Below are 60,948 nucleotides of genomic sequence, written 5' to 3'. Positions count from 1 at the left end.
ATAAAATGCATACCGCATGGCTTGCCTTTCTGTTCTTTGATCGATCATTCTAGCAAAAAATTTCAAACATCTGATAACTTTCTCACAAAGCCTACGTTATATATTGTACATGTATTACACATTCATGTACGACCTCTGTTGCATGTATCTTAAGACCCTTATCCATTCAATATGTTTAGTCATTACCAAACTTTCGCACAAAACTCAACACAAATAAAAAATAAATTCATTTTAATTTAACAAATATATAACAAATGAATTTATTGCCTGCTTCCCTGTTCTTTTGACCTGTAGGGAAAAAAGAAAGATCATGAAATCTTGGGTTAACACTTTGTAAAGAATTTCCAACTGCAGTTTTAATAGTCTACATTTCTCTTAGAACATCTACATACCTAGAACAATAAGCATCGCCAATGTTTGGAGGAATTATTCTCTGGATCTTGTGGTCTCAAAAATCCACCTAAAATATAGAATTATACAAATCAAATTTCCTGAAATGTACCACTATCAGTCTTTTGGGAGGGATAGAGTCAAATTGAGGTTTTCTAATTTTGTAAATAATAAATTAAGACCCCATTTATGAAAATAATCTTTCTACCCCTTTCACTGATTTCACATTTTCAAATTTGATACCCAGAGAGCAATAGTACAATGTATAGCTAAATGTAGTACATGTATTGCATTACTAAATCTTCTTAACCAACTTTTACTCGCAACAACTTTATTTTGTGATTTACAAGAGATTATAACTATTTTTGAGGCCACAAATTTTGGCGATCTAAGATGTCAACTACCTGGAGACTGATATATAAGATACAGAATATGACTGGTTCGCAGCAAGAAGCATTTGCGACGACGAGCTCTTGCAAAGCTCACGAAAATTTCTCAAATGCAAATATAAGTTGGCTTACAGTAAATTACCTGTCGTCTTGTCCTAGCTTGGATGGTGGAAGTAGTATGGGTCTTCATGGAATAACAAGTCTGGTGGCTCACTGCAGGATAATGAAATCAGCCACTCAGCCAAACTGTCTACTGTTTAAATAATACAGATGGAGTGTTACAACATCAAGCACTGTGTTGTATCCAAACATCCATGTCTTATTCGTTTAAGCATACTTTATCATTTAAGGTATAATTTGACTATTTATCAATTCACTATGCATTAATAGGAAGACAATACTTTAACAAACACGAGGAAGCACCAAATAATTAAGTAATCAAAACAGTAGAGCACTGTCCAGCGCGGTTCACCGTCTCGATATCATTCTTACCAAAAGTTTGATGATCGCAATATTATTTCATTCATTTCATCCACGTAAATCAAGGCCATACTCTCTGAGAATACCCGTATCAGCTGAAATTACTAAATCATTCAAAACCGAGAGAAAAGCATGTTTTTTTAAACTCTTTTTATTTTTTTTCTCATTATGAACAATGAGTGTATTTACAAATGACACGTATGAAAATTCGATAAAAATAATTAAAACTGAGAGTCTATTGTAGACTTGGATAAGTTCACGAGCAAGTTCGTCCAGTCAGAAGCGTAGAGTCAGTTAGCACAATTATGTCCATTCATTTCTTCTTATTCTTTAATAAATCATTTTTAGGATGAAATCTATTCTCTATCAAACACTCTAAGACAGAGTTTCACAAGTCCGTATGAAAAAATCAAAGCGTAATTTTTTTTTCTGCGTTCCATCTTTGGCCTCCGACGCGGGTCTGCGATGTTCAATAAGGTGCCGGGACGCGGCTACGAGGTGGCGACAAACGATTAGTTCCCGGAGGTGGTGGCATAGGGTAGCTGTTCACAATAAATAACAATTCTGTGAAGGAGTTTATCATTTAAAATATACAAGTTTGTTTTGATCACATATTTTTTTTAGTTTAGTGTAGTATTCAAACTTAATCATTTTTCTTCCTTATTAACAACAATCAAAGGTCATGAACTGTATAATCTCTCACCTTGACCTTCTGGAGTAATAAGAGTCATAATATGGATCACTGGAAAAAACAAATCACAAAAAATACAATAAAAAATATGATCATTTACATCTCTTCAACAGCAAAATGTAAAAACAGATAAATTTTCTTCTAAGAATTTACTTACTCTCCTCTGGGTCTAACTGGAGGAGGAGGTGGTGATCGACGACCATAGTACTCTGGAGGTGGCCTAGCATATGGGTCCCTCTCTCTGAAGTAAGGATCCCTCGGTGGGGGTGGGGGGAGGGGTCTCCTGTCGTAAGGCTCTGGATATGGCCTGTATCTGTCATGGGGAGGGGGTGGGGGCAGGTACCTGTCCCTGTAGTAAGGATCATATGGATCTCTGTAAGGGTCTCTGTATGGGGGTTCTGGACCTCTGGGTTTTCCTCGGGATCTACAATCAAAAACTCAAGGCATAAGAACTAAAATACTTACTTGGCAGAATAGCTTTAAGAATCTAGTTGAACAAATGAGACACAAAGTGATACATTTTAGTTTGGAAAGCCTCCCAATTTTTACTATGCAAATAAACATCATAATACATTCTACTGACAAAATCTGCAAAATCTATACTTACGGTCCTTTAGGACAATCCTTTGACCTATTCAGAAAAACAAACAAACTTATTTATTTAAGGACAGAAAATACTACAATTTGACAAATTCTGTAAAATTACAATTTTATATTAGAGACTCAAATCAATATCTAAAAATACAGCTCTTCTTTTTCAGACTTACCAGTGTCCCTCTTTGCCACATCTGTAACATTCTCCTTTCCCTCCCATTCCGGGTTTCTGTCTTACTTTACTGTGGGACATCTATGATATTCAAAATAAAAAGTCAGTATCTATTTTCCCCACTAAGTGATATCAGTTCATTACTGTATAATACCCACATTCATGGGAACAAAGTCCATTGATTTGGACAAAGTTATTTTAAAAATCATTTCGTCTATGTGGCATAGTACCTCCACTTTCAATTTCACTCCCTCAAAATCTACACCATCTAAATTGGCTTGTGCCATTTTGGCTTCATTTGGATTTTCAAAGTGCTGCAAAACAAAGAAATGTGAAATTAATAAGCTTTCAAACTAATTATATCTGCTAAAACACATCTACATGTACATTATGTAACAGAATACAGAGACAGAAAAACTGTCAACACACTTATTGCAAAAAAAAAATTTTTCACAGATCATTTATTCCTGTTAACATGATACTAAATATTACAAACACAAATACTGAATATTTTGGTTGTTTATGTATTTCTGATACATGGAATACTAAATATAGACACATGTAATGCATTGATTTATTGCAAAAACTTAATTGTTTCGAATCAAAAATCTTTAAAAATTTATCAATAAGTCATATATATACAAATCTATTTTACATCCCAAGTGGGTAGTAATCATACAAAATGTTAACAAACAAAAGACCTTTAAAGTGTTTTTATTTTCTCCAAAAGTTTTCAACTTACAATAAAACAGTAATTTCTGACGATGTCACATTCAATAACCTTCCCATAGGCTTCAAACATTTTTTGTAGATCTGCTTTCCTGCATGTTTCGGGTAAATTTCCTATATACAACTTTGTAGATATTGAGGGTGGCATTCTGAACTACAATATGAAAATATTTGTTAAAAAATTGTTTGGTATACAGTATACAATAACTTGGACCCCAATAACTATAATGTTTCAAAGGTCAATGTTTCGATTAATCATGTAAATAAAAATATGTTAGCTAGCTTTACAAGGCTTTATTTAGGCCATTGTGAATGAATATTAAGAATTTATTAACAGTTGAAATGACAATTCTGACAGCATTGAGAATTTTAGATTAATGAAACAACGCAGAACTAACAGAATCTGATATAAAATATGTAACCTGCAAGTTACATTTTGTTATACAATTTTTTAATACAGAACCAGAGACATAAATAACATTTATGTCTCTGACAGAACTAACAAAACCTCCAAGACAGTAATATCACTTTGAGGTTGCCGCAATCAAATGTTCTGTCAGAGCACATTTTTGAAGTGTGAATTGCAACTGAGAATTTTATGTATAGGAACTATAGATAAATTTTATGGTTAGAAAGGAAGCCCAACTGGTTTTATTTTTCTCTAAAAAGAGCATTAAATAATACAACATTTGTATAAGTCAGAGTACAGCAGTGTGGATTACATACAGTATTAACCAACACAAATTTTTCTATCACTCTATGAATGTAAGCAGATATGATCAAAATGATAAATATACGACAAATAGGTGTTCTTTAAACAGGCAATTGGCCTCTGATCCGAAGTCAAAAACCATAAAAAAAAATGTGCTCAACCTGATTTTAACGTTAACCCTCATACAGCTTTGTTATACAGGTATTTTTCAAACTGACTATTCATATGGGTGATCTCAATTTCGATACGTGATTCATCAATTTGATTTTTTTTCCTGTAACACCCCCTCGCGGACCTCGAATTTAGAAACGTAAATAATCCATCAATGGTGGTCATAAGTTATGCTAACAGTTACTTACTGAGTTTATAATGCAAAGATTCTCAGAAAATACCTCCGCAACAATAATCTAAGTATATTGAAATGAAATTTAGTTTCCTTCTTTCGTTTTTGCGCGGAGATAACAAAGAAAGGAAAAAAATAGGATTGGCAACTAAATTTTAACATGTATATAGTTTACAGATAGACTATGACATGGTTAGTCGATAAATAGTCACTCTTTGCTCTTGCAGATTGGGTTTTATATTCAGAATGAGACACTAAACCATAAAATATACCTCTCCTCGTCTTTCTTTCTCACGCGTCCAGATACGTTTCAAAACGAGGCAAATTATTTTAGATAACTCGTACTTAAATTTTTCTTTGCTAATGAACACTGCATGACATCAAATTCATTATTTTTTTTTAATATAAGCTACCTCATAAATACAGACATATAAAGTAAAGTAATAGACACGCAACATTGGTTCTGAACGTGTGTGGGGAGGGGGTGCAGACTTTTCCCACCAACAAAACATTTCGTCAACCTTTACCTTAATCCGGGGACCGGGGGAGGGGGGTGGGGGGGGGGGGGGGTGGGGAGGGCTCATTTTCAATGGTAATATAACGTATATACATGTTACTTGTCATCTCTTTCATTCTTTCATTCTTGTTCAACATGGCTAGAAATGATAAACCAATCAATAAATCAATCAATGAATCTCAGGCACGTAGTATCGTACGTTTTTTGAAGGTGGGGGGGGGGGGGGGAACAGACTCATCCAAAAAGATTTTGACAAGCAAAAAAAAAAATGGGGGGGGGGGGGTGTGAATTTTCCAAAATCTTCAAAATCCTAATCTGTCGGGGGGGGGGGGGGGGTAGTATATCTATAACTTCAAATTCACTCCTAATTTCCTTATTTTCATATCAATTTTTTTTACATATTCCCAAAAAGTGGAGGGGGGGGACAACTCCATGTTCTATTTTTTATTTATAAATAATTTAAAATAATTAATTGCTGCGAAAAAAGTGGTCCCCCCCCCCCCCCCCCCCCCCCGATGCTACATGTACGTGCCTGAATCTTGAGTAAACTCATAAAAGCAAAGTATAACGAAGCATAAATCCTTTTTCAATGGTATTAAAGCAAATAACATAACGAAGAAAAGTTTTTAAAAATTTCACAATACATTCAATGTAATTTTTAACCTTAGTTTATCTTTGTTCTATTGTCAAAAACCTTATCGACTGAACTGTTATCCAGTTCATCAACTGCTTATAATCAGTTGTTTTTTTTGTTTTGTTTTTTTTTTAGTTGTTTTTATATAGAAATAAAGAAATTGATTTAAATATAAATATAATTGTTTCAAAAGGTTAGATATCTATACGTTTACATTTTTCTAAAAAAAAAAATGTATAATTTTAACCCATTTACTTTTAGCTTTTACTGTTACAATATTATATTGCATTTTAATTAATATTCAAGCTGTCAAACACGTAAACTGATATTTTCCTTCTTATTTTAGTATTTATATAAATGTATGTACGACGATTCTTCGGACAAACTCTACATCACATTCATCGGTTAGACCGCAAATTGCCGTTAAATGAAAAGTAAGTACTGAAATTGTTTAATATGCGCAAATTTTATATTGTAAAGTAATCATACGATATTTCATTATCACCCAATTATATGAAATGAAAATAGAAAAAAAAATTAAGTTTTTTTCTTCAGATTAATCCTCACCGCCTTTGAACGTTTTCTATGTCAACCATTTATCTCATTAAACTCTTCAGTACACTAATTGTAGATTTTAGATCAACTCTCTTGTAGTGTACTAAGACGAGTCCATACTTTCATTGAAAATGTATCCAAATTAATATCATTCTAGCATAGTCTATTGTTCAAGGGGTTAGAGATGTTGATTTCAGCGTCCACCATGAAAAGTTCTATCAAAATTAATCAAATACACAATTATAATATATTGTCAACAACAGTAACAGGAACTGCAACCTTATCATACCTAGCTTTCATACCACCACTTTATAAACAATAATTACCCCAGGGGATGTCTCCGTAACATTATATATTAATTTGGTTTTATTCGATACCATTTTTGTTTCAGGATGTTGTTGACATTTGCCGTACTGATGGTTACAATACAATGTGGATGGTGTGACAAAATGTCACCAAAACCAGGCCTGAAATTATTCAGAGAGGATTACAAAAGCGTGGAAGAAACTTGTGTGGCTGTTGGATTTGTAAGAGACAAATGTAGAAAGGATACCAGGAGGGGGACGAGTCTGCAAAGTATTTTTATTTACTAGTATTTTACAAGATATTGTCTGTGTGTATATATTGTATTTTGATAATGCTTTATTTTTACACGAATTTTCTTGTTTTATGATTAAAATTTTTAAAAAATTTGTTAAAATAACCATATATATAATTCTTAATTTATATATATTTCATATAAATGATAACATAAATAAAATGAGCATGGCATTTTAAACTGTATGATACACTTTAATTTGATATTTAATCTGATATAATTCATTTTATCTTAACGAATTTAATGTAAAAAAAATGACTATTTCAAAATAATCATGTAGAATATTCTATTTGTTAAAACAAATTATACCTGAAAGAACACTAATATTAAGTATTAACATTGCATGAATAATTGACTTACTTTCATGTGAAGGCTTTTTAAATTAATTAATTTTTTTTACAAACTTAATTTTAGATCGCTTCGCGTCGGTTGACAATGGTTGTCTCGGGGTGTCAATTTCAACAGTTACCATCCCAAACAGGCACTATTTATATATTATCTACACAAACTTAACCTTAAAATCAGACCTTCATACATTTGTGTTGAACACAAGTCGTAACAAAGGTGAAATCCTCTCTCATTACATACGAAAGAGGTGGGTATCTTTTCTATAAAACTTTGCATCAGACGGGTGTTTTTTATTTCTTCTCATTTTAGCTGAGTTTTAACCAATAAAGAAATTATCATAGCATTATAATCTCGGAATGTTGAAAATAACGCACATTTTAATAAATAAATCACTTCTTATTACAAATAATTGAATAAATGTTGCAATGAGGTTGCTAAATGCATTGCACTATGCTAAAGCGCTAAAAGCAGTTTAAAAATCCAAAGAAAGTATTTTATTGTTTACATTTACATCTACCGTTGAATCATTTAATGAAATATCCATAAAAATTAGTCCAAGTACATCTACTTTGATTATTATCATTGTCGAGTTAAGGATGACGTTTACTCAGAATGAAAAAAAATCAACAGATGATAATGAAAACCCAACTATTGTGTGTTATAGACCTTACATGGAAGTGTTATTCTTCATTTTCAAAAAAGTAGGTCAATGACCTACTTTTTGAGTTAATGCCCATTGAATATTTTTTGAAAATTTAAGAAAAATCCATAAAAATTTTACTCTATGATTGAGATTTTCTTAATTGTGAAAATAATACAAATTGCTTAACTCTTTAACAAATGAAATACAGTTTATGAATGGTAGACAGTGACATTAAATGGATACAAAGCATTAAGTTTTCATTCACAATTTTAATAGATATTCTAGTGTGAATTTCCTCTATCAGTTATAAAATTACTACCCATTTTTGATTCAATATAACAAAAAACTGAATGACGATAATGCTAAAACATTTATAGTATTAAACTAAGTATATTGACCTTTCTCCCCTGGCATAAAATTTATATGAGGCCAATGATCAAAATTTTGAGATATGGTGTCTTTTATTATTTATAAGCATTTTTCAATATTTTTGTAGTGTGTGCCATACAATTATCTAAACGAAAAAGCAAGATAAAACCAACAGAAAATATGCAAAATTATGTTGACTTTAACAAATAAAATCTTAACTTTAAATATTATAGTACTACCAAAAATATACAAAAAAACTGAATGATGATAATGCTTAAACATTTATAGTATTAAACTAAGTATATTGATCTTTCTCCCCTGGCATAAAATTTATATGAGGCCAATGATCAAAATTTTGAGATATGGTGTTTTTGATCATTTTTAAGCATTTTTCAATATTTTTGTAGTGTGTGCCATACAATTATCTAAACGAAAAAGCAAGATAAAACCAACAGAAAATATGCAAAATTATGTTGACTTTAACAAATAAAATCTTAACTTTAAATATTATAGTACTACCAAAACTATTTCAGTGGAAAGCAAAATCTGAAAAAATTAGTCCGAATTTCCTCTGTTTTGCTAAAAGTCAAACTTTGTCAGAGCCTAATTCCATAATTTAGTAAACATATCAATTGTTATGTCAATAATAGTTCATTTCATAAATACTTTTTGTATTTAAAACAAATTTTAGTCATGAAATTGAACTTTTTAACAATCCGGATTTGAGAACTCACACCCTGAGTAAACAACGCCCTTAAACGTTACTCAGAAGAAACAACAAATTCTCCATGGTAACTAGTCTACTTGGAAGTCTGAGGGCAGTGCGTGCAAGTCTATGGATGTTATACATATGCCAGAAACCTTTTGATTGCATTTATGGAAACCATGTTGTATCAGTACATGTAACGTTAGATGTTAATATTGTAGGCAACAATTGGCTATATATCTAGTTTTTTTTGGATCAAATTCTTCTTTTAAAAAAGGCACAAATGATTATAGAATACAATTGTAATATGCAACAATCTAAAAGTTTGTGCTATATGTAACTTAAACGTATATGTGCACATATGATTGCTGGAGCTTTTATGCATTTTTTAATTTTTCCAACTCTTTCTCCATGTATCTTCTAATTATAACTGATTTTTAGTTTTGCTTTTTTAAATAATACTTTTACATTATGAAGTGTCTTTTAAAATTAGTTTAAAAGGTCGTTGTAAGACTACAAAAATATATACAATTGTTATATCTGTACCTTGGTAATTGATACACGTATTTAAAGGAAAGAACAAATAAAGGCAACTTTGCTTGCTGTCGACAAATCTTTATAAAAATGTGTTGCCAATGCTCAATCACTTAATTACCAGTGTTAACATTTATTTAAGCATCGCATGCTTATTTTTGGATGTAATTGGCCCTATATATAACACACCAAGCGGTGCATACAAATTGAATACCGCGCTAACTCTACTTTTGTATCGTCGCTTCAAAGCCATTATATACGCTCTTAGTCAGTAATATGAAACATACATGGAACAGCCATATTAACATGCCATTTATAGTTTCTTTAGCGACTAATAATATAGTACCAGAAACTTCGTCGAAGTTTTTTTGTTGACAAATAGATATGATTTAACAATTATTTTCCATTATTACATCTCAAATTGGTTATGTTAGTTGGAACATTTCATTTAATTTTAAAATAATAAATATACTCAAAACGCGTGATGACGTTTATATTTGTGACCATGGCGCATAAATAGGCTAAGTGTATTAGAAGAAGATTTCCAACGCAAACATAAGGAGAAAATATACACTCGACCGAAGAAAAATACTGTCATATAAAAGGATTCTGGTAATTTTCAGGCAGACAACACTGGGGTTGGTAATGGCCAGATCTCTCCCAGGTCTAAAGAGAAGATGAATATTCCCCATTCTTTGAAGTTGTGATCCTTGCCCGATCTGTCCGGCGGTGTCGAAGTCCAGCATGGACAGCAGGTTGGAACGAGTGGCGTTTAGACAGACAGGAAGGGTTACCCGCCACTTCAACATTTGAAATACATAATATATCTATATAACAAAGTAACCTAATAAGTTAATAGCAGTACAGTAAGCATTTTCCTTGATGTGCCGTGCAGAGAATAGTAAATACAATGAAAAATATTTTCACAATCCGTCTTTTTTTTCTTCAAATAGTATTTCACAATACTTAAGCCGATAAAAGTGTTAACATGCATTTTAATACATTATATAAACATCTGGTAATTGTGAGTCAGACAACACTAGAGTTGGCAATGGTCACATTTATCCAATATTTGAGGAGATGATGGCCGCTCTCCTCTCGTAGAAGTCCTGGCCCGATCCTTCCCCTCAGTGTCAAAGTGTGAACAGCAGGTAGAATGTGTGGCGTTCAGATAGACCGTAAGGGTCAGCAGTACTTAAAAGCAGTTAAAGTATTATCATCATCAAAAATGATTGACTTTAAAAGACTTGGAAATAGTTTATCGTTTAATGAGCGCGATAGATACACTACAAACACTTGCAGCTGATACTTGAAATTTAGTACAGAGAATTATAAAATTACAATTTTGACGTCGTTTTTATAATGATATTTTAGGATTTTATCTAATACACTATTGGTATCTTATACAATTATAACATGTAATTGTCATCTAAAGTCTTTTGAATATTTACATACTAGTACTCTCTCGGCTAGTTTACTAGAAGACACTTGTAAAAGGATAAAGAGAAACACTCCTATATATACATGTATTAATGATTTAACAAAAATTTTGCTATATGGGGTATATTATATTTTTAACCTGGTCTGATTTGGAGTGTATAATTTAAAGTTTGGTCAACCATGAATATTCAGTGAATAGATGTAGCGTTAAAAGGTCAATAAACAGCTTAACAGGAGAGTTATTAAAGTAACAGCTTTGAGACCATAATTCAAGTTACATAAAGACTAGCCGTTATATAATTTTTCTATTCAGTTGTAAAGATAGTCCCATCGACTATCGGTACCTGTAGTATGATTTTAAAAAAGTGTGCTCTAAAAATCGTATTTCTACATATTGCAATATTTTACTTGCAACATGAAAAATTAAACTTGAAAAAATAAAATAAAAAGGTGTTTGATTGATTTCTCCTTAACCTCCACTAATGGGTTAAGTTAAACATAAATAATCATTTGACAACCTAATAAAAAAATATATAAATTGCTGTTTTATATATCAGGTTTTGTGTTATATTTCAATTTAATGTTCAAGCTGTTACAAAAGGTAAAATGATGTTTTTCCTTTAATAAAGTATTTATATTTATAATGGTTCCTCAGTCTTATCTTATATATACTGGAGATCGTTTATCGGTTAGACTTATTTGTCTCATTTACAAGAACGTGAGTACTAAATTTGTATTTAAAATTCAACTGATTTATTTGTTTTAAATTTTTACATGTACCTTCACAAATATTATTCATTAATGGTTTCAATCTAATATCATGATGACTTCTCATGATAAAATCTTCATGGTTAAATACATGTAAATACTTAATTAAAGATAATTTTTGCGTATTGTGGTGAGCTATTATGCTAAGATTAGAACACTTATACATTTATAAATGTATAATATATAAAAAAAAAATCAATGCATGGTTAATTCATTTCCTCGACTGTAATATGTTTGCATATCCGTAAATGCTTGAAGCTTTTATATTAATTAGTATGTGATTGGTTGAAATTTACTCTCGGTTTATCCGAGCAAGTATTCTGTTTTCTATGAAAACGTTGATCAATGCTCATTTCAGTAAAAGAGAATCTTATACGAATAAATCTAAATATTAAGTTTTAGGATGTTTTGGACATTCGTCGTTTTGATGATCACAATACAATGTGGATGGTGTAACAAAGTGTCACCAAAACCAGGTCTGAAATTATTCAGAGAGGATTATAAAAGTGTGGAAGAGACCTGTTTGACTGTTGGATTTGTCAGGAACAACTGTAGGAAGGACATTAGGACGAGTAAAAATATTTTTATTTGCAAAATTAAATATTTTACAAAATTTTAGCTGTATCTTTTTATATGCTTTCCTAAGATTATTTTACTAAATGAAAGGAATAGATGATGGATTTAAAAATCTGCAATACGTAATTATCACTGTGTAACTGTATTTTAAACATGCACTGCCATCATTCCGAATTCTTAAACAAATAGACGGAATGAGAAATTTTCATTAACTGATTGATACACTTTAATTAGATACAGAATGTTGAGAATGTTACAACTTGTCAAGGATATTTTACACATTTATACAAACTCAATTTTAGATAATCAGGTGGTTGCTTTTGATGTCCGATTAAAAGATATTAAAAGAAACCTTGCCACAAAAACCCGTGTTGTGTTTGAAACAATTGATCTAAACGAAGGACTTGGATACAACGGCTCTACCGGAATCTTCACGGCCCCTAGCGGCGGGATCTACGTGTTTGACTGGACAACTGCTGCTTTTGGACGTCAAGCAGCCTTTACTTCACTCGTCGTGAATGACGAGTATAAATCATGGAACCATTGTCGTGACGAGGAATCCAAAATTGTGCTTCCATGTAGCAAAATGACGATTGTGAAGCTAAAGCAAGGAGACAAAGTTTGGATCGGAGTTTTCACTCAAACAGCTTATATGTATAGCAGATATACCTCATTTTCTGGTTATAAACTGTAATCAAATTATACAGACTGATCCTTTTAAATATATTGAATAAAAGTTAATTTTAGAACTACTCATTGTTTCGAAATTTTACTGTTAATGGTAATAAACTTTGACTTTTATATTTGAAACACTTGAGCAGGGATAAAATATATATATATATATATATATATATATATATATATATATATATATATATATATATATATATATATATATATATATATATATATATATATATATATATATATACATTTCGCATTGTGTACATCACACCCAATTGTTTTTGATGTTATTGATTAAAAGAGAAGACTATTCAAGACGGCAAATACTGTCATTTTCACAATTATGACGAATAACAAAACATTAAGACTGACAATGAACGAATCGTGCCCTATTAACTGCAGTTATAGTCTCTCGTTTGAAAAATCAATACCCTGCTGTTGACCTATTTTTGTCCTTCCTGCATTATCCATTCATGATCTTTAACTTGAGCTAGTATAATACAAATAAATAATGATAATAGTGGTTCCTTGCATTCTTTGGAATGCATTTGTATAATTTATGTAAACTTTGTTTTTTTATTGATAAGATTAAGAATAAAACATTATATTTTTATTCATATTAAACAAAATCACTATAATTATCTTCAAAGTAGGTTTCAACTCACAAATTATAACAACAGTCGACTTGTCTACCCATTGTCACATTCCTTTACATAACATGCAAGAACTTTACAAAAATAAAATTTTCGCTATTAATTCTTGTATGCAATACTTGATAAAATGAAATATCAAAACTGAAATAAATGAATACAAGGTTTGTGTGACTTTTTCATTGTTTAAAATGTTAATTACAAGTATGCATTTTTTTTTATTTTTAGACCACCAGGTTGCTGCTTTTAGTGTTCGCGTGAGGGATTATAAAAATAATCTTGCTGGAAAAAAGTTCGGGCTGTGTTCTAACGTGTTGATTTAAACGAAGGACTTGGATACGATGCCTCAACCAGAATCTTCAGGGTTCCCATTGGATCTACATATTTGACTGGACAGTGCATGCATGGAAAGGTCTATATGCATAGACTTCTTTTGCAGTGAACGACCAGTGTAGTCATAGAACTATTGTCATGACGCCATTAAAAAAAACTGAGCATAGCTGCAGCAAAATGGAGGTAGTGAAGCTACAGCAAGGAGATGAAGTTTGGTCCTAATACCCGATCTTTTCCCTCCGTGTCAAAGTCCGGGTAGACTTTATTTTACCGGTCCCCAGAAATCAAGATCTGCGCGCATATTGCATTGCATTATGACGTAGCTATGCATCTATATTGAAATTCTCGATCGGAAAACTTCCGATATTCTAGTTGACACAAAATACAACGATATGAATGGAATAAAATCTTACCTAGGATTTGAAAGTAGTCAAGACTGTTGTTGAGATTTTGAGGGAGGTTTACAAGTGCCACTCGGGGTTATTTGGTCGGTTCTTTCGTGCTAATAGCGGGGCTGATGGTAATAAAGTCGGATTTGATGGATTCAGGGGTGTAGACTTTTGTAATAATTTAGAAAAAAAACCCCGCGTGAATGGGTCTCTGAAATCGTTGAGTTTCGAATACAGTACTGGGAAAAATAACTGTCATACAGGGTTTTCTGTGTACCGTTGGATGGTAAGGATTTTTTCAATGCTCTCCAGGTAGATTCAATGGCCATGTTTGTATGAGCACCTGAGTTTGGATCTACAAAATTTACCGAGTGGTTTACTGTCAAATGAGTAAAACCCTCCTTGTCCAAAGAATTGTAGGCCTTCCAACAATCACTAATTATAGTTGATCCGGGTTTAATGCGTTGTTTTATGATATTGACAAGGGTATCGACAGTTCTGTTTTCAACGGTTGTGAAAAAGCACTTTTTTGAGTCCCGCTCTATGCCCCCAGACACCCAGACTCCATCCATCCGTCTGCCCTTGTGATATTTTCTTTTTCCAAACTTGCTTTCGTCTATTTCAACTACAATGCCCGGGTCACTGATGACATTGTTTTCATTGGTTTGCAGAATGTTGTCACAAACTTCTCTAGCGAAGTTATACCAGTCCACTATAGTCCTTTCACAAACTCCCAGTTCATGGCACACAAACTCCTGGTTACATCGATAAACCCAGAAATAGGTTATGTGCAGAATTTGTTCTAAAGTCAAATTGTGATTCTCGAACCTTGATCCTTTTCGAACGGAAACTTTTATATGACATTTCTTGTTTGAACATCTCCAAACGTAATTATCCCGGCTAAAGGAGGAATCTTTTGAAATCAAAAATGCCCAATTTCACAAAATTTGCATTAACAGTCTTTAAGATTAAGGAGTAAATTATGATTAATTAGCCATGCAATAAAAGATTCTGTAGGCTCACATATTTTTGCTAGATCTTTAAGCTTCAACGGCATCACGTGTATTTATTTACATTGCAGCTGTCAAACTATGAAAATTACACCACTAGGCATGCGCAGCTCGCGCTTCGTTAACGATCATACATCATCGATATTCACTTTATAAACATCAATATATATTAAAATTTATTTAAAAATTAGGTTGAAAACTCTCGTTTTAAAAAACCATAAAAACTATCGTAGATTTCGATTTTGGGGTCAAATACATGTAGCTCAAAACCTCACAATTTTCTTTTTTTCCCCCGATCTATTCCCTCCGTGTCAACGTCCAGCTTGAACAACAGGTTGGAAAGAGTGGCGTTTAGATAGTCAGGGAGGGTCACCCGCCACTTCAACATTCCAAGTACATAATATAGCCATATACTTATAACCTAATAAGTTAATAGCAGTACATTAAGCCTTTTTTTCCTTGATGTGCCATGTTGAGAATAGTAAAGACAATGAAAAATCTTTTCACAATCCGTCTTTTTTTCAAATGGTATATCCCAATACCCAAGCCAATAAAATTGTTAACATGCATTTTTATATAGTAAATAAAACATCAACAACACTAGAGTTGGTAATGGTTACATTTATCCATGGCCACTCCACTCTCGTAGAAGCTGTGGTCCTTCCCCTCAGTGTCAAAGTGTCAACAGTAGGTAGAATGAGTGGCGTTCAGATAGACCGTAAGGGTCAGCAGTATTTAAAAGCAGCAAAAGTATTACCATTATTACAAATGATTGACTTTAAAAGGTAGCTCGCGGGTTCACCTGCTTGTGAGAAAACCTACCTTGAAAATTTGTCCACGTGATCCATACGTTTCAGAGTTTTTTTTCCTTAAATTTATTTGAGATTCGTCTGCGCATTAATAAGGTTATCGTGTTTCAAATACAGTGTCATTGATAAAATCAAGCAACGCCGTTTCAATGAAATATATAGTCAAATGCACATCTAAGTAAAAAAAACGCAATACCAAACTATGCTCCAAACCTTGAAACGATTCAGACGAAATTAATTATATTTAACACAATAACAGAGGAGATAATTATGAATCAATTCATTAAAAAAATCAGTATGTGTACAGTCATGTTTTCGGCCAATTTTTGGCAAAACAGCTTTAAAGATTTGAAAGATTTCTCAAAACCTTATATTTTCATGACGACGTTAACCTGACGTCATCATTTCCTTACGTCTGAGAACCCAAAAATTGAAATGCATTTATTGACAAGACTAGCTGACTAACACATTTTAGAACATGTAAATACTAATTAGACATTATTGTGAATGTTATCAAATGCACAAATGCAATTAATGTAAGGCTGTCAAGATAGAGAAAATTGCTATTTTTGCTTTTATGAAACTCTGAGTCAATCAATGCAAAAGAAAAATTGCCAGGCGACTACTGAAATAATAAGTTTGTAATCGTATAAAAGAACTAGCTCAATCCAAAGGAATTTAAAAAAATTGATCTATAGTAAAAATTACGGAAGTTTTAATTTTTACAAAAAGAGAAATGAATGCATACAGTTCAATTGATTTACTTGTCTAATATTTTAAAACATGATTTTAAATGGAAGAGTTCTAAAGCACACTCAAACTTTATAGAACAAAATGTGACAAAGTATGTGACATCTTAAAATTTTCAGCACTTGGTATTATAAATGTTTGTATAAACAGTAATAAACTGCATTTAAACTTTTTGAAATATTTCCTTTTATGCTTTTAAATATCTAATTTGTCATTTCCAAAAAAAATGTATGGGTTTACTATGACAGTCAACTCTTTACGTCGATTCCAATTGTGACGTCAGCAAACCCGCGAGCTACGTTACAGAAAGCAGCTATGAGACCATTATTCAAGCCACATAAAGACTCGCTTTAAATGATTTTTCTATTCAGATGTAAAGACAATACCATCGAGTACCCGTAGTATAATTAAAAATATGCCCTAAAAATCGTATTTCTATTTATCGCAGTATTTTATTTGCAAAATGAAAAATTAAAGTTAACTTGAAAAATAAAATAAAATATTGGATTTTGTTTTTTCAATAGGACAATTTCTCCTTAACCTCCACTTGCGGGTTAAGTTAAACATAAATAATCATTTGACAACCTAATAAAAAAATTATATAAATTGCTGTTTTATATATCAGGTTTAGTGTTATATTTCAATTTAATGTCCAAGCTGTTACAAAATGTAAAATGATGTTTGTTCCTTTTATAAAATATTATATATAATAATGGTTCCTCAATCTTATCGTGCATATATTGTAGATCATTTACCGGCTTGACTTATTTGCCTTACTTACAAGTATGTACTAAATTTAAAATTTAACTGATTTGTTTGTTTTAAATATATATCATTTGTTTTTTATAAGTACTTTCACAATATAATTCATTATTGCTTTCAACCTACTATGATTCTGATTTCTTATCATAAAATATGTATGGTTAAATACACGTGTATACTTTATAAAAGATAATTATAATTTTTTAGCACTGTGGTGAACAATTATACAAAAACTAGAACATTTAAACATATACATGTCATTATTGTACATTAAGAAGAAAAAATAAAACAAAGAAAAAAAATGAAAATCTAAACTTGTAAATTTAAAGCGTTACAAATCAATGAAATATACATATAACTAACGTTCAAAATTTGATGTAGATACTTGCGGGATAACTTAAAATATTTGGGAGGATACATTTTTAGCATGGCCAGTTCATTTCCTCGACTGTAATATGTTTGCATGAAGCTTTGTCATAAGATTACTGTGTAATTGGTTGAAATTTACTCTTGGTTTATCCGAGCAAGCATTCTATTTTCTAAAAAAAAAATTAATGCTCATAAAAATAAAAGAACATCTTATATGTTTCTGATTTTTTTAACATTGTCAAATTTGATAAGGTTTAGGATGTTTTGGGTATTCGTCGTTCTGATGATCACAATACAATGTGGATTGTGTGACAAAGTGTCACCAAAACCAGGTCTGAAATTATTCAGAGAGGATTACAAAAGCGTGGAAGAAACCTGTCTGGCTGTCGGATTTGTCAGAAACAACTGTACTGAGCCAAGTATGAATATAGCTAATTAATTAACAAGAATATGATTTTTATTATAGAGTTATGCTTTGATCATGCTTTGTTTTATTACAAGTTTTTAAAAATATTGTTTTTTAATTTTTTAAACTTTTTTCTTAACATTTACACATTTCCCCTACTGTTTTAAAATGGCAATCATGTCGTTTAAAATGCCTATACGAATGAGTTTATGTACGATAATATTTATTACTAGAATGCAAAATAATATTTTTGGCATTACAATGTGTGTTCCGGTTGATGGATCTATACATGTATTTCGAATTATCTGTATATTCAAAGCTGTTATTTATAAAATTAGTTCGCGGAAAATATGCACAAAAATACAAACAATAATACAAAACCTCTTCCTTCTTTGACCCCCCCCCCCCCCCCCCCCCCGATGTAAACTTTTTTTTTTAAATCAGCATAAAATAGATTTTAGAAACTTACAATGTTCAAGTCATTGAAATTAGATCATCCCCGTCAAGCCGACAAACATGCATACGTCCATTTTACCCGGAACAGCCATCTACATACCACAACGTCATTTTAAAACGTTTTATTACTACTTCTATAATTCATACACCCGATAAACAAACGGACCCATAAATTTTTCTTTATTTTTAGTCTTTCGTTATCATTTTTGGGAGCCAGAAGTTTCATATTCGCATTGTATTAAATTTGTTTTCTACCACAATTTCTGTTATTGCTATCCGAATATCAAATTATTGTATAACGTATGTACATAACATGCCTTTTGTACAGATCTTAGAACTTAATTTCAGATTATCGAATGGTTGCTTTTGATGTTCGTTTAAAAGAAAATAAAAGAAATCTTGCCGACAAAGCACGGGTTGTGTTCGAAACAGTTGATCTGAACGAAGGACTGGGATACAACGCCTCTACCGGTATATTCACGGCCTCTAGCAACGGGATCTACGTGTTTGACTGGACAACTCTTGCATGGACAGGACAATGTGCTTTTACGTCTCTTGTCGTAAACAACCAGTTAAAATCATGGATCTATTGTTGCGGCGGGCAAATATACCTTCCCTGTAGTAAAATGACGATTGTGAAACTCCAGAAGGAAGATAAAGTTTGGATTGGAGTTTACCAAGGTCCAGCTAATATACATAGACATTATACGTCGTTTTCTGGTTATAAACTGTAATTAAAATAAAATTTTCACTGTTAATATCAATAAACAAAGGACAGAAAATTTTGTTTGTTTTACTAATTCGGAGGAAAAAAAGTTGATTATTCCTATAAATTGTGTTGGCTCACTGTTTGCTATAATTCGCGGAGCGGTTTTATACTAGGGCCTAAACTGTTTCTTTTTGATATATAAATAAATTTTAAAATAAGTAAATAATTATTTCAATCAATTCAACTTGGTAAGACATCACATATCTAGGTTCACTGTCATCGATATATATCAAAATCAGTTTTTATTCTATGATAGATATAATGAAAAAAGTAAAATCATATTATTGTTTATAAAAGATATATCCATGATTAACACAATTCAAATTTATATGATTTAAAGGAAGGACACATGGGCGCAAAAATAGCCACAAATCATTAGGGTCTTCCGTTTCCAACGGAAGACCCTCTTGTTATTCTACGGTTTCTTTTTCTTTATTAAGGTCTTCCGTTTCCAACGGAAGACCTTATTGTTTTTCTTAGGTTTCTTTTTCCCTATTATTATTAAGGTCTTCCGTTTCCAACGGAAGACCTTATTGTTTTTCTTAGGTTTCTTTTTCCCTATTATTATTATTATTTTTTTTTTCTTACCGATTTTGTGCACGCGATTTCTCGGAAACGGCTCAACTGATTTACGTCAAATTTTCAGTTCTGATAGGTATTGATCTGAACCTTGTTGGAAATTTTTTTTGTTTATGACGTCACTTCCTGTCTTGAGATATCATGGATTTATCGGTTTTTATAGGGGTATTTTGTCACGAGAACTCCTCTTTTACCATTTAAGATACGATGTTCAACTTTTCAGGGCTGATAGACGAAAGACTGAAATAGTGTCTAATGGTCATTAATCATCTTTATCTCAAAGAGCGCCGAAGCTCGCCCGAGCTAGAAAATTAGGATAAAAAAGGCGTCGTGATTTTTCTTGGTTTTCTTTGAATATCTCTTTTCATGAAAACATTTTGTTAAAACATGTAGAACAAAAAAACTTAATTAAATCAAGAGCTTTCATTTGAGATCATGAAAAAGGGGCTGGCCCTTCAAATAAGGGACTGAGGGGGCTCTAAAGTATTTTAATAATAACTTTTTACCGTGAAATATTTTGTGATGCGTTATAGAAGCAATTATGTTTATTCTTAGGTTATTTACCTATACATGGCAATCATTTACTTCTATGTTACGTAATTAGGAATTTTAGGAATTTTAAGGGGCCAGAAGTCCAAAACTTTGATGCTCAATATCTCAAAATGAAGAAACATTTGGATAAGCAATATTTAACAAAAGATGCTCAAAATATTGAGCTTAACAATTATGAACTATAATTTCTTTGTTCTGCGGTCCCTTAAAGGAGTTACAGGGTCGGCCCCTAAAACGACCTTCTCAAGATATCTCGAGAACGGTACATAATTTGTAAACACTATTTGAACAAAATGTGTTTGAATTGACAAAAGCTTTTATTTGAAATCAAGAAAAAGGGGCTGGCCCTTCAAATTAGGGGCTGAGGGAGCTCTGAAGTCTTTTAATGATAACCTTTTACCGTGAAATATTTTGTGATGCATTATAGAAGCAATTTTGTTCATTCTAAGGTTATTTACCTATACATGGCAATCATTTACTCCTATGTTACGTAATTAGTAATTTTTAAGGGGCCAGAAGTCCAAAACTTTAATGCATAATATCTCAAAATAAACATTTGGATAAGCAATATTTAACAAAAGATGCTCAAAATATAGAGCTTAACAATAATCAACTATAATTTCTTTGTTATGCGGTCCCTAAAAGGAGATACAGGGTTGGCCCCTAACACGACCCTCTCAAGATATCTCGAGAACGGTACAAAATTTGTAATTACTTGTTGAACAAAAAGTGTTTGAATTGACAATAGCTTTCATTTGAAATCAAGAAAAAGGTGCTGGCCCTTCTAATAAGGGGCTGAGGGGGCTCTTAAGTCTATTAATGATAACTTTTTACGGTTAAATATTTGGTGATACGTTATAAGGCAATTATGTTCATTCTAATGTTTTGTACCTGTTAATGGCAATCATTTACACTTATGTTACGTAATTAGGGATTTTAAGGGACCAGAGGTCTAAAGCTTTGATGTTTAATATCTCAAAATAGAGGAAAACTTTGGAAAGCAATATTTAACAAAAGATGCTCAAAATATTGAGCTTAACAATGTACAACCATATATATTGTTTTAATCTGGACCCTAAAAGGAGTTTAAGGATCGGATATCAAAACGATTTTTCCCAGATATCTCAAAAACGGTAACCAATTTCTAAAAACTTATTAGTGGTACACAAAAATACCTTTTGACTAAAATGAATGAAAAGGAGCTGATCCCTCAAATAAGGGACACCAAAGGGATAGATAGTCTTTCACCCATTACTCATAGATCCCGCCTCCTTTTCCGATTACGTTTCGTTGATGAAGGTCAAGAGTAAGGTCATTGCATATTCTAAAAATCGGACGGAAGACCTCCTCGTTGCTCGCAACGAGATCGTGTCTAGTTATTTTTTTTTTCTTACCGATTTTGTGCACGCGATTTCTCGGAAACGGCTCAACTGATTTACGTCAAATTTTCAGTTCTGATAGGTATTGATCTGAAATTTGTTGGAAATTTTTTTTGTTTATGACGTCACTTCCTGTCTTGAGATATCATGGATTTATCGGTTTTTATAGGGGTATTTTGTCACGAGAACTCCTCTTTTACCATTTAAGATATGATGTTGAACTTTTCAGGGCTGATAGACGAAAGACTGAAATAGTGTCTAATGGTAAATAATTATCTTTATCTCAAAGAGCGCCGAAGCTCGCCCGAGCTTGAAAATTAGGATGAAAAAGGCGTCGTGATTTTTCTTGGTTTTCTTTGAATATCTCTTTTCATGAAAACATTTTGTTAAATCATGTAGAACAAAAAAACTTAATTAAATCAAGAGCTTTCATTTGAGATCATGAAAAAGGGGCTGGCCCTTCAAATTAGGGGCTGAGGGGGGTCTAAAGTATTTTAATAATAACTTTTTACCGTGAAATATTTTGTGATACGTTATAGAAGCAATTATGTTTATTCTTAGAATATTTACCTATGCATGGCAATCATTTACTTCCATGTTACGTAATTAGGGATTTTAAGGGGCCAGAAGTCCAAAACTTTGATGCTCAATATCTCAAAATGAAGAAACATTTGGATAAGCAATATTGAACAAAAGATGCTCAAAATATTGAGCTTAACAATAATGAACTATAATTTCTTTGTTCTGTGGTCCCTTAAAGGAGTTACAGGGTCGGCCCCTAACACGACCCTCTAAAGATATCTCGAGAACGTACAACACTTGTAATTACTTGTTGAAAAAAAAGTGTTTGAATTGACAAGGGCTTTCATTTGAAATCATGAAAAAGGGGCTGGCCCTTCTAATAAGGGGCTGAGGGGGCTCTAAAGTCTTTTTATGATAACTTGTTACTGTTAAATATTTTTTGATACGTTATAGAAGCAATTATGTTCATTCTAATATTATGTACATGTACATGGCAATCATATACATTTATGTTACGTAATTAGGGATTTTAAGGGGCCAGAAGTCTAAAGCTTTGATGCTCAATATCTCAAAATGGAGGAAAACTTTGGAAAGCAGTATTGAACAAAAGATGCTCAAAATATTGAGCTTAACAATGTACAACCATATATTGTTTTTATCTGGACCCTAACAGGAGTTTTAGGACCGGATATCAAAACGATTTTTCCCAGATATCTCAAAAACGGTAACCAATTTCTAAATACTTATTAGTGGTACACAAAAATACCTTTTGACTAAAATGAATGAAAAGGAGCTGATCCCTCAAGTAAGGGACACCAAAGGGATAAATAGTCTTTCACCCATTACTCATAGATCCCGCCTCCTTTTCCGGATACGTTTCGTTGATGAAGGTCAAGAGTAAGGTTATTCCATATTCTAAAAATCGGACGGAAGACCTCCTCGTTGCTCGCAACGAGATCGTGTCTAGTTCTTATTATTCTTTTTTTTCTTTTTCTGACTTTTTTGGAGCGTCATTTCTCAAAAACTACTCAACCGATTTGCACGAAATTTTTAGGAGTATCAGAACAACGTCGACGCTACATGTTATCAATTTTCAAATGATGACGTCACTTCCGGTTAAAGATATAGACGATTTTGTAAATTTTTAAGGGTCATTTTGTCAACGCATCTCCTCCTAAACTAATCAAGGTAAAAGCTTAAAATTTTCAGGGATTGTAGATGAATGTCTGTAGATGTACCCCCATGCTTCCAATTATGAAAAATGCTCAAGGCCTTGAAGCTCGCCTGAACCTGAAAATTAGCACCAAATTTTTTCACGAATTTTTTGCACATTTTCTGTAATACCTTTCGAGGTGTACATATTTTGTTAAAACATATAATGCAAAAGTTGTTTTAAATTACAAGGGCTTTCATTTGATATGAAGAAAAAGGGGCTGACCCCTCAAATTAGGGGCCAAGAGGGCTCTAAGTTCTTCTTACAATAACTCTTTACTGAACAATAATTTGTTATTACATGTAGTCATAGAAGCAAAAATGTTCATTGTACAGCTGTTTGTGTATACAGTACCATATTTAAGCCATATGTTACGTAATTAGGGGCTTCAAGGGGCCAGAAGTTCAAAACTTTGATCATTAATATCTGAAAAAGGATAAATATTTTCAAAAGCAATGTAGCACAAAAGTTGCTCAAAATAATGTTCTGTTCAATATGCAACCTTAAATGTTTTTGTTTATGACCCCATTTAGGAGTTAAAGGGTCGGCCCCTAAAACACATTTGTACAGATATCTCAAGAACCGTTAACATTTCATGAACACTTGTAAAACAAAATATGTTAATATTTTCGAGACCTTTCATTTGATATCAAGAAAAAGGGGCTGGCCCCTCAAATTAGGGGCCAAGAGGGCTCTAATGTCTTCATACAATAAGTCTTTACTGAAAAATAATTTGTTATTAATCATAGAAGCAGAAATGTTCATTGTACAGCTGTTTATCTATACAGTACCATACTTAAGTCATATATTACGTAATCAGGGGTTTCAAGGGGCCAGAATTCAAAACTTTGATAATTAATATCTGAAAAAGGAGAAATATTTTGAAAAGCAATGTAGAACAAAAATTGTTCAAAATAATTTTCTTAACAATGTGATACCAAAAATTTTGTTGTTAGTGGCCCCAGTAAGGGGTAAAAGGGTCGGCCCCTAAAACACAGTTGTTTAGATATCTCGAGAACGGTTTACAATTCGTGAACACTTGTAGAACAAAATATGTTTATATTAGCGAGACCTTTTATTTGATATCAAGAAAAAGGGACTGACCCCTCAAATTAGGGACCATAAGGGCTACTAAGTGTTTTTATAATAACTCTTTTCTGACCAATAATTTGATATTAATCATAAAGCAGCAAATGAGCTTTTATTAAGCTAAATTTAAAACTGAAATCCGTTTTAAGATCGGACGATGCTTTGCAGAGAAATCGGGGTTTAAAAATTGATTTTTCCGGAAATTTTGTTTCCGCTTCCTTGGTTTAAAAAATAGCGTAATGTTCAAAGTAAAATTAACTCTTACCAAAAATAATTGTTAAGTCGTACTTGAACACATTCCGAATTTTTTTGTTAAGTCGTTCTTAAAATCAAAAAGGTTTTTGTTAGTTCCTACTTAAAATTATTCGGATTTTGTTAAGTCGTACCAGGAATAATTAGATTTTTTTCATCTTTTTATTTCAGTTACTCTTGTTATTGGTTTGAGAGCTCTGCTTCTTAGAGGACTCCCAGCTTTACTTCCGGCATAAACGGAAGACCCACTCGTTGCTTTGCAACGAGCTTTGCTCTAGTTCTTTTTATATTTTGACAATAAATTTTGACTGAAATACGTACATTTTAAATGAGCAAAACAAGAAAGACCTCAGAATTATCATAAATCTAGGTAGATTCTGTTAGAGGCCAAAACTACTCTTTAGTTGTTTACACGTAAATGTCATATTAATTACTATTTAGTATAGATATGTGCGTGTTACTGCTGTCTTAGAACATTAAATAAATGCGAGGCAAAAGTACACCTTCTCTTCACCTTTCCGTAGACAGTCTGTTACAAGTAACTTACAGTTTAATAATTATAAGTGTGCTGTTTTATAAAGGATCAAATCATTTAGTATGCAAAAAAGAAACAATGCAATGAATAAAAGCGTTCTGTGTGCCGTTCTCCTGTCTTTATTTTTTTTTTGCTACATAGCGTACACAAATATTGACAGGGATACTTGGATGCGTTTTATCCAATGACGTGTATCTTATCCATCTTTTTCTATTTATGTTGGTTCATACATGTGTACATCCTTACTTTTAAATCATGGAGTGGTTGGTATTGATGTTCGGCTGAGAGAATACAAAATAAACCTTGTCACTAAAGCTGGGGTTGTGTTTGATATTGCTGATCTGGGATATGACGTTTCTACCGGAATCTCCACGACCCCTAACAGTGGAATCTACGTGTTTGACCGCACAATTCTTTCATGGCAAGGTCAATATGCTTACACTTCGTACGCGCTTTAGCGGACAGTTCTTGCAGTGAAGGTCAATATGCATGCACGTCACTTGTTGTGAACAACCAGTCTCAGTCATAGAGCCGTTGTCGTGACGTGAATTCTATACCACAGATTCCATGTACTAAAATGACAGTAGTATAGCTAAAGCAAGGATACAAAGTTTGGATCGGAGTTTTTGCTGGACCAGCTAATATGTACTGTAAGTATACCTCATTTTCTGGATACAAACTGTAATCAGAATAAAATATAGTATATTCAAAATACTAGATTAAAAGCAATTCTCGTGCTTTTTCTTCCTTGGTGACTGTTTATTCTAATAACCTTTCGATAACTGACTTTTGTTTAAGATATTTTTTTTTACAATATGCCCAATAGTCAGAAATCTTATTTTTTCATTCTTATATGAGCATTGCAACTGCTTTGCAAACAAACAGTATAAAATTGAATACTCATAAGAAAATCAAGAAAATTGTTGAACAGGAGTGAAAATTTACCAGACATAAGACATACGAGACAATACGTGCAAAAAAAAAAAATTAGAAAAAACGATATAAATAAATTATACCTTAGATTTTAATAACATAATTAGATTTTAAGATTATCTTTTCTTTCTTTAAAATCAGTAACAAAATATCAGATTTAATATATAAACGCCTAATATTAACGGTTGATCAGAATGAAGGATTTAAAGCTTAGAATTAGTTCTTTACCATTGAACATAAAATTTTAATATACTATTTTAAATTTTATTAGTCTATACTAGTTTTACTTTAAGAAGCATTGTCACACAAATGCCAAATTGAGACAATGAATAATGTCACAAAGATTTACAATTTTTAGCAATCATTTTTTTCAAATGCTATTTTGTTTATCTTAATCCAATAAAAGTGTTGATGTGTATTTTTATACAATAAATTAGACAAAATGTTATTATAAGCCAGATATCATTGAAGATGGTAATGGTCCCATTCATCCAAGATCTGAGGAGATGATGCCAACTCCCCTCTCGTGGAAGCTGGTGCCGTTCAGGTAGACTGGGGTGGTCACATTACCTTTCACCATCATGAATAACAAATGATCATAAAATCTAACATTTGAAACATTTTTTCTTAGAAAATCATAAAAAAAAAGCTCAACTATACATGATTAAGTAAATGAAAAAGATTTTAACATAGAAAAGCAAAAATTCACGACGGCGTTGCTTAAGTAGAGTTGAAAAACTATCACGTGAAGTTCTAACGCTATTTCCTGTAGCGTTTGACGTATTAAATAAAATCGTATTTCGTATGTCGTTCAATATAATGACCAACTTAAAGAGTGATAATAGGAGGAAATAAAAAATCTATTACACCATAAAAAATCGTAATTCCCTCGAGCCATGTCGTCGGGAAATATAACTGTTGTCGGGGGAGTCTTTATATCTTCCTTACCTTAATGCAATTAATGTTTAATTTTAATGCCAAATGAAAGTTCAAATTCACGTCTTATAATTTAACTAAGACACAAATAACACAAACGATTCATACAGCAACAGCTATGTATATAATGTACTTGGTATGGAACACATATTGCAACGTCTACGTCAATTCAATTTATTAATCTGCATTGTATTCTTTCAGAATGTCAAAGAGTAGTTATCTCGATAAAATGGAAAACTGCATTCCAACCACGTTTCACAAAAGTTACTTACACTTGTGATATGGCATCCCTAATAACATACTTTATCTAATTCAAAGAGTGTTGTATCTCTGGATTTTCAAAAGTTCACATGCCTACATTTTGCATTGTCTTCGCCAGATTTGACCCTCAAAAATGACGTAATTTTAACGTCCTGGGTTAACAACTCATTTTTCTGCGATTTTTGAGATATTTCAGACATTAATTGCAGCACATATCGCGGCTTTTGTCTATGGTTAGCAGAAAAACTGAATTTTCAAAATTATCATTAATTTGGATAAATTCTGTAAGAGGCCAACAAAACACATAATTTGGTTAGATATGAATTTCATTACTAATTACCTGTTGGTTTGTATTTGCGACTATGAACACCTATTAAAAGCGAGACAAAAGTAAACCATCTCCGGACATTTATAACTGTCATTTCCGTAGACATACAGAAACAAATAATTTAAAGCTTATTACTTACATCTAACGGTTACAAAAACGTAGGTGTTTTGTTTTGGACAAAATCATTTGATATGCTAACAAACAAATGCAATGGCATAGGCTTTCTAAACGCCACAAAAAATAAACACTGAAATTATGCGTGATGCGTTTTATCGAATGGTGAGCGTCATTTTAGTCTAAACCATTGGTAAACTGAAGAGTAGATAATATTTTACATTCCTTTTTCTATGCATATGTATGGTTTTACTGTACAGACAACTTTATAAATTCTTCATGTGGTTTATAGCTATATGATTACCGTGTTGATGTTTTTAAACGAAATATAAATTATCGTTTATGATTCCTGCAAATTATAAAATAAAACTTTAATACGCTTACGATTATTCATCATAATTTTAGAAAACTTTAGAAATTTTTCTAAACAATGACTATCCTAGTAGTTTAGTATCAATAATGTTTCGTATGTGTAAGAATATTTCATAAAGCTAAACATATTCGACAAAATAATGGTCTGGTATCGAACTTTCCAAATCATTGTTAAATACGACATAATCAGTATTTTATCTGTATATGTACCAACAGTATGCATAATTTTGCATGTATATATACATTTCAGCTTGAGCATTGTATTTCAATATAATATTCAGCCTGTTACAAAACGCAATATTGATTTTCACTTTTAATGAAATATAAACAATAATCTTATGTAATGGTTCTAAAATATTAATTGCACATAGCATCTACCAGTAAGAACTGAAAGTTGCCTAGCTTACACGTAAGTGCTGATTTTGTAATAATTTGCCCCATTTATGTGTTTGTTGTAAAATAGATATTATTTGTTAATGGGATAAACTTAAGGATGACGTTTACTCAGAATAAAAAAAAATTCACTGATGATAATGAAAAACCATTTATTGTATGTTATAGACCTTCCCTTGTAATGTTATTTTTCACTTTCAAAAAAGTAGGCCAATAACCTATGTTTTGAGTTAATGGCCATTGGTTGTTTTTTTTTTTTTTGAAAAATCAAGAAAAATCCCATAAATTTTTACACTACGATTGAAATTTTCTTTATTGTAAAAATATTACAAATAATTATAATAAAACACTTAAAAAAATAAAATACAGTTTGAGGATGGTAGTGCAATAATAAGGTACAAAGCGTTAAGATTAAAGCACCGATTTTTAAAAACATTCCAGTCCGAAAATCCTCTATTTTCAAATACAATTTTTTTTTCAAATCCCTACCCATTTTTGATCAAGTTTTACAAAAATTGAGCGATGATAATACAAAAACATTTATAGTATTGAACTACTTATATTGACCTTATTCTGTTGGCATAAAATTTATATGAGGTCAATGATCAAAATTTTGAGATATGGTGTCTTTTTTTCGATTTTGAGCAATTTTCAATATATTGTAATTTGTGTCATACGATTATTTTAATGAATAAGTGAGGAAAAAACCAACAGAAAATATGCAAAATTATATAGACTTAAAATATGAAATCTGATATTTTGATATTAGAGTACTGCCAGAAATGTTTTAGCGAAAAACAAAATCTGCAAAATTGAGTCCGAATTTCCTCTTTTTGGCTAAAGGTCTATTTTTGTTTGAGCCTAATTCGATAATAAAATAAAAATACCGAATTCATTATTAATAATTATTCATATCATAGATACTTTTTTTTTCGTTTAGAACTAATTTTACTCATTACATCGAACTTTTTAACAATCCGAATTTGAGAACTCAAACCTTGAGTTAACAACACCCTTAGGATATACATTTAATTTTACATTTTCTTCATTACCTTTAACTGTATACCTGTTCTTCTAATTATAACTTTCTTTTACATGCTGTATAGGATTTGTACATAGATATTTAAACGAGTTTCAGGATGTTGTTGACATTTGCCACACTCATGATCGCAATACAATGTGGATTGTGTGACAAGGTGTCACCAAAACCAGGTCTGAAATTATTCAGAGAGGATTACAAAAGCGTTGAAGAAACTTGTCTGGCTGTTGGATTTGTCAAAAACAACTGTAGAAATGATTCTAAGACAAATCCGTGTATGATTTATAGTTTTATGTATTCTGCATGATAAGTTTTAAAGATTCTTTGCTGTTTTAAACGTTTGTTGAAAGAACAAAATCAAAATTTTGCCTTCATCGGGATACAAGTACATATAGGGGAATGTTTCGGACATTACTTTTAAAACTAAAATATATTTGTACTGTGATACACGATAAATATATCTAATCTATTTTGATTTTTAATGCTCGTTATACATGAATACCTTCTTACTTTTAGATCATTAGAGTTTTGCTTTTGATGTTCGTTTAAAAAAAATCATAAATCAAATGATTTATGACCTATTTCCTACGATGATTTTAGATCACCAGGTTGTTGCTTTCGAGGTTCGATTAAGAGATCATCAAAGAAATCTTGCCGAAAATGCGCGGGTTGTGTTCGAAACAGTTGATCTGAACAAAGGATTTGGATACGACTCCTCTACCGGAATCTTCACAACCCCTAGCGGCGGAATCTATGTGCTTGACTGGACAACTGTTACATTCCCAATTCAAGCTGCCTACACTTCACTTGTCGTGAATGACCAGTTCAAGTCATGGAACTATTGTCGTGACGTGAATTCTAAAACATACCTTCTTTGTAACAAAATGACAGTTGTGAAGCTAAAGAAAGGAGATAAATTTTGGATTGGAGTTTTTCGTCGGCCAACTAATTTGCATAATCAGTATACGTCATTTTCTGGTTATAAACTGTAATAAATCATACAAAATTACAAGGCCTTTCTTGTTTAGTTCTTACTAATTATCACACTTATAAACAAACAGCTTGAGCAAGTTTATATTTCTATAATTTTATCAAGGAGTTCTTCTAGTTCTGTTAATGTATTCCTTATTTTTTTTACACAGATTGTAGCAATATTGAATGTCTTTTTACATTAAAGTGTAAGGTTTGTATGTACATTGGGTTGTATTATCTGTAAAAACTATAACATTATCATTACAAACATTTAAATTAGTGCAGTTACTGAACACTATTGAATGACAGCTTTTACATTAAGTTCTTAATATTCATATGTTCATTATAAGTTTCTAGATTTAGAGTCAGGTTTGTCACTACAAACACTAAATTTCAAAAGCAAATTGTATGGAATATTCCGGTGAAAACACACAACAACAATTACATATACTATTATTTCATAAGCAAAAAGTAGTCTTTATCAAAATCAAACTCTGACTTTTAAGAGCATGTTTTTAAGGGTATATTTCTTTCATCAAAACAAAAAAAATTAATTCTTAGATATCATTGAAAATTCAAAACTTTAAAAACCACAAATCTGTATGGTTGATCAAAATAAAAATACTTAAAGTTCAAAACCCATTGCCACGAAACATGTTATTTCAATTTTCCTGTGCAGAGAAAGGAAAAGATAATGAATAACAACTTTACACAAAATAATCAATATTTTCATGATCTCTGTCGATCAGAAATCGTTTTAATTAGAGCAAATATTGTTTTTGTTTATATCTATTGAAATGATCTGCATTCTGTTTGGCTTATTAAAATGTTTGACCTACAAAGGGTGTTATTTTTGTAATGATTGCTCAATTTTTGAATGTACGCTTTTTCGAGCGTATTAAGAAAAAAGATTTGTCTACACTACTAAGTCAAAAAAAGGACTGACATTCCCATTTTTTACTGATAATCTTAGACATTTACTGACAATGTACTGACATTACTGATAAACTTAGAAAAGTACTGACGTTTTTACTGACGGTACTGAGAAACTTAGATAAGTACTGATAAACTTAGACAATACTGATAAACTTAGACAGTACTGATAAACTTAGAGAAGTTCTGACACTTTTTACTGACGTTACTGAAAAACTTAGAGAAGTACTGACAAGTACTGATAAGTACTGACCCCATTGTTCTTACTCCCGCTAGAGCTTAAAAGGTTTGAAATTGTATTAAATAATGTATTTTAAATCATAATAGAGAAAATAAAGAATAAAAAATTATTTAACTTATTAATAACATTTTCTTTGAATAAAAATGTCAATTTTATATGTAATTTTATAAGTGAAGGAGAAATTGAGCCTTTTTAAAAAAAAAAAAACAGCGGAATTTACAATATTTATGTTGTTAGCATTAGGTTTGATAATTATTCAAAAACGAAAAGTCAGTAAAGATATTGACACTATCCACGGCGGATTTACGTGGAATATTGACACCCCCCCCCCCCGCGCAGAAAAATCTTATTTCTTAAATTTGCATAAATATCAAATATTGCTCATACCCCCCCCCCCCCCCGAAAAACATAATATTTTTACTCTTTTAAAAATAATGTTTTTGGGGTCCGCGCATTTTACGTCTAGTAAATTAATGCGCTGTGTATCCGTATACTTATGATCACGGTAAGCTCAAAGCGCTTGTGACTGAGGCCGAAAGTGTTTATCTGTTATTTTGTCTTTGTGAAAAAATATAAATCTAGAATTGAACCCTATCCATTTACATTAAAGCTTGAGGAGACTAAGTTTTATCTAAACATCTGACTCAACATTGACACAAATCAAGCGATAACCGATAAACCGCTTATACATCTTATTACATGTATTGAAACAAATGACCGTGTTTTGTAATTTGAAAAAAAAACACAAGTGGAGGACCTTTGTAACCTGCCTGAGTTAAAGCGCATTATAACACAACATTAATAGCACGCGCTGATAATCACACACCGATCGAAACGATCGCTCATATTTTGACTGTTAAATTTTGCTTTGTGTAATGATGCATAGAATAACATAGTCTCAATGAAATGTCTGTTGATTCTATTTAGCGGGAAGATATTAACTTATTATATATTAATCATGTTAATTGCAGTCGATGATTGCCATTAGGTTTTTTTTCTGATAAAGCATGAGAGAGAGAGAGAGAGAGAGAGAGAGAGAGAGAGGAGAGAGAGAGTTGATTTTATCGGAAGGTAGAGTTAGTAGTCCGGTTCTTTGGCACTTTTAGCTTTTCACAGTGCGCATTGTCCAGTTCAGTTATTCATATGCATTATTGTATAGAATGTCTTCATACATGTACATATAAAACAATGATACAGCTCATAAATGATTAATGAATGTATCGTATACAAATGCCGGTAACGGGTAGTACTTACATGCATGATTTTAAAACAATGTTTCCGGTTTAAGATTAGAAAAATTTCATACATTTATTTTAAAATATTATTTGTTATATTTTCATTTTTCAAATAATATTTTAAAATATATGTATGAAATTTTTCTAATCTTAAACCGAGCAATTAAGTTTTAATTCATATCACTGTGTCAAATGACGTTCATGTTTGAAATTTTAAAACTGTTAAATCAAAATTTTCAAATTCTGTTTTCTTTACTTGAAAAACTGGGGGGGGGGGGGGGGGGGGCGTTAAAACAACATATTGCAGAATTGTTTAGCATTATATCGAGCATACAGATCTTATGACGATTGTGTATATACAAGAACACGTGTGTCTGTCACCTCATTGTTCCCAATCTCGCTACCGTGCACTGCAAATTGTCAAGAAGGGCTGTGTACATTAACTATTATATAATTACTTACTGGCCATACATATCTTAGGAAGTGTGTGTATATATACGTGTACACGTGTGTCTGTCACCTCATTGTTCCCAATCTCGCTACCGTACACTGCAAATTGTCAAGAAGGTCTGTGTAGAGTAGCTATATATAAGTGAAAAAATAATGTCAACTCTCCTTTGAAAACTTTAACTTCAATCAACCAGTTGTTAAACATGTGTTTTCAGATTCTTTGATCAATTGATCTGGTGTAAAATAAAACAATGATGTATAAAAGATTAAATTGACCGCTCTAAGTTAATCTAAATAATTATACATTTTAAGTTATAGGATTTAATTAGGATTGCCTGTCAACTTATTGAGAATTGAGAAATCAATTCTGGGTAAACTATTTTTAACTTTTAATTTGTAAATTTTAATTTAACTTTCAAATATAATGCAATCTCTCTCTCTCTCTCTCTCTCTCTCTCTCTCTCTCTCTCTCTCTCTGTACATAAACTCCTACATGTATAGAAATACAACTACTACATTTTCATGTATGTCGTGTATGTTCTTACCAGGGCCACGGAATGATAAAAAAAAATTGGTAATGAAATAAGGCTTGCCAGTTAACTTTAATACTAGGAAATAAATTCCCGGGTAAACTATTACATGTAGTAAATTTAATTCTCTCTCTCTCTCTCTCTCTCTCTCTCTCTCTCTCTCTCTCTCTCCAAACTGTACAAATGTTGGTCTATTAAAGTTAACACAATTTCTTTACCATGTCACCATAGACCTTGTAATAGTTGATATTTTTTAGCGCGGTAGGTCTGACTACTACCGGTTAGCCTTATGTTGTATCCCACATCAAATTTTATATACAAATGATTTTTACTTTTACATGTGATTAGCTGCATATGGCAACATTGAATTAAAACATTAAGATGTTTTATGTCTGAAAATATAAAAAAAAAACCCGTGGCATTCCGAGTCATTTGCAAAAATCCAACTCCAATTCCACCCCTTCCTTTTTGTACAACACAACAATACTAGTATTACATTTTTTTTAATTATGACAATTTTTCTTATCATAATTTTTTTGTTTACATGAAACAAATTAAATATAACAGACCCAGTTAATGCTTCAAAATTAATATCAGTCTATATAAACTTTACACTGTATCTAGGTAGCTTTTAAATTAATTAATGGTGAAAAATGACATAAATTAAAAAAGATCAGGTAAAATTTCATTCAGTAAGAGTAAGAATAATGGGGTCAGTACTTTACAGTGCTTGGCTCAATTTCTCCTACACTCATTAAATTACACATAAAATTGACATTTTCATTCAAGGAAAATGTTATCAATAAGTTTAATAATAATTTAATTCTTTATTAAAATTAAAAATACATTATTTAATCAATTTCACATCTTTTAAGCTGAAGTGGGAGTATTTCTCTAAGTTTTTCAGTAACGTCAGTAAAAACGTCAGTACTTTTCTAAGTTTATCAGTAATGTCAGTACATTGTCAGTAAATGTCTAAGTTTATCAGTAAAAAATGGGAATGTCAGTACTTTTTTTGACTTAGTAGTGCTAGTTATAAGCCTATGTATTTCTATGTCTTTATTAAAAGGATAGACTTTGGATAATATTATCTAAATCAAAAGCTTTTCCTTTTTTCTTTTTGACAAAAATTAACCACCGAATATTTGCAATCCAGGTTGATTGGTTTATCAATGATTATTATTCAAAATATGGCTCCATTTGTTTACTCTTAAATTAAGGTAGATCACTTCTTAAAAAGTCTTGATGTATTAATTTACCATAATTAAGGAGCTTTTATTTTTACAATACAAGTCAAAAAGAAAAGTAATACATCGCAGCAATTAAGTGAATCTGACGTCATTTTGTAGTTTCAATCAGCTTTCAGACATTTCGGTAAACTACATGTAAATGTATCACATGTGTAGCTTTTTACAAACATTGTGGTCTTCATTGCCATTTGCGTATGGACTATCTCAATTATTAGAACGTGTGTGAATCATGCTTATAATTAGAGTATAAGCTTTATGCTAAAAATCAAATACGATGTATGATTAGTGTTGTGGTGCAAAATAACTGTATACTCTACTGCTGCTCCAATAATTACATTTGACTTACTCATTTTCTAAGACACGTTTTTCAAAAAATCGTTCAACGAACCACACAACATTTAAATCAGTAAAATCTTCTGTGAGATTCAACTTATACTCATAGTTTTGTAAATTTGGAAAATTGAAAATATGAATCCGCTCCTATGTAAGAGATCTGAATGATGACACTTGTGTGTTTCAACTTATTAGATGGGCATGGTTTGGTCAAATTTTTTTTATCTAGTTTTATTGTTTACAATGCTTAAGTAATATATTTCTAATTATCAACCACAATTTAAGAGTCAGTCGTAGAGTTTTAAGCACGATTTAGAGCTTACAATTCCATGTTATATAAACAAGGCTCGTGCCTTGTTTTTTTTCACATTGTTTTGATATACTGGTAAAGATTCTTTTCAAGCTGATTTTTTTATATCAGCTAATTTGTTTTGAACATAAATAAATTGTCACATTTATTTAAGGTCTAAACCTTGAATTTTCTTTCAAGATTCAAAATGAAAACAAAATCATGATCTGAGCTTTGTTTACCTGACAAAGAATTGTGTGCTCTGTATCTCGCGTATCTCGCGTATCTCGACGACTGACACTCAAATTTTGGTTAACTATTAGAAATGTCTTTCTGTAGCATTGTAAACATTAAAAACTAAAGAACAAATCTTGACCAAAATCGTGACAATGCCCATTTAACCGTCTTTCTTTTCAATGCATTGGTAACACATAAAGTTTTGTAACCTTTTATCAATGCAAATGTGTTTAATTGTATTGTGTGATTTTATTATATTTGCGTTATCGAGTTAACAAAATATGGAGTTTAAATACTGTTATGAGAATGTGATTTTATTACATATATACTTGTATTAAGATAAAAAAAAAGTTACACAATAACAATAACAATGGATTAATAAGCATATCAATTTGTTTTCATTTCTTATTACATATTGCAAATATAATGTTGTTAAATTCACTTCGCGGGGTTTGGTGTTTTGAGGATTCGTTACGTCACTTTTAATCTAGCTCTAGGCGGACTATGTAGACCATGTAGACTGACATTGACAGGTTAATATAATTTAAAATCAAATAACAAAACGGTCTTCCATACTTCCGGAATCTTCACGGCCCCTAGCGACGGGATCTACGTGTTTGACTGGAAAATTCTTTCATGGCAAGATCAATATGCCTGCACTTTACTCGTCGTGAACGACGAATTTAAGTCTTGGAACCACTGCTACTGACGTGAATTCTAACAAAATTTTCCCTGTCGCAAAATGACAAAATGACATATTTCAGTTAAACAGATAATATGTATAAAAAGTATACATCATTTTCTGGGTATAAACTGTAATCAAAATCTTGAGTCAAAGTTCTTTAAAAATATATTAGATATGAATTCTGAAAATGTGCATCTTTCTTGTTTACTGTTCTAACTAATAAACAATCGATACACGTTCTAAGTTTGAACTTTATCAATAAACCGACCAAAAAGACTTTTTTATTCCTTAAAGAGGATAGGAATTGTTTTTTAATCAATCTCAACCATGGTTGTCTTTAGATACTAGCCATTTTAGACAATATTAATCACTTTAAAATGAGAAGCTCTGTTCAAGATTATAAAATCATATTCAAATTTTAAAGCCACATACTTCTGATTTCTTTCCAACTAAATGAATGTTTATGGCTTTAAAAATCATATCTAAAATTTCAAGGTAGATCTGATAGGTAATTTATTTCACCTTTAATCATTGATAACTTTCATATTTGAGAATTAAACTCGATGTCTGTGGAATCAAATGAATGTCAAAATGAATCTTCCTTGCTAGAAGCTTTACGAGAATGGAGTTCTATTTGGTACGTTGTTTATTTGCGGACAAATTCTACTTTAACATTCATCACCGATTGCACTGATTAAATCAGGTGTCATATAATATAGCGAGACTCCCCCATAAAGAGATTCCCATAAAGAAATGTTGCCTATATTACGATCGAGCTTTCACCCGAAAAGGAAGGTGTAAGGGGTGACTGTTTTGTGACTACATCATTAACCAATCATAGTGAGGCTTCCCGTACCTACTTATTTTTTGACGTTATATCGTCGATACATTGTTTGCATCGAGCATTTTAACATTCTTCACAATCATTGTTTAAATTATTGAATAAAAATCACGCAGTTGAACATTACTGAAGGGGGGGGGGTGTTCTATATCGCAAATCTTCGGAGGAAGGATCACTGTATACAACATCAGTTCAACTGATATCAACTGCTTTATTTCTAAGGATACCGAAAAAAATACTGCAGATGTAAAATTTCATGTAAATTGATTTATATTTATAAGAGTAGACACTTTTTCTTTCCGTATTCTAAATTATCTCTACTGAGCTTTATGTTACAGTTTGTAAGATTTTTTTTTATTTTAATGCAAAGTTTCAGTATGTTTAAAATTAATATTTTATTTATCTTATATACGTATATTTCCTATAAGCATTTACATTTTTATCAGTCAGTTTTAATATCATGTTGCAATTTAATGACCCAGCTGTTATAAAACGTAAAATGATATCTTCTATTCATATCAGTATTTATATATATGACGTTTCAAGAAACTTACTGTGTGTAACGTTTCCTCACTGGTTAGAATCGAAAGTTGATGCGTAAGTAAGTAAGTAATGATTCTGTCATAAAAAATTATTGGTATTGACCTTATATATCCGTTAACACTTATAATGATGTAAAATTACTTATGCGTGCATCATAGTGAAATGCAATTTAATGATGACACGTGAGTTCAATTTCATGGAATTATCGACACCACATATAATTTGATTATAAAATATATTTCCTTATTGATAATTTTGTTACGTAGCCTTTGCTCAATGGCCAATGAAGGGATTTTCTTTAAAAGAAAAATAGTTTTTTGCCCTCCCTGAAAAAAGGTATTTTACTGAATATTTTTCTGTGGTTGATCTAATATAATACGATCCATTTAAATTACAATGGTTTTGCCAAACTTTGAAGAAAATAATTGATTTCACCATTTACCGATACAAAGTTTGAACAGCAAGTCTGACCAAAAAAAATTAGATATTCATTTTATTTGACATATTAAATACAAAATAAACTGCAATGTCAATTAAAGTTTATACATCTGAGTACATCTGCGTAATCAGTGAATTAAGAAATATTTTAAAAAGGGGATGAAAAAGTATACTGCTGATTTTTTTCCTGATTTTCTGCTTGCTGATATCTATTCACATGTATTGAATCATAAAGGTATATTTCATAATACGATATTTATCTAGGTTTGATTTCAAAACATCTTTGGAAAGTTTCAGGATGTTGTTGACAATTTTCGTACTGATGGTTACAATTTATAATGGATTATGTGAGAAAGTGTCACCGAAACCAGGTCTGAAATTATTTAGAGAGGATTATAAAAGCGTGGAGGAGACCTGTCTGGCTGTTGGATTTGTCAGAAACAACTGTAGAAATAATTCTAAGGCGATGTCAAAGATGGGTAATAGTGTTATTTAAAATAATAGTCGTTTTTTAAATCTTTGTAATATGCTGCCATTATCCAGAAACTGCACTGCAACATTGATAACAATAAAGGCTACTTTCTACAAGTATGTTTAATAAATAATATGATTATATAAACATCTACTGAGTATAATTCTCTCAATTTCTTACGGAAGTTAGTTTGTAATTCATTGCTCTTTAGAAAATGACAGGACTAAAATCTTTACAATCTTGTTCAAACCAGGCTATTGATCGGTTGAATTCTTCATCAACTAAATTCAAATATTTACAAATTGCACGAGATTATCATGTCAGAAATCAAATTCCCATATGAGACGACTTCGTTATTTCTACAATCTAATGTACTGATGTACATTAACAATTATTTAGTTACTTTATCTACCCTTTACAACCAATTCGTTAATTTGCCTGAAGTAAAAAGTATGGAATAAAAATTGTGATTTATATGGATTATGAAGGTAGCAATCATTGCAGAAAAAATGGCATTTTATTGTTTAGATAAAGGAATCGTTTTCCTGTCCATTTTTGTTAAAGACGTTTTATTTATTTAAAGCTTTAACTTTAGATCACCCGGTGGTTGCTTTTGATGTTCGGTTAAGAGATCATAAAAGAAATCTTGCCACAAAAGCCCGTGTTGTGTTCGAAACAGTTGATCTGAACGAAGGACTAGGATACAACGCCTCAACCGGAATTTTCACGGCCCCTAACGGCGGGATCTATGTGTTTGACTGGACAACTCTTACAATTTTAGGTCAAGCTGCCTACACTTCTCTTGTCGTAAATGACCAGTTCAAGTCGTGGAACCATTGTCACGACGGGATTTCTAAAACATACCTTCCCTGTAGCAAACTGACGATTGTGAAGCTAAAGCAAGGAGATAAAGTTTGGATAGGAGTTTATACTGGAACAGCTAATATCAATAATCACTACACTTCATTTTCTGGTTACAAGCTGTAATCAAATGTACGATAAAGTATTTTCAAAATACTAGATAAAAGTAGTTCCTATCATGTATCTCTTTCTTGGTCACTGTTCATTTTAATAAAACATTGGATACACGGAACTACATGTACATGTATTTTAAATTTTTTCATAATCTGGACAAAATACTTTATTTTAGATTGGTTTAAAACTATGCAATGATTTTGCAAACAAATTGTTACAAAAGGGAATTCCATTTAAATTACTTTGTAAGGTGTGTGGGGCACTTCTTTCAATGAATCTGTCCGTGGTTTTACTGTAGCTAGGTTTTGGTCTGTTACTAAATGATAACGCCTATTTACCTCATAATGTTAAAAAAATGAGTAATATTTGCATTTAAACGGTAAGTTTAGCAGGGACAATTAAACGTCTCTAGTTTTAAATTTAAAATTTTCGGTATAAAAACTGTACAATATAAGTAATAAAAAGAACTAAAGTACTGTAATCTCTATATAGGATATAGAGGACAAAGTACTGAACAATATGGCTTCACATTTTCCAGTGAAAACACATAAGACAATACATAGTATTACTATAAATATTTCACAATACTTATAAGCCAATAAGCGTGTTAAAATGCATTTTAATATAGTAAACAAAACATCAGGTAATTGTCAGCCAGACAGCACTGAATTTGATAATAGTCAACTTTTATCCCAGATCAGAAGAAATGATGGCCACTCCCCTCTCAAAGAAGTTGTGGTCCTTGCCCGACCCTTCTCCTTCTGTGCCAACATAAGCTTCGTCAAAATCGCTAGGCCATTGTGCTTACTATGAATGTTTATGAATATATTAATGTGTATATGTGACATATATGTTTACCAGTGCTGGCTATGCCTATAATCATTATAAATTCCATATAAAATGTAATATCCGCCATAATGTATACATATGCACTTCCAGACTCCTGTCACTTACCAGTTTATTGTTTACCTTGGATCAAACACAGTAACATTCTAATTTCATTATGCGACACTCCTTGCTCTTGTATGGATCTAGAGGGGGAGAGGGGGTCGCCCCCCCCCCCCCCCTGGAAAATTCAATATTAATAACTCACACATGCAGTAAAGGGAGAGAGAGGGTCCGGGGAATTTAATTTTATTAATCATATATACAGTGAAACTTCTCTAAACCGGCAGGTTGCCGGACCGGACAAAAGTGCCGGTTTATAGGGGGTGCTGGTTTACTGAGGTTTTGTAAAAATTGGCATTATCGAGAAAATTATTCATCTGTTTGATCCAATTATATAAATACAATACGTGTATAGATATACAGGTATAATGCTTTTTATTTGTAACTTATTGTAAAAAATAAGATTTGAATTTTTTTAAAGAAGTTTTTGCAAAGTAGAAACTGTTCACTTTGATCATGACGGTAAACTAGCGTCCCCTTAATTATCGTATTATCAAACTACAGAAGATACAGAAAAATAATAACAGATAACACATACATACGTAGTTTTATTAAATTAAATTTCAATCACAAAGGCATATGTCAAACTTCCATTGAAAGGCCGCTTATATCAACTTGCGTTTATATTGAAACTCTGAAAAGTATTTAGTTTTGGAAACATTTATCAGAAATGAAATTAAAATATTTTTTGTGTGAATGTAGAATATAAAATCACAGTAGATAACACATTTTATAAAGTCTTATCAAGAATTTGTAGGTAAACAGTTATGCCGCTTGTATAATTGACGTTCGATTTATCGCCGAGGATTTTCGCCGAGTTCAGTGTAGTATAAAATAGAATACAATTACTTTATACGAATCGAGTCAATGAATTACAGAATAAAACAAGAATAAACACAAAAACATGATTTCTCAATCATTTAATACAACAACATTTATTAAACAACCCGTTATAACGCCATATTCAACCCGCATAATTAACACCTATCACACTGACACTCGAGTCGTTGTACCTGCTGTTTTCACACCTCCCGTCAATTATAGAGGTGTCTCTGTACTCTGGCTATATGACGGTTTTGTGAGGGTATATTTCACACGTTTGTTAAAGATCGGCCGACAAAAAACGGCCGGTGTCTGGTATTCAGAGGGTGCCGGTTTTCTAAGGGTTTATATATAAGAAATAAAGAGAGAGTTGGCCGGGACTTTTTAAATCGGCCAATATTGAGGGGGTGCTGGTTTTCAGGGGTGCCGGTTTTGAGAAGTTTCACTGTAATAAAATCTCTCGAAAAATGTATCGGAGCCCCCCCCCCCCCCCCCCCGACAAATATAATTATCCATCGACCCCCCCCCCCCTCCGAAAAAGTTATTGATCTGCGTCGGCTGTTGAAAATAAATTCTAAAAAGTTCATTGTCTGCCTCAGATGTCCTTTTATACAGCTAACGATAGAGAGCTCAAATTATAAAAAGGCGAAGGCGAAAGCGCGAAGATGCGAAGGCGAGAGTGCGAAGTTGCGATGGCGAAGGAGCGATAGTAGTATCGCTTCTTCGCCTTCGCAACTTCGCACTTTCGCCTTCTCATCTTCGCTCTTCGTCGTCGCATCTTCGCATTTTTGCTCCTTCGCCGTTGCACCATCGCACTTTCGCCTTCGCAACTTCGCACTCTCGCACCTCGACCTAAAGGCGAAAGTGCGAAGGTCGAAGTGGCCCCATCGGAATACCATAAATAATCGAAAAATCATTGGTTTGTGCAAAAGCTTCGTTAGAATCACGTGTTTTTGTTTTTGTTTTTTATTTTGGTTTTTTTTTTTGGCACTGAAGCTACACACCAAACAACTGAAACTACACATCGACAGAAAGATAGGATAATAATTCTGACATAATTTCACTGCTAAACAGATATAAATTTTCTGGCTTGTTTGACAGTTTTTGATTGTATATTTTCCTTGTACTGTACAAACTTGTATATTTCGTCCGATTATCTCTAGATTACATAATAACAGGAACAAAATTGAAGGACTCAATGGACGAACTGAAGCTTTGAGGAAATTGTTGTTTCGAAAAAAAACAAACAATCCCCAATTTTCAGTTTTATTTTTCCAGTTTGATTTTATTTTTTGCAACTAAAATGCTGCAGTCTGTAGAAATACCAAATTTTAATCATGTATCGATACCCAATGGGATTGTCTTTAAAACTGATAGAAAGATCATTACATGTAGTTTACAGAAAACATGAATGCGCTCATCTGTATTAATACAAATAAATGAAAATCAGTGCTTGAACATTTTTTTAAAAATTTTATCGTACTTTCTCGTACGTTTGGTGTTTAAAAGGTGACGTTAAACGTAGAAATAACTTTGAGCAGCCTTACCACTGATGACATCCATGCAGACACAGTTTTATCTAACTTTGAGTCCAAAAATACTCTTTGACCGTAATTTTTTATTTCTATTCATTAATTTTTGTTATAGAATCCCTTAAGGTATAGAAAAATTCTAAAGACATCGAAGCAAAGCAACTGAACCTTTTGAATTAATCCGACACATTCCACAGACAGTGCATTGAATATACATTTGTAATTTAATTGAAACAGGGAGTTTTAGTATGTGTTTTTATTATCATACAGAAAAGATATAAGATTAACAATTCTTTTTATCTTTGTCTTTGGAAACAATAAATAAAAAACTGCATTATCCGACAACCGAACCCCTGTGGAAACGACATCAAGCCCAATTCACAAAAGATCATAAGTTCACAAGATATAGACATAATTTATAAAGGAATCAAAATTGATGTTTGATTTTCTAATTATTTTTAAAGGGGGAAAAAGTAGTGTCGTTTATTGTTTTTAATAACCAAAATTGTAGAATTCTTATTTGATTCTTTTCTGTACTGCATATATTTGCCATTAATTCAAAACATGTTCAAAAGATGCACACACACTACCTTTTTTGAAACTATATAATCTAATTTACGATTTTTTATATTTCTCTTCAGCGTAGACTGGGTTTGAGTTCAAAATACGCTTTGAACGTAAATATTCATTTATTCATTTACAGGACCAATAAGTAATTTGTTTTGCAAAGGACAGGATTGTGGTGCAATAATGTCTAGTTATAAACATAATAAGGAACAAATAGGTAGATTGTAGCCGTCGAGTTCCCGTCTATATATTTGCTACTTCATATATGTAAAAGAATTGAACATAAAAAGGCAAACACTCACGTCTTTGCTTTAATAGAGTTGAAAAAAATATTACAGATAAAGCTCGGCGTATTTCATATAGTTGTATTAATTCAATATAATAAACAATTAAATGAAACGAAACCTTTTCCTTTTTCAATTTTTCCCCTCTAGCGATGTCTTCTGAAAATATGATTTATCTCGAATAAATTCATCTTCTTATCTCTCTCACCATCATGCAATAAACATTTAATATTTATTCAAAATGAAATGATAAAAATGACGATTTAAAATCATATAATATGATATAACAAAGAAACAAATCATTCTTATAGCAACAAATCATGTATAAAACACGCGGATTGTAATACATTTTAATTATTGTAACTTCTAAACTAAATCAAATTATTGCATTATAATTTAATTTTCTGGTTGTAACGCGGTATTTGATTGGATAAAAAGAAATTGTTAAATTTGTATAATCTGGTTCACAAAACATGTCACAATGCACCAACGTCAAAAACGTACTAATTCGCTTGACGTTAGATTTGAATTTTGTCGATTGTTATCATTTTTTAAGTAAAACGCACTCAATTTGTACAGTAAAATACAGAAAAAATAAATTATAAGAAATGGACTTAATATATATCCAAGTAATATTCTTATAACTTGGTTTGGAGTAATTTACGTATTTTTTATTTCAAAACGTTAACTACAGGTCCATACAAATTAAATATAGATAGATAGCGCCACCGTATCCCCGAGTTTTTGTAATGAGATCTGCCAAGGGTTTATGGGGAAGAAAGTGGACCGAAAACCCCTGGCTAGCCAGGATGCGGAAGATATAGCTTTTAAAATCAGTATTTAATTCATGTATATGTACTCACAGTATGTAAACGCTTGCTTTAATATTTCAGTTTTAGCATTGTATTTCAGTATACTATCCAAGCTGTGACAAAACGCAGTATTAAATTTAAATTTTTACTCTTAATGACAAATATATAATACTTCTTCAAACCTATTGTACATAGCAGCTACTGGTAGGAACTGAAAGTTGTCTAGCTTACAGGTGAGTCCTGATTTTTTCTAAAGTTTGCTTAATTTTTCTGTTTGTTGTAAAAAAAGAAGTAGTTTATTTTTGGAATATACATGTACTTTTACATTTATACCCATATACTTCCATGTTATATCTGTTTACTTTTAATCATACATAAATTCTTTAAAATGATTTATACATGAAGAAAACCTCACTCAAAAACTACGTTCTGCATTGGACATGTATACAGATAATGTTGATACATGTAAATTTCAGGATGTTTTGTTTTTATTTGCCGTACTGATGGTTACAATACAATGGAATTTATGTGAGAAAGTGTCACCGAAACCAGGCCTGAAATTATTCAGAGAGGACTATAAAAGCGTTGAAGAGACCTGTCTGGCTGTCGGGTTTGTCAGAAACAACTGTAGTACTTCTAAGACGAGTTTAAGTATTACTTAGGCTGAAAGCATTGTTCATGTTAAGTTTATGCTTTGAATATGCTTTCACATTTTACATGTATTTTGTTGTGAGAACAAAATCAAAAAGATAGATGAAATAACCACGCTCAATTATATGTTCTTCAGCTCCTTTTAAATCATTTTGCCTCCCTCAACGAATGATACGTATATCAATTACTCTGAAAAAAGAAATTTTCTCTGTGTTATGCTTTGGAAAAAAAGATTTTTAAAAATATAACCTGATATATTAATACTGTGATGCATGTATATAAATATAATATTTGTATCAGACTTATTCCCTTTGTTCATGGTGGTTCATAAATGAATACAACCTTACTTTTAGATGATCGGGTGATTGCCTTTGATGTTCGTTTAAAAGATCATAAAAGAAACCTTGCCGAGAAAGCACGGGTCGTGTTTGAAACGGTTGACCTAAACGAGGGACTGGGATACAACAACTCTACCGGAAGCGGCGGGATATACGTGTTTGACTGGACAATTCTAACAATTCTAGGTCAATACGCCCACACTTCTTTGGTCGTAAATAACCAGCTCAAGTCTTGGAACCATTGTCACGACAGGTTTTCGAAGACATGGCTTCCTTGTAGCAAAATGACGATAGTGGAACTGAAACAAGGAGATAATGTTTGGATCGGAGTTTTCACTGGTCCATCTAATATTTATAAACAGTATACATCATTTTCTGGTTATAAACTGTAATCAAAATAAAATGAAAGTTCTATTCAAATATCTTTATACAAGAAATATTTTATCTTCGATATATGACTTCCTTTTGGAATATCTTCATAAGAGTATTTAAATTTTTTTTATCCTAGAAAGAGTAATTTGTCTTTTGCTAAGTAACGGGGGATATCTTTTGAAACTCAAAATCAATGAGTTTTCACCATAGCAAGGTTCCTATCGATCACTATAAGAATATATGGATATTATTTTCCAAGATTTAAAAAGGGCACACCATTTAAACAATGTGATCATCTTGAATAATATACATGTATACTTGAATAAATGTTGATTAACCGCTGTATGCCCTACACATTTCTAGGAGTTTTTAAAAAATGCAAGGAATGCGTATATTCATACTGGAAAAATTGTTTTCTATGCATTTGTCAAACGCTGTGTGAACAATTGGTATTTATAAGAAAATAGAGAAGAAAATACTGAGTGGCATTGCTTTAAATTATTATTTTTTGGAAAACACGCCAGACAATACCACCAAAAATATTTATTAACCAAATATTATTAGGCCTATGTTTCAACATTACAGCATAGATTTTGATAGCTTAATTTTACTTAAGGGTATTTGAATATTTTCTTTTATCAAAACACAAAAACCAATATATTAGACATCCAGAATTCCAGGAATTTACTTAACACTGCTTAAGGTGGCTCTATACACCCACAGTTTATTCCAATTTTCAATAGAAGACCACAAAATATATACTTATCAAATATTAAAATGACAATAGGGATACTATAGGTATTTTTAAAGAATTTTTTAATGTTTTTTCGTGTTTTTGTAAAATATTTTTTAAAAAGACAGCTATCAACAAATTGAAAGACATTATTTTGTCATATGATGGATATTTCCTTCGGACACACAAAAAAAAAATATAACACTTCTTAACATTCAAAAATGTTATTATTGCAATTTTTTTTAGTATTTCCCCAAAATATATTTTTTCATATTTTCTTACTCTGTTGACAAATCATCTGAAAAAGTTGCTTGATGTTATAAGAAAATGTATTTTAATAAATGTGAAATAAAAAATTGAATGAAAACAATTGCGAATAAACACAAAAAATATTTTAAATTTTATTTGGTATGAAAGTTCCTCGTGTAAGGGTTATCATTCCTAAGTCCCAAGGCCCAAACACCTTGGGGACTTTTCATTTCTGAGTTGAAGAAAATTTCCTAAATATAATGTTGGAATGATAAATACATGCATATTTCATTATAGACTTTGCCCTGTATAAGTGAATATATTCGCTTTAGTGCAAAACTAAGTCAAATAAATAAAGGGGAACATTGACTAGGCTAATAGGATTTATGTATCCCAACCTGAGAGAAATTCAAAGCAACCCTCTCATCCCCGTTAGGTGTCGATAATAATGTGCATTAAAGTATATTATAATTGAAATATTTTCACCTGTTTAGAATTTTCTTTCACGGTATTCAACCAAAAAATACATTTTAGAAATTTTTGGAAAGTTAAAAAATTTATTGTTCTCAACGGGAGTCGAACTCATGACCTACTGGTTTGTAGTGAACCCACTAACCCACTGCGCTACGGTGTAACATATCGATGATGCTAAAGAAACTCTTAAAAAATTTATACTTGATTTTATTGTTTATTTCGATAAATAATACCACACAACGTGAAGGTGTCACATACCACATTACTTGTAAGTAATGAATTTTCCAATTATCAAATTAAATCTATCCATTTAACAAATTTTTCAAAATAGCGGTTCCCATACAATTCACCTCAGTTTAAATCAGCCAGTACCGGAAATGCATGTTTCCAGATTTACTTTTTTGCGTACTGGGTCATCAAAAAGTGGTGTATAGAGCCACCTTAAACCGATGATCCAAATTTCGTATACAAAATAATAAAATCCCTATATCTTAATATGTTTATAGTTATACGTTGAACATTTTTTGTGTCATGCAGAGAATATCAAAGATGATGAATAATAATATATTCACAAAGATTCTTCTAGTGTATCACAATCCATTTTTTACAAATGCTATTTTGCCAATACTGAAGCCAAAAAAATTGTAAACATGCATTTTTAAATACTAGACAAAACATCATATAAATGTCAACCAGACATAACTGAAGTTGGTAATGGTCACATTTATCAAAAAATCTGAAGAGATGATAGCCATTCCCCTCTCGTAGAAGTTGTGGTCCTTGTCTGACCCTCCTTCTCCTGTGTCAAAGCCCAGCGCGCGTGAGCAGCAGGTGGGAACGGGTGGCATTTAGATAGACGGGGAGGGTCACCTTACCCTTCACCACTTTGTCTGCACCAGTCCTGAAAAACAGCATGAGCTCCGTCAAAATCACAATGTTTTCGAAAAAAGCATCAATTTTTGTAAAAGCTTTAATAAAAAATACTAGTGGTTGAAATAGTATTAAATTTTGTGTGTGTTTTTTTTATTTAAATTAATTTTTTTGCACTAAAGCTACACAACAAGCAATTAAAGCTATAGCGACATGTATGAAGATGAAATGATAATTTTAAAATAATGAAATCAATTTTTAAGAAATACCAGATTTGCTTAGCACAGTATTTACTTGCGTTTTTGTTATTGTTTTTTTTTTTGTTCTGTACAAATCTATAAATTCCGTCCCACTTTCTCTAGATTATATGATAACAGAACAGGGACAGATTTGAAGGATGCAATAGACAAACTGAGGCAGTACAGTACAAGCGAACAACAAAACTACAAGGCAATTACAGTCACATTACCTGATATAGACACCGAGAGAATGAAAGAAGAAAATAAACACTACTGTACACATTAACCATGTTTTAGAAGGTGCATAATATAAAACAAATGTGTATATATTCATCTATGGGTACAAAATTCTATTTTGATTCTTGTCTTCACATTTTGCCATTGTTTCGTTTCAGTAAAGCACACAGTCTACCTTTTATTGCAAACTTGAAATCTTAAATCCATTTTCATATAGACAATTTAAAAGGTATGCCTAATAACTTATTTATGCATTTGAGTATAAGAACAATTTTAAATTAAAGGCTGATATAAAAAAGTAAACTAAACTTTCACGACTTCTGTCAGTTAGGAATCGTTATTTAAAAAAAATATTTTTTTTCTTTATATTCATTTAAAATTATATGCACTCTGTTTGTTTACTGAAATGTGTGCACTAAGTGCATTTTTTTGCTTAATTTTACATTTCAAGCATTTTCGGGCGTATTAAGAAAGAGAGTCTAGTAATAAATATTTTAGAAGAATATGTTGAAGATAAGATTACTATATAAAGTTTTTTTTAACTTTTCTCAAACGCTTTTTCAAAGTCGATAAAGTTCAGGTGTAATTTGCTGATCCATTCGATGCGTTGCTCCATGATGTTGCGCAAAGTAAAGATATAGTATATGGTATATGCATCCTACCTTGGTCTGAGCCCCTCTTGCTGTTTTCTTAGTTTGCTATCGATAACTTCACTCATCGGCATGTAGATTATTTTGCCGAGATTTACTAGAAATCGATAGAAGAGTTATGCCTAGCCAGTTTGAACAGTCCATTATATCACGCTTCTTTGGTAACTTCATAATAAGTCTCTTACACCAGTCCTTTGGAAGCACTTCTAAATCCCAGATTTTTGTGAACAGAACATGTAGCTGGTCTGTAGCTATCTTAGGATCTGCTTTAAACAGTTCACTTTCTAAGCTGTCTATGACTGGAGCTTCGTTGTTTCTAAGCGTGTTAATGACTTTCTTGATTTTTTCTTTCGTAGATAGTTCAAGTTCTGTATAAAAAAAAACTTTATCTTATTTCCAATTGTTGAAAAATCTTGAAACATGACTTACAACTTTATTGTACAATTATGTTAAGTTATATGTAAATGATACATGTACATGCATTCCAACTATTTTTTATGGTTATTTAAAATCACAGAGGGGTTGTTGCTTTAAATCTTCGATTAAAAGATCATCGAAGAAAACTTGCCATGAAACCCTTATTGGGTTTGAAATGATCGAACGAAGGACTGGGATACAACGCCTCTACCGGAATCTTCACGGCCCCTAGCGGTGGGATCTACGTATTTGATTGGACAATTCTTTCATGGCAAGGTCAGCAGGCCCACACCTTACTTGTCGTGAACGACCAGTTTAAGTTTGGGAATTTGTGCTACGACGGTCGTTCAGAAACACGATTCCCTTGTAGCAAAATGCTGATGATGAAGCTGAATCATGAAGATAAACTTTGGATCGGAGTTTTCGATGGACCAGCTAATACTGAGTATACATTATCAGTATACTATGTTTTCTGGTTATAAACTTTTTACAAAATGCACACAGAAAATTATTTTGATTTATGCGAGAATTTCTAAGTTCCAAGAGTTTTTTTAACAGAATAGATGCAGATTTTGTTTTTGGTTATAATAATAAATCTTCAATAAACAAGTTATGGTGTCTTTCAATATTATTATGAGAGTATTTAAATTTTGGGTGATACAAATTTTAGCAATAGTTATTTCCTCCGTTCCTTCTTTGTTACATAAGAGAGATATATAGTCTATAAAATTCAACATCAAGGTGTTTTCTTTGAAGCGTTTGTTGATCACAAAACCTCTCAAAAGGTTTAAAATGACACACCATCTAAAACAATATAAACAATGCATTTACATGTAAACTTGAATAAATGCTTTCCTGCTATATAATCATAAACATTCCTAAAAAGCAGTTTTTAAAAGTTCAAGAAATACGTATGCTCATATAGAGGAAAATTGCTTGCAATTGCAGTTGCAATTGTAATGTGATTGTTAGAGTTTAGGTACATAAAAATCCTTTTCACATACCTAATAAATGTAATCATGAGTTTCCAGAAACTGAAAGGTCGTAAAAACCGGATAAATTTTATATAATTCATTTGTAACGTGGATTTTGGTTATCAAAAATTCATCGCACAGTGCTAAAAACTACAAGATCTTCGCCCGACTAGACTCGAAGAGACTCTCTAAACGGAACACATCACCCCTGCGAATGTTATTGTCATTTAAATTTTAGACCACGTGGTTTTATTTGACCCTTTTAGTTTCGCAGTAAAAATCGTGCCTCGTGTTTATAGTCTATTTTAGAGAATCTAGGTACTTGTAGTCAAATATAAATTCTAGAGGTTTATTGGATTTAAACTTTATCTTCATTAATTGGTGGATAAAATGTGTTCTAGAAATAAATTTGACAATACAAAAACAGCTTTTTTCTGCTGTTGCGAAAATTTACATGCGTAGTAGAGATCCTCCCTAAGAATTAATTTTCGATCCGCGCCTGACCTAGTAATAACATCAATAGTGAAACAGACTGTATTATTTTATGCAGAATGTTCCTTGAAAATGGCTCGATACACTAAGTTTTTATGCAAAACATTCACCCATTATTTATTTATTGCACACTACAGGCATCAAACATGGCTATGATTTTATTAAGCAACCCAATGTCGCTAGATGGTGAAATAAGACATATGATATGAAAATCGACCAGTACTTACTTATTTTGAGAATATTATCCGAACACTTATACTTCCGCTCGAAATTTCACAGGAACTGAACAGATCTCGGTGAAGTCTCGTGAACTTTCATTCGAGTACCTCTGGATTTATTACATACTTAGCAGCGATAAATAAAACATTCCGAACACATTCGCAGGGGTGACATCATCATTTTCTCGATAAATTGCAAATAGTTTACCAATTTTAGTTCATTTCAACATGAATACCGTCACATTAAAATGTCAAATAAGCATTCACTTACAAAACGAATATAGTTTGTAGCAACTCCTATGATAAAATAAAAAAAAACCACAAAATGCATCCTTGCAAAATGATAATTTTGGTCATTCTAAAAACTGTGAACAATTATCACCCGGAAGAAGTAGAAAAGACATATTTCTATCAACAATCCAGTCTAAAAGAATCTTCGCGATCCCTGCATGTGTTTCGTTAATATTAAATACGCATGCGTATTAGTATAGAAGACTATATATATATATATATATATATATATATATATATATATATATATATATATATATATATATATATATATATATATATATATATATATATATAAATGTTTTCAGTAGACGATAACACAATAATCCATTTCTTTCAAATTTAATCCAGAGCGCTTTCGCCTGATCGGCTCTTCAGTGGATTTCAAATTATAACAGAAATAACAAACGTTGACGTATATATATCTATCAACAATCCAGTCTAAAAGAATCTTCGCGATCCCTGCATGTGTTTCGTTAATGGTTGTGATATATATATCACAAATAATTAATAATTTAAATGAAATAATCAAATTGATTTGATGGAGAAATTTGTAATATTCTTAAAGTTTATACATCTACAAGTACATGTACAAAAATAACTCGAACTCGGTTTTTCATAAGATGCGCCGTACTATCTTTTTAAATATAAGCAAAGAATTAATATATTAAAAAATGAAACTGTTGATTTTAATGGCAATTTCTTTGTTTTTTAGTGTATATTATAAATAGACATACAAAATTCTAGAAAATAGCATTAAACTTTTAACAGTTTATAGGTATGAAAGATTTACAATGTAAACCTGATACATGTACTACAAACCACACCACTTGAAAAAATATATTTTTACACACTATAACAGTTGAAAATTCAAATTTTTTGTTGTGTCATGCAAAGATGGTTAAAGATAATAAACAATAATTTTACAAAAGATTTTAAGCCAACAACAATCTTTTTTTAAATGCTATATTTTGTTGATAGTCATATGGCCTCTTTTCTTATTGTTGCAGCTGTATGACTGAAAAAACCCTGCAAACTTTTTCATTTTTCCCAAAGCAGGGAGTGGCTGTACAGTGCGTCGTTTCTCTTTTCTTAATTTTGGGGGTTTTTTTTAGGTCTTTTAGCTAAAATTCGCCATTACTTTTATCACTTCCCCAAAAAATTCAGATAAAAGACGTAGGAATATGAAATGATAATTCTAAAATGATTTTATTTACAAAAAAATAAATGTTCGTATTTGCTTAGCACAGTATTTAGTTACTTTTTTGACTGTACAAATTTATGAATTTCTCCCCACTTTCTCTACATTATATAACATAACAGGAACAAATTTGATGGTAACAATAAACAAACTGAGGCAGTACATGGCAAGTGAACAACAAAACTACAAAAAAATTTAACGACTGCAACAGTTGAAGTTCCCAATCTTTGCTAAATAGGTTTCTATACACCTCCAACATGTTAAAACCATTGATAAGTACAGTACATTAACATCAACCTGAATATTTCTTACATGCATTTGCATGTATTGATTGTCGCTGTTTCAAAAATTGCTTATTTCACCAAAAAGGAATTCACTATAATAATTATTTTGCTTCTACAAACCACTGGATTCATCGAATTTTTATCGAGATAAAAGGCGATAGTAATATTATTTGTTATGGCATAGCGCGAAATTTTTAAGATACTTTAGAAGAACCTTCGTTGCCTAGAATGGGCCTCTCCATTGGTATCTAGAGAGGGGACGGAGGAGGGGCCAACAAATTATTTTTCGGACCCACTCCCCCTCCCCTTATCGAGAAAAATTCCCGGATCTGTGCATGATCTTTTAAATCTATTTGATCTTGCTTTTTGACAGGCATTAGTATTTTTTATTATTTTTTTAATTTATTTATTTTTTAATTTTGGATGCAGTAGAGAATGTAATATAATACCAGAAATATAATCATTATTTAATTTATACAAAAGATGATATCATACACTCTTGCGCCCCTCCCATTATCTAATAAATTTGCCTGGAGATTAAGCTTAGACGATATCAAAGACTACAGTGTTTGACATTTTTATCCCATGAAAGGATCCTGATTTTTGCTGCATACAAACTATTACGCTCGTTTATCCAACTTGAAAAAAAATCTAACGTATGATCTTATAACAGCTGGTACATTTTAAATCTTTAACCTGGTTTTACGTTTAAAATATGCCAGCTGTTGTGAGAACATAACAAGGTTGTTTTAGTTTACAAATCATTGATTTATAGCTATACATATCGTGAGTATTTTCTTGTATTATGCACATTTGTTTATCAGTTTATTATTTATAGAAATATTCTGAATGTTAATTGCAATTTACATTGGTGCTTATCGTAGTTAGAGGGCTGCTGTTATCTTTTAAACAAATCGGCATGAGCCTCTGTTTTATTTTATTCACTCTCCATTTAACATGTAAAATGGGTTTTGATACTGATGTTAGAATTTAACATTTAAATAACTGAACCTTTTTTACTTACACATATTATATTATGCTTTGAAATACGGTTTTAACATTAATAAAAACTTTAATCTGAAAAAAAGCGTTTGCTTAAGATGCTAATATGTATAAACTTTTTGCATGAGTGTTGTTTTTTTCTTCTCATTACCATGATTTGATGCATGTCTGTTACTATGCAGGATAAGAACAGACTTGTGACAATGAAAAAATGCAATGCTCTTTCAATTATGCTGTGCATGATTATATTTGATATGGTAAATATAGTTAGCTTATATTTTGATTTAAAGGTTTGGTTCATATCCGAAATAATTTCTTCAAGCTTATGTAGTATCAGTTTGATGACAGATGGATGAAACAAGATCCGTCGATGAGAAATGTAAAATCTGATTACTGAATCATAATCATAATATACGGGTAGGGCTTCTAATGTTCTAATGTCAATGTCAGTCATCATGTACTTCTTTGAGCTAGATTCAGATTTAGGTGACGTACCATTAAAACTCCCGCGCCCATTAGGTTTATTCGATTACAAAATATTTGGCAAAATGTTTCCAAGAAATTAAATCATATTTATGTCAATACATGTGTATAACCATATTGAATGCATTACTCTTGTTCTATGTCAACATTTCTCTCTCGATACATGGGTAAATAAAACTTATTTTCAGTTTTTTTAACCATTTATTTTTTAATTTGATATGTTGCAGATAGCAATAAAACCATTCAATTTCAATCAAATATCTCAACACAATGCGAAATATTTGCAAAAATAAAACGACAAGACAGTTTATATGTTGATAAGACGTTAAAAAGGTATTGAAAGTTATAACACAACAAGGATAGGCCCCATGACGTACTCATCATCGTAAGAGCTAATTTTAAGTCAACTAATCGCTTTTCAGTACATTATATATATACTAATATCTGGTGTTATTTTACAGTTTAATGTCCAAGCTGTTACTAAAGGTGATTTATATTTTTTTCTATAAAAAAACTATATATATATATATATATATATGATGGGTCTTTGAATTTATAATATAATTGTCATTTTTTTATTGAAACTGAGAGTTTCTATACAAGTAAGTACTGAACTTTTTTTAAATTAAATTTTATCTTATATTTTTTTTTTTTTATTTTTAATGGTATATACAATCATACATGTAAATAATATTCAACCTAATATCCATATCAACTGATCACAAATTATTTAAATGATTCACCATACTATATATTTAAACATGAACAATTACGTCCTACATTTGACTAATACACGAAAATAAGCTCATATCCACATGTATTTATACTTTGGGAAAATTATTATAAGCTCATTTAAAGCCCACACTCTTTTTACAGAAACCTAATTAATTGGTTTTCTTCAGGACAATCATATATATATATATATATATATATATATATATATATATATATATATATATATATATATATATATATATATATATATATATCGTTCAAAACTATGACGTAGTTACGTAACTACGTCATAGTTTTAACGACTGTAAAACGTCTAAAGATTTTTAACAATGAAAGCGCTTATGTCTTGCAGAAAGTGTTGCTTTTTTTCTTTTATATATATATATATATATATATATATATATATATATATATATATATATATATATATATATATATATATATATATATATATATATATATATATATATATATATGGAGCCTGAATAAAATTTACAACACTGGGCATCTTTAAGTTTCGGATCAAATATACAGATACTAAGCCAGTAAACTGATTATATAAAGCACTAAAAATTGCTAACGACAAATGATATTGTTAAATTGTCGGGACAACCAGGCCTTTTTTCAGGACAAAAAAAATAAATTACATGGGTAAAAACAAGGAAAACAAAATCTAGCAATACAACTAACATTAAATAAGAAACTATAAAAATAACAACTACATTTTAAACAAACTGTTTAAGGATATATATTTATACATACCAGTAAGATTTGTTTCAGGTGATTTTTTTTTCTTTGCTAGTACGTTAATTTAAATTTGTTTAAAAGCATGTACGTTCTATTCAGCATATGTAAGTAAACAAATTAAAGGTATGAGCTTTGTTTACGGAAATAGAATTGTGAGTAAGATATGACTTGCTTATAACTCGTGGATTGACACTAAAATGTATTAGTATAAGTAACTAATATATATGATTATCAAAATTTAGGTTCAAATTCGTGTCGTTGCATGTTAAAAGATAAGATACCGGGTACTGCTGTTCCATTCCAGAATATCTCTGCTTATCAGTACGTGCAATACACATATAAAAAATTTCCATTTTCTTAAGGTTGCATATAATTAGAGTAAATATTCACATCCTTATCTAGATATTATGATCTTAAATTGATACCATATCTTATTTTAATTAACTTTTTGATATCTTTGATAAGTTTCAGGATGTTTTTGACATTTGCTTTACTGATGATCACAATACAATGTGGATTGTGTGACAAGGTATCACCTCTGAAATTATTCAGAGAGGATTACAAAAGCGTGGAAGAGACCTGTCTGGCTGTTGGATTTATCAGAAACAACTGTAGAAATGATTCTAGGACGTCTAAGACAAGTGAAAGTCATCTAAATGATAAGTGTATGTTTTTATCGTGTCTCTTGTTCGGATTTGATCGGAATTATAATGATATTCTTTTTTTAATTTTTACTTTTTTATGTTATTTTGCCTTGGTTCTGGAACTGCATAAAATGCTATAATTAATGTACATATGTAACTAATATTCCGGCCCATTCTATAAAAAGCTTTGGAAGTGACTTAAAATTATATTCTACAAGTACTGTTAAGAATTGGCATATAATGATACATGAGCGTGTGTGTGACCTATTTTCTTACGATGATTTTAGATCACCGAGTGGTTGCTTTTGATGTTCGATTAAAAGATCATAAAAGAAATCTTGCCACAAAAGCACGGGTTGTGTTCGAAACGGTTGATCTGAACGAAGGACAGGGATACAACGCCTCTACCGGAATCTTTACGGCTCCTAGCGGCGGGATATACGCGTTTGATTGGACAACTCTTACATGGAAAGGTCAATATGCCCACACTTCACTTGTAGTGAACGACCAGTATAAGTCATGGAACCATTGTCACGATGTGATTTCTAAGACATGGCTTCCTTGTAGCAAAATGACAATAGTGAAGCTAAAGCAAGGAGATAAAGTTTGGATTGGTGTTTTCAGTGGAACAGCTAATATGTATCAGAAGTATACATCATTTTCTGGTTATAAACTGTAATCAAAATTCACACTGAAAGCTTTTTAAGCATTTCAAGCGATGTTTCAGATATTTTGCGGATCATTCTTGTCTGGTGTTCTTTTAATAAATATTTGATACACGACATCTTATTCGAATATTTGCTGTAAGATGAGTAAAATGACTTTCGAGTATAAGTACCCACATTCGTTCAAAACTACTCTCAAATGCATTGTTCAGCTAATTAAATGACTGCTTTAATTTAATTAGCAAGACTTCCACTAAGTTGAGGTTACCATGGTAACCTTCACGTATATGGAAATTAGCTGTTCCTTCTGTGTAAAGTTCTGATCGACAATAATGATATTTAGTTTACTTTTTTAAACGTATTTTTCACTACTTTTTTATGGATAATTGATTAAATGACTCAGAGGCAGATGTAAATATAAAAAGTAAAAAGCTTTCTTATGGTATTTCATAGGGCTCTCGCGCTGACGAGAATATTGTGCTTTCTCGTCAGTGCTGGCCACCTTTATACCCGCATGAAACACCAAAGAAAGCCAATTAGGTACAATAGATTTAACACTTAAAATTTTAAAAAATTGCCTATTTTTACCTACATGTTTTTATAGAAAATACCAAGCTTCTTTTTTTTGGTCTTTGTATTTATTAGATTTTTCTTTATTCCTATTTGAGAAGATTATTTTTATTACTATATAAAAATCTCCCCTTTGTGACCCCACTTTTCTCCAGGGAATCATGGTTTGATCATTAAGCTTCAATTTACAAAACCCGTGCTTTCACACAAGTTTCAGCTTTTTAGGCTAAATGCTTTTCTAGAAGAGTTTCAAAGATTTTCTTTGTATTTTCCTATGTAAAAATTTGAGCCCCCCACCCCCCACCCTTGTAGCCCCACCCTACCCCGGGGATCATAATTTGAACAAACTTGAATCTTCACTACATGAGGATGCTTCTACCCAAGTTTAAGTTTTTCTGGCAAAAACGCTTTTGAGAAGAAGATTTTAAAAGTTTTTTAAAACTCATTGTGGCCCCACCCTACTCCCAGGGACCATAATTTGAATAAACTTGAATATACACTATACCTGAGGATGCTTCTACACAAAAATGAGTTTTCTTGAGTAACAGTTTTTGGAAGATTTTCTTTAATATTTCTATGTAAAAATTCAGCACCCCCATTGTGGCCCCAACCAAACCCCTGGTGGCATGATTTGAACAAACATGAATGAATGTACGCTACCTGATGATGATTCCACACAAGTTCCAGCTCTTCATGCCAAACAGTTTTTGAGAAGATTTTTAAATATTTATTTAAAATATTCCTATTTAAAAACTCATCCCCCATTGTGGCCCCACCATATCCCCAGGTCCATGATTTGAACAAACTTGAATCTACACTACCTGAGAATGTAAAACTTGTTCCTCCATTGTGGCCCCATCCTAACCCCGGGGATCATGATTAGAACAAAATTGAATCCACACTAACTGAGGATGCTTCCACACAAGTTCCAGCTTTTTGGCCATATTGTTTTTGCGAAGAAGATTTTTTGAAAAATACCATCAAATTTTCAATAATAATAAATGTTCTCCCCTGTAAAGAGGGCGTGGCCCTCACAGGGCGAAAAACAATCTTTAAGCAAGTCCTTAAAGGTGGCTTAAAGGTGGCGTGAAGGTGGCTTAAAGGAGATACAATCTTTAAGGCACCTTTAAGTCACCTTTAAGCCACCTTTAAGCATCTTTAAGTGGCATTTACGCTCCCTTTAAGTTGTCTTTAAACCATCTTTAAGTTCCCTTTAAGTCAGGTTTGATCAAACTGAACAATAAAAACATGTATTAAATGCAAAAGCTCTTTTATAGGGAGGGGAGGGGGTGATCCGCGTGATGATATAATTTCCAAGGAAGGGGAGGGGATGTTCCAGGCGGTTTTATTTTTCGTGCCATTAAACACATATCGCTATCATCAACACCGCTCCGATGGACACAGATTGCCGTTATAAAATTCTTTATAAATTTTTTTCAAAATTATTCAACATTATTGTAGGGGTGAGCGCAGTCTCTGTATCTAAATTTGTGTATGAAATTATATTTAATTATGTTTGTTTCCTACTATAAATTAATCGGTGAAATCTCTCTCTCTCTCTCTCTCTCTCTCTCTCTCTCTCTCTCTCTCTCTCTCTCTCTCTCTCTCTCTCTCTTAGTTCATCCGGTTCTTAAACAAAATAAAGATAATGAACCAAAACTGCATGATTTAATTTAATAATCAGTTGAAGGTATGTATTTTTTTCAATTTTAATTATTTCTAGGTCTAATTCTAGATCTGCTAGATACATGTTAAAGATGAAAATACTCTCAACTGCCTTTGTTATATCGGGCAGGATATTTACTGCTTTGTTTGTCTAGACATAGTTTTGTTCGTTTGTGTATATCTAATTAGAGTCTATTGTTTGACCAACTTAAGAAAAACCCCGGAACTAACACAGAATACACAAGATATACACAACAGTTGTGTCTTGTGCCCAGGTGCATGTTTG

General features: G+C 31.6%; 7 protein-coding genes across 11 annotated transcripts; 6 read left to right on the top strand and 1 right to left on the bottom strand.

Moving 5' to 3' along the window:
• Positions 1–216: 216 nt before the first annotated feature.
• LOC128178531 (RNA-binding protein lark-like) lies at positions 217–4,931 on the bottom strand. 3 transcript variants are annotated; one of them, XM_052845748.1, is made up of 10 exons: positions 4,773–4,931; positions 3,459–3,599; positions 2,947–3,030; positions 2,718–2,797; positions 2,558–2,581; positions 2,108–2,374; positions 1,963–2,001; positions 922–992; positions 393–460; positions 217–288 (listed from the first exon to the last, which is right to left on the bottom strand). In XM_052845748.1, the coding sequence occupies exons 2-8, from the start codon at positions 3,591–3,593 to the stop codon at positions 935–937; spliced, it is 687 nt and encodes a 228-aa protein (XP_052701708.1). In that variant the 5' UTR covers positions 3,594–3,599; positions 4,773–4,931; the 3' UTR covers positions 217–288; positions 393–460; positions 922–934. The 3 variants fall into 3 exon arrangements, with proteins under 3 accessions (XP_052701708.1, XP_052701707.1, XP_052701709.1); XM_052845747.1 differs by having other exon boundaries at positions 922–1,801; positions 4,773–4,930; XM_052845749.1 differs by having other exon boundaries at positions 922–1,032; positions 4,773–4,930.
• Positions 4,932–12,013: 7,082 nt separating this feature from the next.
• On the top strand, positions 12,014–12,958 carry LOC128178452 (complement C1q tumor necrosis factor-related protein 2-like). The gene is made up of 2 exons (XM_052845620.1): positions 12,014–12,184; positions 12,491–12,958. Exons 1-2 carry the CDS (start codon positions 12,016–12,018, stop codon positions 12,880–12,882), a joined length of 561 nt encoding a protein of 186 aa, XP_052701580.1. The 5' UTR covers positions 12,014–12,015; the 3' UTR covers positions 12,883–12,958.
• Positions 12,959–17,550: 4,592 nt separating this feature from the next.
• LOC128178817 (complement C1q tumor necrosis factor-related protein 7-like) lies at positions 17,551–19,564 on the top strand. Its single transcript, XM_052846181.1, has 3 exons — positions 17,551–17,596; positions 18,197–18,363; positions 19,155–19,564. Exons 2-3 carry the CDS (start codon positions 18,204–18,206, stop codon positions 19,538–19,540), a joined length of 546 nt encoding a protein of 181 aa, XP_052702141.1. The 5' UTR covers positions 17,551–17,596; positions 18,197–18,203; the 3' UTR covers positions 19,541–19,564.
• Positions 19,565–29,027: 9,463 nt separating this feature from the next.
• Positions 29,028–31,064, top strand: LOC128179014 (uncharacterized). The gene is made up of 3 exons (XM_052846477.1): positions 29,028–29,049; positions 30,172–30,347; positions 30,673–31,064. The coding sequence occupies exons 2-3, from the start codon at positions 30,173–30,175 to the stop codon at positions 31,062–31,064; spliced, it is 567 nt and encodes a 188-aa protein (XP_052702437.1). The 5' UTR covers positions 29,028–29,049; position 30,172.
• An 8,283-nt stretch (positions 31,065–39,347) lies between these two features.
• Positions 39,348–40,623, top strand: LOC128178863 (collagen alpha-2(VIII) chain-like). Of its 2 annotated transcripts, none has more exons than XM_052846245.1 (2): positions 39,348–39,528; positions 40,117–40,623. In XM_052846245.1, the coding sequence occupies exons 1-2, from the start codon at positions 39,348–39,350 to the stop codon at positions 40,506–40,508; spliced, it is 573 nt and encodes a 190-aa protein (XP_052702205.1). In that variant the 3' UTR covers positions 40,509–40,623. The 2 variants fall into 2 exon arrangements, with proteins under 2 accessions (XP_052702205.1, XP_052702204.1); XM_052846244.1 differs by having other exon boundaries at positions 40,105–40,623.
• Positions 40,624–45,946: 5,323 nt separating this feature from the next.
• LOC128178029 (uncharacterized) lies at positions 45,947–46,842 on the top strand. Its single transcript, XM_052845019.1, has 2 exons — positions 45,947–46,106; positions 46,466–46,842. Exons 1-2 carry the CDS (start codon positions 45,965–45,967, stop codon positions 46,840–46,842), a joined length of 519 nt encoding a protein of 172 aa, XP_052700979.1. The 5' UTR covers positions 45,947–45,964.
• Positions 46,843–56,195: 9,353 nt separating this feature from the next.
• LOC128178393 (complement C1q tumor necrosis factor-related protein 2-like) lies at positions 56,196–58,546 on the top strand. Of its 2 annotated transcripts, XM_052845529.1 has the most exons (4): positions 56,204–56,238; positions 57,361–57,439; positions 57,584–57,783; positions 58,050–58,546. In XM_052845529.1, the coding sequence occupies exons 2-4, from the start codon at positions 57,381–57,383 to the stop codon at positions 58,439–58,441; spliced, it is 651 nt and encodes a 216-aa protein (XP_052701489.1). In that variant the 5' UTR covers positions 56,204–56,238; positions 57,361–57,380; the 3' UTR covers positions 58,442–58,546. The 2 variants fall into 2 exon arrangements, with proteins under 2 accessions (XP_052701490.1, XP_052701489.1); XM_052845530.1 differs by lacking the exon at positions 57,361–57,439 and having other exon boundaries at positions 56,196–56,238.
• Positions 58,547–60,948: the final 2,402 nt, after the last annotated feature.

Source organism: Crassostrea angulata, chromosome 3 (assembly GCF_025612915.1).
Source record: "Crassostrea angulata isolate pt1a10 chromosome 3, ASM2561291v2, whole genome shotgun sequence".
Taxonomy (NCBI): domain Eukaryota; kingdom Metazoa; phylum Mollusca; class Bivalvia; order Ostreida; family Ostreidae; genus Magallana; species Magallana angulata.
The sequence above is the reverse complement of the archived record's forward strand: the minus strand, read 5'-3'. Positions and strand labels throughout refer to the sequence as shown.

What these genes read in the sequence shown, in the direction of transcription:
- LOC128178531 (XM_052845747.1), bottom strand. Translation starts at nt 3,593, where the DNA reads ATGCCACCCTCAATATCTACAAAGTTGTATATAGGAAATTTACCCGAA. An exon ending in GAGTGAAATTGAAAGTGGAG is followed by an intron (nt 2,798 to 2,946) that starts GTACTATGCCAC and finishes TGAATATCATAG; the next exon opens with ATGTCCCACAGTAAAGTAAG. An exon ending in TATTACTCCAGAAGGTCAAG is followed by an intron (nt 1,802 to 1,962) that starts GTGAGAGATTAT and finishes TATTGTGAACAG; the next exon opens with CTACCCTATGCCACCACCTC.
- LOC128178452 (XM_052845620.1), top strand. Translation starts at nt 12,016, where the DNA reads ATGTTTTGGACATTCGTCGTTTTGATGATCACAATACAATGTGGATGG. An exon ending in TAGGAAGGACATTAGGACGA is followed by an intron (nt 12,185 to 12,490) that starts GTAAAAATATTT and finishes ACTCAATTTTAG; the next exon opens with ATAATCAGGTGGTTGCTTTT.
- LOC128178817 (XM_052846181.1), top strand. Translation starts at nt 18,204, where the DNA reads ATGTTTTGGGTATTCGTCGTTCTGATGATCACAATACAATGTGGATTG. An exon ending in AAACAACTGTACTGAGCCAA is followed by an intron (nt 18,364 to 19,154) that starts GTATGAATATAG and finishes ACTTAATTTCAG; the next exon opens with ATTATCGAATGGTTGCTTTT.
- LOC128179014 (XM_052846477.1), top strand. Translation starts at nt 30,173, where the DNA reads ATGTTGTTGACATTTGCCACACTCATGATCGCAATACAATGTGGATTG. An exon ending in TGATTCTAAGACAAATCCGT is followed by an intron (nt 30,348 to 30,672) that starts GTATGATTTATA and finishes CGATGATTTTAG; the next exon opens with ATCACCAGGTTGTTGCTTTC.
- LOC128178863 (XM_052846244.1), top strand. Translation starts at nt 39,348, where the DNA reads ATGTTGTTGACAATTTTCGTACTGATGGTTACAATTTATAATGGATTA. An exon ending in TAAGGCGATGTCAAAGATGG is followed by an intron (nt 39,529 to 40,104) that starts GTAATAGTGTTA and finishes ATTTATTTAAAG; the next exon opens with CTTTAACTTTAGATCACCCG.
- LOC128178029 (XM_052845019.1), top strand. Translation starts at nt 45,965, where the DNA reads ATGGTTACAATACAATGGAATTTATGTGAGAAAGTGTCACCGAAACCA. An exon ending in CTGTAGTACTTCTAAGACGA is followed by an intron (nt 46,107 to 46,465) that starts GTTTAAGTATTA and finishes CCTTACTTTTAG; the next exon opens with ATGATCGGGTGATTGCCTTT.
- LOC128178393 (XM_052845529.1), top strand. Translation starts at nt 57,381, where the DNA reads ATGTTAAAAGATAAGATACCGGGTACTGCTGTTCCATTCCAGAATATC. An exon ending in CAGAATATCTCTGCTTATCA is followed by an intron (nt 57,440 to 57,583) that starts GTACGTGCAATA and finishes ATCTTTGATAAG; the next exon opens with TTTCAGGATGTTTTTGACAT. An exon ending in AAGTCATCTAAATGATAAGT is followed by an intron (nt 57,784 to 58,049) that starts GTATGTTTTTAT and finishes CGATGATTTTAG; the next exon opens with ATCACCGAGTGGTTGCTTTT.